The sequence below is a fragment of the Pristiophorus japonicus genome, chromosome X (genome assembly GCF_044704955.1).
Source record: "Pristiophorus japonicus isolate sPriJap1 chromosome X, sPriJap1.hap1, whole genome shotgun sequence".
Lineage (NCBI taxonomy): Eukaryota > Metazoa > Chordata > Chondrichthyes > Pristiophoridae > Pristiophorus > Pristiophorus japonicus.
Genome location: NC_092010.1, coordinates 15,515,715 through 15,587,803, shown reverse-complemented (window position 1 = coordinate 15,587,803; position 72,089 = coordinate 15,515,715).

Genomic DNA, 72,089 nt, shown 5'->3' with positions numbered 1-72,089 from the left:
TGGGTCAGTGTGATGATGGGTCAGTGTGATGATGGGTCAGTGTGATGTGTCAGTGTGATGATGGTTCATTGTGATAATGGGTCCGTGTGAGGGGTCAGTGTGATGATGGGTCAGTGTGATGATGTGTCAGTGTCATGGGTCAGTGTGATGATTGGTCAGTGTGCTGATGGGTCAGTATGATGGGTCAGTGTGATGATGGGTCAGTGTGATGATGGATCAGTGCGATGGGTCAGTGTGATGATGGATCAGCGTGAGGATGGGTCAGTGTGATGATGGATCAGTGTGATGGGTCAGTGTGATGATGGATCAGTGTGATGACGGGTCAGTGTGATGATGGGTCAGTGTGATGGGTCAGTGTGATGATGGTTCATTGTAATGATGTGTCCGTGTGATGGGTCAGTGTGATGATAGGTCAGTGTGATGATGTGTCAGTGTGATGGTTCAGTGTGATGATGGGTCAGTGTGATGATGGGTCACTGTGATGGGTCAGTGTGATGATGAGTCAGTGTGATGGGTCAGTGTGATGATGGGTCAGTGTGATGTGTCAGTGTGATGGGTCAGTGTGGTGATGGGTCAGTGTGATGGTGGGTCAGTGTGATGGGTCAGTGTGATGATGGGTCAGCGTGATGATGGGTCAGTGTGATGATGGTTCATTGTCATGATGTATCAGTGTGATGATGGGCCAGTGTGATCGGTCAGTGTGATGATGGGTCAGTGTTATGATGGATCAGTGTGATGGGTCAGTGTGATGATGGATCAGTGTGATGATAGGTCAGTGTGATGATGGGTCAGTGTGATGTGTCAGTGTGATGATGGTTCATTGTGATGATGGGTCCGTGTGAGGGGTCAGTGTGATGATGGGTCAGTGTGATGATGTGTCAGTGTGATGGATCAGTGTGATGATGGGTCAGTGTGATGATGGATCAGTGTGATGATGGGTCAGTGTGATGATAGGTCAGTGTGATGGGTCAGTGTGATGATGGTTCATTGTAATGATGTGTCCATGTGATGGGTCAGTGTGATGATGGGTCCATGTGATGATGCGTCAGTGCGTTGATGGATCAGTGTGATGATGGTTCAGTGTGGTGATGTGTCAGTGTGATGGGTCAGTGTGATGATGTGTCACTGTGGTGATGTGTCAGTGTGATGGGTCAGTGTGATGATGGGTCAGTGTGGTGATGTGTCAGTGTGATGGGTCAGTGTGATGATGGGTCAGTGTGATGATGGGTCAGTGTGATGATGGGCCAGTGTGATGGGTCAGTGTGATGATGGGTCAGTGTTATGATGGATCAGTGTGATGGGTCAGTGTGATGATGGAGCAGTGTGATGATAGGTCAGTGTGATAATGGGTCAGTGTGATGTGTTAGTGTGATGATGGTTCATTGTGATGATGGGTCCGTGTGAGGGGTCAGTGTGATGATGGGTCAGTGTGATGATGGGTCAGTGTGATGATGGTTCATTGTGATGATGGGTCCGTGTGAGGGGTCAGTGTGATGATGGGTCAGTGTGATGATGTGTCAGTGTGATGGGTCAGTGTGATGATGGGTAAGTGTGCTGAAGGGTCAGTATGATGGGTCAGTGTGATGATGGGTCAGTGTGATTATGGGTCAGTGTGAAGGGTCAGTGTGATGATGGGTCAGTGTGATGATGGGTCAGTGTGAAGGGTCAGTGTGATGATGGGTCAGTGTGATGATGGGTCAGTGTGATGGGTCAGTGTGATGATGGGTCCGTGTGAGGGGTCAGTGTGATGATGGGTCAGTGTGATGATGTGTCAGTGTGATGGGTCAGTGTGATGATGGGTCAGTGTGATGATGGATCAGTGTGATGGATCAGTGTGATGATGGGTCAGTGTGATGATGGCTCAGTGTGATGGGTCAGTGTGTTGATGGATCAACGTGAGGATGGGTCAGTGTGATGATGGATTAGTGTGATGGGTCAGTGTGATGATGGATCAGTGTGATGATGGGTCAGTGTGATGATGGGTCAGTGTGATGGGTCAGTGTGATGATGGTTCATTGTAATGATGTGTCCGTGTGATGGGTCAGTGTGGTGATGGGTCAGTGTGATGATGCGTCAGTGTGGTGATGGGTCAGTGTGATGATGGGTCAGTGTGATGATGGGTCAGTTTGATGTGTCAGTGTGATGATGGGTCAGTGTGATGATGGGTCAGTGTGATGGGTCAGTGTGATGATGGGTCAGTGTGATGATGCATCAGTGTGATGGGTCAGTGCGATGATCGGTCAGTGTGATGGGTCAGTGCGATGATGGGTCAGTGTGATGTGTCAGTATGATGGGTCAGTGTGGTGATGGGTCAGTGTGATGGTGGGTCAGTGTGATGGGTCAGTGTGATGATGGGTCAGCGTGATGATGGGTCAGTGTGATGGGTCAGTGTGATGGGTCAGTGTGATGATGGGTCAGTGTGATGATGGGTCAGTGTGATGATGGGCCAGTGTGATGGGTCAGTGTGATGATGGGTCAGTGTTATGATGGATCAGTGTGATGGGTCAGTGTGATGATGGAGCAGTGTGATGATAGGTCAGTGTGATAATGGGTCAGTGTGATGTGTTAGTGTGATGATGGTTCATTGTGATGATGGGTCCGTGTGAGGGGTCAGTGTGATGATGGGTCAGTGTGATGATGGGTCAGTGTGATGATGGGTCAGTGTGATGATGGGTCAGTATGATGGGTCAGTGTGATGATGGTTCATTGTGATGATGGGTCCGTGTGAGGGGTCAGTGTGATGATGGGTCAGTGTGATGATGTGTCAGTGTGATGGGTCAGTGTGATGATGGGTCAGTGTGCTGAAGGGTCAGTATGATGGGTCAGTGTGATGATGGGTCATAGTGACGATGGATCAGTGCGATGGCTCAGTGTGATGATGGATCAGTGTGAGGATGGGTCAGTGTGATAATGGATCAGTGTGATGGGTCAGTGTGATGATGGATCAGTGTGATGATGGGTCAGTGTGATGATGAGTCAGTGTGATGGGTCAGTGTGATGATGGTTCATTGTGATGATGGGTCCGTGTGAGGGGTCAGTGTGATGATGGGTCAGTGTGATGATGTGTCAGTGTGATGGGTCAGTGTGATGATGGGTCAGTGTGCTGATGGGTCAGTATGATGGGTCAGTTTGATGGTGGGTCAGTGTGATGGGTCAGTGTGATGATGGGTCAGCGTGATGATGGGTCAGTGGGATGGGTCAGTGTGATGGGTCAGTGTGATGATGGGTCAGTGTGATGATGGGTCAGTGTGATGATGGGCCAGTGTGATGGGTCAGTGTGATGATGGGTCAGTGTTATGATGGATCAGTGTGATGGGTCAGTGTGATGATGGATCTGTGTGATGATAGGTCAGTGTGATAATGGGTCAGTGTGATGTGTCAGTGTGATGATGGTTCATTGTGATGATGGTTCCGTGTGAGGGGTCAGTGTGATGATGGATCAGTGTGATGATGGGTCAGTGTGATGATGGGTCATTGTGGTGATGGGTCAGTGTGATGATGGGTCAGTGTGATGATGGGTCAGCGTGATGATGGGTCAGTGTGATGATGGGTCAGTATGATGGGTCAGTGTGATGATGGTTCATTGTGATGATGTGTCAGTGTGATGGGTCAGTGCGATGATGGGTCAGTCTGATGTGTCAGTATGATGGGTCAGTGTGGTGATGGGTCAGTGTGATGGTGGGTCAGTGTGATGGGTCAGTGTGATGATGGGTCAGCGTGATGATGGGTCAGTGTGATGGGTCAGTGTGATGGGTCAGTGTGATGATGGGTCAGTGTGATGATGGGTCAGTGTTATGATGGATCAGTGTGATGGGTCAGTGTGATGATGGATCAGTGTGATGATAGGTCAGTTTGATAATGGGTCAGTGTGATGATGGGTCAGTATGGTGATGGGTCAGTGTGATGATGGGTCAGTGTGATGATGGGTCAGTGTGATGGGTCAGTGTGATGATGGGTCAGTGTGATGATGGGTCACTGTGATGATGGATCAGTGTGGTGATGGATCAGTGTGATGATGGGTCAGTGTGATGATGGGCCAGTGTGATGATGGGTCAGTGTGATGATGGGTCAGTATGGTGATGGGTCAGTGTGATGATGGGTCAGTGTGATGATGGGTCAGTGTGATGATGGGTCACTGTGATGGGTCAGTGTGATGATGGGTCAGTGTGATTGTTCAGTGTGATGATGGGTCAGTGTGATTATGGGTCAGTGTGAAGGGTCAGTGTGATGATGGGTCAGTGTGATGATGGGTCAGTGTGAAGGGTCAGTGTGATGATGGGTCAGTGTGATGATGGGTCAGTGTGATGGGTCAGTGTGATGATGGGTCAGTGTGATGGGTCAGTGTGATGATGGGTCCGTGTGAGGGGTCAGTGTGATGATGGGTCAGTGTGATGATGGGTCAGTGTGATGATGTGTCAGTGTGATGATGGGTCAGTGTGATGATGGATCAGTGTGATGGATCAGTGTGATGATGGTTCAGTGTGATGATGGCTCAGTGTGATGGGTCAGTGTGTTGATGGATCAGCGTGAGGATGGGTCAGTGTGATGATGGATTAGTGTGATGGGTCAGTGTGATGATGGATCAGTGTGATGATGGGTCAGTGTGATGGGTCAGTGTGATGATGGTTCATTGTAATGATGTGTCCTTGTGATGGGTCAGTGTGGTGATGGGTCAGTGTGATGATGCGTCAGTGTGGTGATGGGTCAATGTGATGATGGGTCAGTGTGATGATGGGTCAGTTTGATGTGTCAGTGTGATGATGGGTCAGTGTGATGATGGGTCAGTGTGATGGGTCAGTGTGATGATGGGTCAGTGTGATGATGCATCAGTGTGATGGGTCAGTGCGATGATCGGTCAGTGTGATGGGTCAGTGCGATGATGGGTCAGTGTGATGTGTCAGTATGATGGGTCAGTGTGGTGATGGGTCAGTGTGATGGTGGGTCAGTGTGATGGGGCAGTGTGATGATGGGTCAGCGTGATGATGGGTCAGTGTGATGGGTCAGTGTGATGGGTCAGTGTGATGATGGGTCAGTGTGATGATGGGTCAGTGTGCTGATGGGTCAGTATGATGGGTCAGTGTGATGATGGGTCAGTGTGATGGTGGGTCAGTGTGATGGGTCAGTGTGATGATGGGTCAGCGTGATGATGGGTCAGTGTGATGGGTCAGTGTGATGATGGGTCCGTGTGAGGGGTCAGTGTGATGATGGGTCAGTGTGATGATGTGTCAGTGTGATGGGTCAGTGTGATGATGGGTCAGTGTGATGATGGATCAGTGTGATGGATCAGTGTGATGATGGGTCAGTGTGATGATGGCTCAGTGTGATGGGTCAGTGTGTTGATGGATCAGCGTGAGGATGGGTCAGTGTGATGATGGATTAGTGTGATGGGTCAGTGTGATGATGGATCAGTGTGATGATGGGTCAGTGTGATGATGGGTCAGTTTGATGTGTCAGTGTGATGATGGGTTAGTGTGATAATGGGTCAGTGTGATGGGTCAGTGTGATGATGGGTCAGTGTGATGATGCATCAGTGTGATGGGTCAGTGCGATGATGTGTCAGTGTGATGGGTCAGTGCGATGATGGGTCAGTGTGATGTGTCAGTATGATGGGTCAGTGTGGTGATGGGTCAGTGTGATGGTGGGTCAGTGTGATGGGTCAGTGTGATGATGGTTCATTGTGATGATGGGTCTGTGTGAGGGGTCAGTGTGATGATGGGTCAGTGTGGTGATGGATCAGTGTGATGATGGGTCAGTGTGATGATGGGCCAGTGTGATGATGGGTCAGTATGGTGATGGGTCAGTGTGATGATGGATCAGTGTGATGATGGGTCAGTGTGATGATGGGTCAGTGTGATGATGGGTCAGTGTGATGATGGGTCACTGTGATGGGTCAGTGTGATGATGGGTCAGTGTGATTGGTCAGTGTGATGATGGGTCAGTGTGATTATGGGTCAGTGTGAAGGGTCAGTGTGATGATGGGTCAGTGTGATGATGGGTCAGTGTGAAGGGTCAGTGTGATGACGGGTCAGTGTGATGATGGGTCAGTGTGATGGGTCAGTGTGATGATTGGTCCGTGTGAGGGGTCAGTGTGATGATGGGTCAGTGTGATGATGTGTCAGTGTGATGGGTCAGTGTGATGATGGGTCAGTGTGATGATGGCTCAGTGTGATGGGTCAGTGTGTTGATGGATCAACGTGAGGATGGGTCAGTGTGATGATGGATTAGTGTGATGGGTCAGTGTGATGATCGATCAGTGTGATGATGGGTCAGTGTGATGATGTGTCAGTGTGATGGGTCAGTGCGATGATGGGTCAGTGTGATGTGTCAGTATGATGGGTCAGTGTGGTGATGGGTCAGTGTGATGGTGGGTCAGTGTGATGGGTCAGTGTGATGATGGTTCATTGTGATGATGGGTCCGTGTGAGGGGTCAGTGTGATGATGGGTCAGTGTGGTGATGGATCAGTGTGATGATGGGTCAGTGTGATGATGGGCCAGTGTGATGATGGGTCAGTGTGATGATGGGTCAGTATGGTGATGGGTCAGTGTGATGATGGGTCAGTGTGATGATGGGTCAGTGTGATGATGGGTCAGTGTGATGATGGGTCAGTGTGATGATGGGTCACTGTGATGGGTCAGTGTGATGATGGGTCAGTGTGATTGATCAGTGTGATGATGGGTCAGTGTGATTATGGGTCAGTGTGAAGGGTCAGTGTGATGATGGGTCAGTGTGATGATGGGTCAGTGTGAAGGGTCAGTGTGATGATGGGTCAGTGTGATGATGGGTCAGTGTGATGGGTCAGTGTGATGATGGGTCCGTGTGAGCGGTCAGTGTGATGATGGGTCAGTGTGATGATGTGTCAGTGTGATGGGTCAGTGTGATGATGGGTCAGTGTGATGATGGATCAGTGTGATGGATCAGTGTGATGATGGGTCAGTGTGATGATGGCTCAGTGTGATGGGTCAGTGTGTTGATGGATCAACGTGAGGATGGGTCAGTGTGATGATGGATTAGTGTGATGGGTCAGTGTGATGATGGATCAGTGTGATGATGGGTCAGTGTGATGATGGGTCAGTGTGATGGGTCAGTGTGATGATGGTTCATTGTAATGATGTGTCCGTGTGATGGGTCAGTGTGGTGATGGGTCAGTGTGATGATGCGTCAGTGTGGTGATGGGTCAGTGTGATGATGGGTCAGTGTGATGATGGGTCAGTTTGATGTGTCAGTGTGATGATGGGTCAGTGTGATGATGGGTCAGTGTGATGGGTCAGTGTGATGATGGGTCAGTGTGATGATGCATCAGTGTGATGGGTCAGTGCGATGATCGGTCAGTGTGATGGGTCAGTGCGATGATGGGTCAGTGTGATGTGTCAGTATGATGGGTCAGTGTGGTGATGGGTCAGTGTGATGGTGGGTCAGTGTGATGGGTCAGTGTGATGATGGGTCAGCGTGATGATGGGTCAGTGTGATGGGTCAGTGTGATGGGTCAGTGTGATGATGGGTCAGTGTGATGATGGGTCAGTGTGATGATGGGCCAGTGTGATGGGTCAGTGTGATGATGGGTCAGTGTTATGATGGATCAGTGTGATGGGTCAGTGTGATGATGGAGCAGTGTGATGATAGGTCAGTGTGATAATGGGTCAGTGTGATGTGTTAGTGTGATGATGGTTCATTGTGATGATGGGTCCGTGTGAGGGGTCAGTGTGATGATGTGTCAGTGTGATGATGGGTCAGTGTGATGATGGGTCAGTATGATGGGTCAGTGTGATGATGGTTCATTGTGATGATGGGTCCGTGTGAGGGGTCAGTGTGATGATGGGTCAGTGTGATGATGTGTCAGTGTGATGGGTCAGTGTGATGATGGGTCAGTGTGCTGAAGGGTCAGTATGATGGGTCAGTGTGATGATGGGTCATAGTGACGATGGATCAGTGCGATGGCTCAGTGTGATGATGGATCAGTGTGAGGATGGGTCAGTGTGATAATGGATCAGTGTGATGGGTCAGTGTGATGATGGATCAGTGTGATGATGGGTCAGTGTGATGATGAGTCAGTGTGATGGGTCAGTGTGATGATGGTTCATTGTGATGATGGGTCCGTGTGAGGGGTCAGTGTGATGATGGGTCAGTGTGATGATGTGTCAGTGTGATGGGTCAGTGTGATGATGGGTCAGTGTGCTGATGGGTCAGTATGATGGGTCAGTTTGATGGTGGGTCAGTGTGATGGGTCAGTGTGATGATGGGTCAGCGTGATGATGGGTCAGTGGGATGGGTCAGTGTGATGGGTCAGTGTGATGATGGGTCAGTGTGATGATGGGTCAGTGTGATGATGGGCCAGTGTGATGGGTCAGTGTGATGATGGGTCAGTGTTATGATGGATCAGTGTGATGGGTCAGTGTGATGATGGATCTGTGTGATGATAGGTCAGTGTGATAATGGGTCAGTGTGATGTGTCAGTGTGATGATGGTTCATTGTGATGATGGTTCCGTGTGAGGGGTCAGTGTGATGATGGATCAGTGTGATGATGGGTCAGTGTGATGATGGGTCATTGTGGTGATGGGTCAGTGTGATGATGGGTCAGTGTGATGATGGGTCAGCGTGATGATGGATCAGTGTGATGATGGGTCAGTGTGATGATGGGTCAGTGTTGTGATGGGTCAGTGTGATGATGGGTCAGTGTGATGATGGGTCAGTGTGATGGGTCAGTGTGATGATGGTTCATTGTGATAATGGGTCCGTGTGAGGGGTCAGTGTGATGATGGGTCAGTGTGATGATGTGTCAGTGTCATGGGTCAGTGTGATGATTGGTCAGTGTGCTGATGGGTCAGTATGATGGGTCAGTGTGATGATGGGTCAGTGTGATGATGGATCAGTGCGATGGGTCAGTGTGATGATGGATCAGCGTGAGGATGGGTCAGTGTGATGATGGATCAGTGTGATGGGTCAGTGTGATGATGGATCAGTGTGATGACGGGTCAGTGTGATGATGGGTCAGTGTGATGGGTCAGTGTGATGATGGTTCATTGTAATGATGTGTCCGTGTGATGGGTCAGTGTGATGATAGGTCAGTGTGATGATGTGTCAGTGTGATGGTTCAGTGTGATGATGGGTCAGTGTGATGATGGGTCACTGTGATGGGTCAGTGTGATGATGAGTCAGTGTGATGGGTCAGTGTGATGATGGGTCAGTGTGATGTGTCAGTGTGATGGGTCAGTGTGGTGATGGGTCAGTGTGATGGTGGGTCAGTGTGATGGGTCAGTGTGATGATGGGTCAGCGTGATGATGGGTCAGTGTGATGATGGTTCATTGTCATGATGTATCAGTGTGATGATGGGCCAGTGTGATCGGTCAGTGTGATGATGGGTCAGTGTTATGATGGATCAGTGTGATGGGTCAGTGTGATGATGGATCAGTGTGATGATAGGTCAGTGTGATGATGGGTCAGTGTGATGTGTCAGTGTGATGATGGTTCATTGTGATGATGGGTCCGTGTGAGGGGTCAGTGTGATGATGGGTCAGTGTGATGATGTGTCAGTGTGATGGATCAGTGTGATGATGGGTCAGTGTGATGATGGATCAGTGTGATGATGGGTCAGTGTGATGATAGGTCAGTGTGATGGGTCAGTGTGATGATGGTTCATTGTAATGATGTGTCCATGTGATGGGTCAGTGTGATGATGGGTCCATGTGATGATGCGTCAGTGCGTTGATGGATCAGTGTGATGATGGTTCAGTGTGGTGATGTGTCAGTGTGATGGGTCAGTGTGATGATGTGTCACTGTGGTGATGTGTCAGTGTGATGGGTCAGTGTGATGATGGGTCAGTGTGGTGATGTGTCAGTGTGATGGGTCAGTGTGATGATGGGTCAGTGTGATGATGGGTCAGTGTGATGATGGGCCAGTGTGATGGGTCAGTGTGATGATGGGTCAGTGTTATGATGGATCAGTGTGATGGGTCAGTGTGATGATGGAGCAGTGTGATGATAGGTCAGTGTGATAATGGGTCAGTGTGATGTGTTAGTGTGATGATGGTTCATTGTGATGATGGGTCCGTGTGAGGGGTCAGTGTGATGATGGGTCAGTGTGATGATGGGTCAGTGTGATGATGGTTCATTGTGATGATGGGTCCGTGTGAGGGGTCAGTGTGATGATGGGTCAGTGTGATGATGTGTCAGTGTGATGGGTCAGTGTGATGATGAGTAAGTGTGCTGAAGGGTCAGTATGATGGGTCAGTGTGATGATGGGTCAGTGTGATTATGGGTCAGTGTGAAGGGTCAGTGTGATGATGGGTCAGTGTGATGATGGGTCAGTGTGAAGGGTCAGTGTGATGATGGGTCAGTGTGATGATGGGTCAGTGTGATGGGTCAGTGTGATGATGGGTCCGTGTGAGGGGTCAGTGTGATGATGGGTCAGTGTGATGATGTGTCAGTGTGATGGGTCAGTGTGATGATGGGTCAGTGTGATGATGGATCAGTGTGATGGATCAGTGTGATGATGGGTCAGTGTGATGATGGCTCAGTGTGATGGGTCAGTGTGTTGATGGATCAACGTGAGGATGGGTCAGTGTGATGATGGATTAGTGTGATGGGTCAGTGTGATGATGGATCAGTGTGATGATGGGTCAGTGTGATGATGGGTCAGTGTGATGGGTCAGTGTGATGATGGTTCATTGTAATGATGTGTCCGTGTGATGGGTCAGTGTGGTGATGGGTCAGTGTGATGATGCGTCAGTGTGGTGATGGGTCAGTGTGATGATGGGTCAGTGTGATGATGGGTCAGTTTGATGTGTCAGTGTGATGATGGGTCAGTGTGATGATGGGTCAGTGTGATGGGTCAGTGTGATGATGGGTCAGTGTGATGATGCATCAGTGTGATGGGTCAGTGCGATGATCGGTCAGTGTGATGGGTCAGTGCGATGATGGGTCAGTGTGATGTGTCAGTATGATGGGTCAGTGTGGTGATGGGTCAGTGTGATGGTGGGTCAGTGTGATGGGTCAGTGTGATGATGGGTCAGCGTGATGATGGGTCAGTGTGATGGGTCAGTGTGATGGGTCAGTGTGATGATGGGTCAGTGTGATGATGGGTCAGTGTGATGATGGGCCAGTGTGATGGGTCAGTGTGATGATGGGTCAGTGTTATGATGGATCAGTGTGATGGGTCAGTGTGATGATGGAGCAGTGTGATGATAGGTCAGTGTGATAATGGGTCAGTGTGATGTGTTAGTGTGATGATGGTTCATTGTGATGATGGGTCCGTGTGAGGGGTCAGTGTGATGATGGGTCAGTGTGATGATGGGTCAGTGTGATGATGGGTCAGTGTGATGATGGGTCAGTATGATGGGTCAGTGTGATGATGGTTCATTGTGATGATGGGTCCGTGTGAGGGGTCAGTGTGATGATGGGTCAGTGTGATGATGTGTCAGTGTGATGGGTCAGTGTGATGATGGGTCAGTGTGCTGAAGGGTCAGTATGATGGGTCAGTGTGATGATGGGTCATAGTGACGATGGATCAGTGCGATGGCTCAGTGTGATGATGGATCAGTGTGAGGATGGGTCAGTGTGATAATGGATCAGTGTGATGGGTCAGTGTGATGATGGATCAGTGTGATGATGGGTCAGTGTGATGATGAGTCAGTGTGATGGGTCAGTGTGATGATGGTTCATTGTGATGATGGGTCCGTGTGAGGGGTCAGTGTGATGATGGGTCAGTGTGATGATGTGTCAGTGTGATGGGTCAGTGTGATGATGGGTCAGTGTGCTGATGGGTCAGTATGATGGGTCAGTTTGATGGTGGGTCAGTGTGATGGGTCAGTGTGATGATGGGTCAGCGTGATGATGGGTCAGTGGGATGGGTCAGTGTGATGGGTCAGTGTGATGATGGGTCAGTGTGATGATGGGTCAGTGTGATGATGGGCCAGTGTGATGGGTCAGTGTGATGATGGGTCAGTGTTATGATGGATCAGTGTGATGGGTCAGTGTGATGATGGATCTGTGTGATGATAGGTCAGTGTGATAATGGGTCAGTGTGATGTGTCAGTGTGATGATGGGTCATTGTGATGATGGTTCCGTGTGAGGGGTCAGTGTGATGATGGATCAGTGTGATGATGGGTCAGTGTGATGATGGGTCATTGTGGTGATGGGTCAGTGTGATGATGGGTCAGTGTGATGATGGGTCAGCGTGATGATGGATCAGTGTGATGATGGGTCAGTGTGATGATGGGTCAGTGTTGTGATGGGTCAGTGTGATGATGGGTCAGTGTGATGATGGGTCAGTGTGATGGGTCAGTGTGATGATGGTTCATTGTGATGATGGGTCCGTGTGAGGGGTCAGTGTGATGATGGGTCAGTGTGATGATGTGTCAGTGTCATGGGTCAGTGTGATGATTGGTCAGTGTGCTGATGGGTCAGTATGATGGGTCAGTGTGATGATGGGTCAGTGTGATGATGGATCAGTGCGATGGGTCAGTGTGATGATGGATCAGCGTGAGGATGGGTCAGTGTGATGATGGATCAGTGTGATGGGTCAGTGTGATGATGGATCAGTGTGATGATGGGTCAGTGTGATGATGGGTCAGTGTGATGGGTCAGTGTGATGATGGTTCATTGTAATGATGTGTCCGTGTGATGGGTCAGTGTGATGATAGGTCAGTGTGATGATGTGTCAGTGTGATGGTTCAGTGTGATGATGGGTCAGTGTGATGATGGGTCACTGTGATGGGTCAGTGTGATGATGAGTCAGTGTGATGGGTCAGTGTGATGATGGGTCAGTGTGATGTGTCAGTGTGATGGGTCAGTGTGGTGATGGGTCAGTGTGATGGTGGGTCAGTGTGATGGGTCAGTGTGATGATGGGTCAGCGTGATGATGGGTCAGTGTGATGATGGTTCATTGTCATGATGTATCAGTGTGATGATGGGCCAGTGTGATCGGTCAGTGTGATGATGGGTCAGTGTTATGATGGATCAGTGTGATGGGTCAGTGTGATGATGGATCAGTGTGATGATAGGTCAGTGTGATGATGGGTCAGTGTGATGTGTCAGTGTGATGATGGTTCATTGTGATGATGGGTCCGTGTGAGGGGTCAGTGTGATGATGGGTCAGTGTGATGATGTGTCAGTGTGATGGATCAGTGTGATGATGGGTCAGTGTGATGATGGATCAGTGTGATGATGGGTCAGTGTGATGATAGGTCAGTGTGATGGGTCAGTGTGATGATGGTTCATTGTAATGATGTGTCCGTGTGATGGGTCAGTGTGATGATGGGTCCATGTGATGATGCGTCAGTGCGTTGATGGATCAGTGTGATGATGGTTCAGTGTGGTGATGTGTCAGTGTGATGGGTCAGTGTGATGATGTGTCACTGTGGTGATGTGTCAGTGTGATGGGTCAGTGTGATGATGGGTCAGTGTGGTGATGTGTCAGTGTGATGGGTCAGTGTGATGATGGGTCAGTGTGATGATGGGTCAGTGTGATGATGGGCCAGTGTGATGGGTCAGTGTGATGATGGGTCAGTGTTATGATGGATCAGTGTGATGGGTCAGTGTGATGATGGAGCAGTGTGATGATAGGTCAGTGTGATAATGGGTCAGTGTGATGTGTTAGTGTGATGATGGTTCATTGTGATGATGGGTCCGTGAGAGGGGTCAGTGTGATGATGGGTCAGTGTGATGATGGGTCAGTGTGATGATGGGTCAGTGTGATGATGGTTCATTGTGATGATGGGTCCGTGTGAGGGGTCAGTGTGATGATGGGTCAGTGTGATGATGTGTCAGTGTGATGGGTCAGTGTGATGATGGGTCAGTGTGCTGAAGGGTCAGTATGATGGGTCAGTGTGATGATGGGTCAGTGTGACGATGGATCAGTGCGATGGGTCAGTGTGATGATGGATCAGTGTGAGGATGGGTCAGTGTGATAATGGATCAGTGTGATGGGTCAGTGTGATGATGGATCAGTGTGATGATGGGTCAGTGTGATGATGAGTCAGTGTGATGGGTCAGTGTGATGATGGTTCATTGTGATGATGGGTCCGTGTGAGGGGTCAGTGTGATGATGGGTCAGTGTGATGATGTGTCAGTGTGATGGGTCAGTGTGATGATGGGTCAGTGTGCTGATAGGTCAGTATGATGGGTCAGTTTGATGGTGGGTCAGTGTGATGGGTCAGTGTGATGATGGGTCAGCGTGATGATGGGTCAGTGGGATGGGTCAGTGTGATGGGTCAGTGTGATGATGGGTCAGTGTGATGATGGGTCAGTGTGATGATGGGCCAGTGTGATGGGTCAGTGTGATGATGGGTCAGTGTTATGATGGATCAGTGTGATGGGTCAGTGTGATGATGGATCTGTGTGATGATAGGTCAGTGTGATAATGGGTCAGTGTGATGTGTCAGTGTGATGATGGTTCATTGTGATGATGGTTCCGTGTGAGGGGTCAGTGTGATGATGGATCAGTGTGATGATGGGTCAGTGTGATGATGGGTCATTGTGGTGATGGGTCAGTGTGATGATGGGTCAGTGTGATGATGGGTCAGCGTGATGATGGATCAGTGTGATGATGGGTCAGTGTGATGATGGGTCAGTGTTGTGATGGGTCAGTGTGATGATGGGTCAGTGTGATGATGGGTCAGTGTGATGGGTCAGTGTGATGATGGTTCATTGTGATGATGGGTCCGTGTGAGGGGTCAGTGTGATGATGGGTCAGTGTGATGATGTGTCAGTGTCATGGGTCAGTGTGATGATTGGTCAGTGTGCTGATGGGTCAGTATGATGGGTCAGTGTGATGATGGGTCAGTGTGATGATGGATCAGTGCGATGGGTCAGTGTGATGATGGATCAGCGTGAGGATGGGTCAGTGTGATGATGGATCAGTGTGATGGGTCAGTGTGATGATGGATCAGTGTGATGATGGGTCAGTGTGATGATGGGTCAGTGTGATGGGTCAGTGTGATGATGGTTCATTGTAATGATGTGTCCGTGTGATGGGTCAGTGTGATGATAGGTCAGTGTGATGATGTGTCAGTGTGATGGTTCAGTGTGATGATGGGTCAGTGTGATGATGGGTCACTGTGATGGGTCAGTGTGATGATGAGTCAGTGTGATGGGTCAGTGTGATGATGGGTCAGTGTGATGTGTCAGTGTGATGGGTCAGTGTGGTGATGGGTCAGTGTGATGGTGGGTCAGTGTGATGGGTCAGTGTGATGATGGGTCAGCGTGATGATGGGTCAGTGTGATGATGGTTCATTGTCATGATGTATCAGTGTGATGATGGGCCAGTGTGATCGGTCAGTGTGATGATGGGTCAGTGTTATGATGGATCAGTGTGATGGGTCAGTGTGATGATGGATCAGTGTGATGATAGGTCAGTGTGATGATGGGTCAGTGTGATGTGTCAGTGTGATGATGGTTCATTGTGATGATGGGTCCGTGTGAGGGGTCAGTGTGATGATGGGTCAGTGTGATGATGTGTCAGTGTGATGGATCAGTGTGATGATGGGTCAGTGTGATGATGGATCAGTGTGATGATGGGTCAGTGTGATGATAGGTCAGTGTGATGGGTCAGTGTGATGATGGTTCATTGTAATGATGTGTCCGTGTGATGGGTCAGTGTGATGATGGGTCCATGTGATGATGCGTCAGTGCGTTGATGGATCAGTGTGATGATGGTTCAGTGTGGTGATGTGTCAGTGTGATGGGTCAGTGTGATAATGTGTCACTGTGGTGATGTGTCAGTGTGATGGGTCAGTGTGATGATGGGTCAGTGTGGTGATGTGTCAGTGTGATGGGTTAGTGTGATGATGTGTCACTGTGGTGATGTGTCAGTGTGATGGGTCAGTGTGATGATGGGTCAGTGTGAGCATGTGTCAGTGTGATGGGTCAGTGTGATGATGGGTCAGTGTGATGATGTATCAGTGTGATGGGTCAGTGTGATGATGGGTCAGTGTGATGGGTCAGTGTGATGATGGGTCAGTGTGATGTGTCAGTGTGATGGGTCAGTGTGGTGATGGGTCAGTGTGATGATGGGTCAGTGTGATGGATCAGTGTGATGATGGGTCAGTGTGATGATGGATCAGTGTGATGGGTCAGTGTGATGATGGAACAGTGTGATGATAGGTCAGTGTGAAGATGATTCATTGTGATGATGGGTCCGTGTGAGGGGTCAGTGTGATGATGGGTCAGTGTGATGATGTGTCAGTGTGATGGGTCAGTGTGATGATGGGTCAGTGTGATGGGTCAGTGTGATGATGGGTCAGGGTGATGATGTGTCAGTGTGATGGGTCAGTGTGATGATGGGTCAGTGTGCTGATGGGTCAGTATGATGGGTCAGTGTGATGATGGGTCAGTGTGATGATGGATCAGTGCGATGGGTCAGTGTGATGATGGATCAGTGTGAGGATGGGTCAGTGTGATGATGGATCAGTGTGATGGGTCAGTGTGATGATGGATCAGTGTGATGATGGGTCAGTGTGATGATGGGTCAGTGTGATGGGTCAGTGTGATGATGGTTCATTGTAATGATGTGTCCGTGTGATGGGTCAGTGTGATGATAGGTCAGTGTGATGATGTCTCAGTGTGATGGTTCAGTGTGATGATGGGTCAATGTGATGATGGGTCACTGTGATGGGTCAGTGTGATGATGAGTCAGTGTGATGGGTCAGTGTGATGATGGGTCAGTGTGATGTGTCAGTGTGATGGGTCAGTGTGGTGATGGGTCAGTGTGATGGTGGGTCAGTGTGATGATGGTTCAGTGTGATGATGGATCAGTGTGATGATGTGTCAGTGTGATGTTTCAGTGTGATGGGTCAGTGTGATATGGGTCAGTATGATGATGGGTCACTGTGATGGGTCAGTGTGATGATGGGTCAGTGTGATGGGTCAGTGTGATGATGGTTCCTTGAAATGTTGGGTCCGTGTGATGGGTCAGTGTGATGATGGGTCAGTGTGATGATGTGTCAGTGTGGTGATGGGTCAGTGTGATAATGGGTCAGTGTGATGATGGGTCACTGTGATGGGTCAGTGTGATGATGGGTCAGTGTGATGATGGGTCATTGTGATGGGTCAGTGTGATGGTGGGTCAGTGTGATGATGGGTCAGTGTGATGGGTCAGTGTGGTGATGGGTCAGTGTGATGATGGGTCAGTGTGATGGGTCAGTGTGATGATGGGTCACTGTGATGGGTCAGTGTGATGATTGGTCAGTGTGATGATGGGTCACTGTGATGGATCAGTGTGATGATGGGTCAGTGTGATGATGGGTCACTGTGATGGGTCATTGTGATGATGGGTCAGTGTGATGATGGGTCACTGTGATGGGTCAGTGTGATGATGGGTCAGTGTGATGATGGGTCACTGTGATGGGTCATTGTGATGATGGGTCAGTGTGATGATGGGTCACTGTGATGGGTCAGTGTGATGATGGGTCAGTGTGATTGGTCAGTGTGATGATGGGTCAGTGTGATGATGTGTCAGTGTGATTGGTCAGTGTGATGATGGGTCAGTGTGATGATGGGCCAGTGTGATGATGGGTCAGTGTGTTGGGTCAGTGTGATGATGGGTCAGTGTGATTGGTCAGTGTGATGATGGGTCAGTGTGATGATGTGTCAGTGTGATTGGTCAGTGTGATGATGGGTCAGTGTGATGATGGGCCAGTGTGATGATGGGTCAGTGTGTTGGGTCAGTGTGATGATGGGTCAGTGTGATGATGGGTCAGTGTGATGATGGGTCAGTGTGATGGGTCATTGTGTTGATGGATCAGTGTGATGGGTCAGTGTGATGGTGGGTCAGTGTGATGATGGGTCAGTGTGATGGGTCAGTGTGGTGATGGGTCAGTGTGATGATGGGTCAGTGTGATGGGTCAGTGTGATGATGGGTCACTGTGATGGGTCAGTGTGATGATTGGTCAGTGTGATGATGGGTCACTGTGATGGATCAGTGTGATGATGGGTCAGTGTGATGATGGGTCACTGTGATGGGTCATTGTGATGATGGGTCAGTGTGATGATGGGTCACTGTGATGGGTCAGTGTGATGATGGGTCAGTGTGATGATGGGTCACTGTGATGGGTCATTGTGATGATGGGTCAGTGTGATGATGGGTCACTGTGATGGGTCAGTGTGATGATGGGTCAGTGTGATGATGGGTCATTGTGATGGGTCAGTGTGATGGTGGGTCAGTGTGATGATGGGTCAGTGTGATGGGTCAGTGTGGTGATGGGTCAGTGTGATGATGGGTCAGTGTGATTGGTCAGTGTGATGATGGGTCAGTGTGATGATGGGCCAGTGTGATGATGGGTCAGTGTGATGGGTCAGTGTGATGATGGGTCAGTGTGATGTGTCAGTGTGATGGGTCAGTGTGATGATGGGTCAGTGTGATGATGGGTCACTGTGATGGCTCAATGTGATGATGGGTCAGTGTGATTGGTCAGTGTGATGATGGGTCAGTGTGATGATGGGTCAGTGTGATGGGTCATTGTGTTGATGGATCAGTGTGATGGGTCAGTGTGATGGTGGGTCAGTGTGATGATGGGTCAGTGTGATGGGTCAGTGTGGTGATGGGTCAGTGTGATGATGGGTCAGTGTGATGGGTCAGTGTGATGATGGGTCACTGTGATGGGTCAGTGTGATGATTGGTCAGTGTGATGATGGGTCACTGTGATGGATCAGTGTGATGATGGGTCAGTGTGATGATGGGTCACTGTGATGGGTCATTGTGATGATGGGTCAGTGTGATGATGGGTCACTGTGATGGGTCAGTGTGATGATGGGTCAGTGTGATGATGGGTCACTGTGATGGGTCATTGTGATGATGGGTCAGTGTGATGATGGGTCACTGTGATGGGTCAGTGTGATGATGGGTCAGTGTGATTGGTCAGTGTGATGATGGGTCAGTGTGATGATGTGTCAGTGTGATTGGTCAGTGTGATGATGGGTCAGTGTGATGATGGGCCAGTGTGATGATGGGTCAGTGTGATGATGGGTCACTGTGATGGGTCATTGTGATGATGGGTCAGTGTGATGATGGGTCACTGTGATGGGTCAGTGTGATGATGGGTCAGTGTGATTGGTCAGTGTGATGATGGGTCAGTGTGATGATGTGTCAGTGTGATTGGTCAGTGTGATGATGGGTCAGTGTGATGATGGGCCAGTGTGATGATGGGTCAGTGTGATGGGTCAGTGTGATGATGGGTCAGTGTGATGTGTCAGTGTGATGGGTCAGTGTGATGATGGGTCAGTGTGATGATGGGTCACTGTGATGGCTCAATGTGATGATGGGTCAGTGTGATTGGTCAGTGTGATGATGGGTCAGTGTGATGATGGGTCAGTGTGATGGGTCATTGTGTTGATGGATCAGTGTGATGGGTCAGTGTGATGATGGGTCAGTGTGATGGATCAGTGTGATGATAGGTCAGTGTGATGATGGATCAGTGTGATGATAGGTCAGTGTGATGTGTCAGTGTGATGGGTCAGTGTGATGGGTCAGTGTGATGATGGGTCAGTGTGATGATGGGTCACTGTGATGGGTCAGTGTGATTGGTCAGTGTGATGATGGGTCAGTGTGATGATGGGTCAGTGTGAAGGGTCAGTGTGATGATGGGTCAGTGTGATGATGGGTCAGTGTGATGGGTCAGCATGATGATGGGTCCATGTGAGGGGTCAGTGTGATGATGGGTCAGTGTGATGATGTGTCAGTGTGATGGGTCAGTGTGATGATGGGTCAGTGTGATGATGGATCAGTGTGATGGATCAGTGTGATGATGGGTCAGTGTGATGATGGCTCAGTGTGATGGGTCAGTGTGTTGATGGATCAGCGTGAGGATGGGTCAGTGTGATGATGGATTAGTGTGATGGGTCAGTGTGATAATGGATCAGTGTGATGATGGGTCAGTGTGATGATGGGTCAGTGTGATGGGTCAGTGTGATGATGGTTCATTGTAATGGTGTGTCCGTGTGATGGGTCAGTGTGGTGATGGGTCAGTGTGATGATGCGTCAGTGTGGTGATGGGTCAGTGTGATGATGGGTCAGTGTGATGATGGGTCAGTTTGATGTGTCAGTGTGATGATGGGTCAGTGTGATGATGGGTCAGTGTGATGATGGATCAGTGTGATGATGGGTCAGTGTGATGATGGGTCAGTGTGATGGGTCAGTGTGATGGGTCAGTGTGATGATGGGTCAGTGTGATGATGGGTCAGTGTGATGATGGGCCAGTGTGATGGGTCAGTGTGATGATGGGTCAGTGTTATGATGGATCAGTGTGATGGGTCAGTGTGATGATGGATCAGTGTGATGATAGGTCAGTGTGATAATGGGTCAGTGTGATGTGTCAGTGTGATGATGGTTCATTGTGATGATGGGTCCGTGTGAGGGGTCAGTGTGATGATGGGTCAGTGTGGTGATGGATCAGTGTGATGATGGGTCAGTGTGATGATGGGCCAGTGTGATGATGGGTCAGTGTGATGATGGGTCAGTGTGGTGATGGATCAGTGTGATGATGGGTCAGTGTGATGATGCATCAGTGTGATGGGTCAGTGTGATGATGGTTCATTGTGATGATGGGTCCATGTGAGGGGTCAGTGTGATGATGGGTCAGTGTGATGATGTGTCAGTGTGATGGGTCAGTGTGATGATGGGTCAGTGTGCTCATGGGTCAGTATGATGGGTCAGTGTGATGATGGGTCAGTGTGATGATGGATCAGTGCGATGGGTCAGTGTGATGATGGATCAGTGTGAGGATGGGTCAGTGTGATGATGGATCAGTGTGATGGGTCAGTGTGATGGTGGATCAGTGTGATGATGGGTCAGTGTGATGATGGGTCAGTGTGATGGGTCAGTGTGATGATGGTTCATTGTAATGATGTGTCCGTGTGATGGGTCAGTGTGATGATAGGTCAGTGTGATGATGTGTCAGTGTGATGGTTCAGTGTGATGATGGGTCAGTGTGATAATGGGTCACTGTGATGCGTCAGTGTGATGATTGGTCAGTGTGATGGATCAGTGTGATGATGGGTCAGTGTGATGATGGATCAGTGTGATGGGTCATTGTGATGATGGAACAGTGTGATGATAAGTCAGTGTGAAGATGATTCATTGTGATGATGGGTCCGTGTGAGGGGTCAGTGTGATGATGGGTCAGTGTGATGATGTGTCAGTGTGATGGGTCAGTGTGATGATGGGTCAGTGTGATGGGTCAGTGTGATGATGTGTCAGTGTGATGGGTCAGTGTGCTGATGGGTCAGTATGATGGGTCAGTGTGATGATGGGTCAGTGTGATGATGGATCAGTGCGATGGGTCAGTGTGATGATGGATCAGTGTGAGGATGGGTCAGTGTGATGATGGATCAGTGTGATGGGTCAGTGTGATGATGGATCAGTGTGATGATGGGTCAGTGTGATGATGGGTCAGTGTGATGATGGGTCAGTTTGATGTGTCAGTGTGATGATGGGTCAGTGTGATGATGGGTCAGTGTGATGGGTCAGTGTGATGATGGGTCAGTGTGATGATGCATCAGTGTGATGGGTCAGTGCGATGATGTGTCAGTGTGATGGGTCAGTGCGATGATGGGTCAGTGTGATGATGGGTCAGTGTGATGGGTCAGTGTGATGGGTCAGTGTGATGATGGGTCAGTGTGATGATGGGCCAGTGTGATGGGTCAGTGTGATGATGGGTCAGTGTTATGATGGATCAGTGTGATGGGTCAGTGTGATGATGGATCAGTGTGATGATAGGTCAGTGTGATAATGGGTCAGTGTGATGTGTCAGTGTGATGATGGTTCATTGTGATGATGGGTCCGTGTGAGGGGTCAGTGTGATGATGGGTCAGTGTGGTGATGGATCAGTGTGATGATGGGTCAGTGTGATGATGGGCCAGTGTGATGATGGGTCAGTGTGATGATGGGTCAGTGTGGTGATGGATCAGTGTGATGATGGGTCAGTGTGATGATGCATCAGTGTGATGGGTCAGTGTGATGATGGTTCATTGTGATGATGGGTCCATGTGAGGGGTCAGTGTGATGATGGGTCAGTGTGATGATGTGTCAGTGTGATGGGTCAGTGTGATGATGGGTCAGTGTGCTCATGGGTCAGTATGATGGGTCAGTGTGATGATGGGTCAGTGTGATGATGGATCAGTGCGATGGGTCAGTGTGATGATGGATCAGTGTGAGGATGGGTCAGTGTGATGATGGATCAGTGTGATGGGTCAGTGTGATGGTGGATCAGTGTGATGATGGGTCAGTGTGATGATGGGTCAGTGTGATGGGTCAGTGTGATGATGGTTCATTGTAATGATGTGTCCGTGTGATGGGTCAGTGTGATGATAGGTCAGTGTGATGATGTGTCAGTGTGATGGTTCAGTGTGATGATGGGTCAGTGTGATAATGGGTCACTGTGATGCGTCAGTGTGATGATTGGTCAGTGTGATGGATCAGTGTGATGATGGGTCAGTGTGATGATGGATCAGTGTGATGGGTCATTGTGATGATGGAACAGTGTGATGATAAGTCAGTGTGAAGATGATTCATTGTGATGATGGGTCCGTGTGAGGGGTCAGTGTGATGATGGGTCAGTGTGATGATGTGTCAGTGTGATGGGTCAGTGTGATGATGTGTCAGTGTGATGGGTCAGTGTGATGATGTGTCAGTGTGCTGATGGGTCAGTATGATGGGTCAGTGTGATGATGGGTCAGTGTGATGATGGATCAGTGCGATGGGTCAGTGTGATGATGGATCAGTGTGAGGATGGGTCAGTGTGATGATGGATCAGTGTGATGGGTCAGTGTGATGATGGATCAGTGTGATGATGGGTCAGTGTGATGATGGGTCAGTGTGATGGGTCAGTGTGATGATGGTTCATTGTAATGATGTGTCCGTGTGATGGGTCAGTGTGATGATAGGTCAGTGTGATGATGTCTCAGTGTGATGGTTCAGTGTGATGATGGGTCAATGTGATGATGGGTCACTGTGATGGGTCAGTGTGATGATGAGTCAGTGTGATGGGTCAGCGTGATGATGGGTCAGTGTGATGTGTCAGTGTGATGGGTCAGTGTGGTGATGGGTCAGTGTGATGGTGGGTCAGTGTGATGATGGTTCAGTGTGATGATGGATCAGTGTGATGATGTGTCAGTGTGATGTTTCAGTGTGATGGGTCAGTGTGATATGGGTCAGTATGATGATGGGTCACTGTGATGGGTCAGTGTGATGATGGGTCAGTGTGATGGGTCAGTGTGATGATGGTTCCTTGAAATGTTGGGTCCGTGTGATGGGTCAGTGTGATGATGGGTCAGTGTGATGATGTGTCAGTGTGGTGATGGGTCAGTGTGATAATGGGTCAGTGTGATGATGGGTCACTGTGATGGGTCAGTGTGATGGTTCAGTGTGATGATGGGTCAGTGTGATAATGGGTCACTGTGATGCGTCAGTGTGATGATTGGTCAGTGTGATGGATCAGTGTGATGATGGGTCAGTGTGATGATGGATCAGTGTGATGGGTCATTGTGATGATGGAACAGTGTGATGATAAGTCAGTGTGAAGATGATTCATTGTGATGATGGGTCCGTGTGAGGGGTCAGTGTGATGATGGGTCAGTGTGATGATGTGTCAGTGTGATGGGTCAGTGTGATGATGGGTCAGTGTGATGGGTCAGTGTGATGATGTGTCAGTGTGATGGGTCAGTGTGATGATGGGTCAGTGTGCTGATGGGTCAGTATGATGGGTCAGTGTGATGATGGGTCAGTGTGATGATGGATCAGTGCGATGGGTCAGTGTGATGATGGATCAGTGTGAGGATGGGTCAGTGTGATGATGGATCAGTGTGATGGGTCAGTGTGATGATGGATCAGTGTGATGATGGGTCAGTGTGATGATGGGTCAGTGTGATGATGGGTCAGTTTGATGTGTCAGTGTGATGATGGGTCAGTGTGATGATGGGTCAGTGTGATGGGTCAGTGTGATGATGGGTCAGTGTGATGATGCATCAGTGTGATGGGTCAGTGCGATGATGTGTCAGTGTGATGATGGGTCAGTGTGATGATGGGTCAGTGTGATGGGTCAGTGTGATGGGTCAGTGTGATGATGGGTCAGTGTGATGATGGGCCAGTGTGATGGGTCAGTGTGATGATGGGTCAGTGTTATGATGGATCAGTGTGATGGGTCAGTGTGATGATAGGTCAGTGTGATAATGGGTCAGTGTGATGTGTCAGTGTGATGATGGTTCATTGTGATGATGGGTCCGTGTGAGGGGTCAGTGTGATGATGGGTCAGTGTGGTGATGGATCAGTGTGATGATGGGTCAGTGTGATGATGGGCCAGTGTGATGATGGGTCAGTGTGATGATGGTTCAGTGTGGTGATGGATCAGTGTGATGATGGGTCAGTGTGATGATGCATCAGTGTGATGGGTCAGTGTGATGATGGTTCATTGTGATGATGGGTCCATGTGAGGGGTCAGTGTGATGATGGGTCAGTGTGATGATGTGTCAGTGTGATGGGTCAGTGTGATGATGGGTCAGTGTGCTCATGGGTCAGTATGATGGGTCAGTGTGATGATGGGTCAGTGTGATGATGGATCAGTGCGATGGGTCAGTGTGATGATGGATCAGTGTGAGGATGGGTCAGTGTGATGATGGATCAGTGTGATGGGTCAGTGTGATGGTGGATCAGTGTGATGATGGGTCAGTGTGATGATGGGTCAGTGTGATGGGTCAGTGTGATGATGGTTCATTGTAATGATGTGTCCGTGTGATGGGTCAGTGTGATGATAGGTCAGTGTGATGATGTGTCAGTGTGATGGTTCAGTGTGATGATGGGTCAGTGTGATAATGGGTCACTGTGATGCGTCAGTGTGATGATTGGTCAGTGTGATGGATCAGTGTGATGATGGGTCAGTGTGATGATGGATCAGTGTGATGGGTCATTGTGATGATGGAACAGTGTGATGATAAGTCAGTGTGAAGATGATTCATTGTGATGATGGGTCCGTGTGAGGGGTCAGTGTGATGATGGGTCAGTGTGATGATGGGTCAGTGTGATGGGTCAGTGTGATGATGTGTCAGTGTGATGGGTCAGTGTGATGATGGGTCAGTGTGCTGATGGGTCAGTATGATGGGTCAGTGTGATGATGGGTCAGTGTGATGATGGATCAGTGCGATGGGTCAGTGTGATGATGGATCAGTGTGAGGATGGGTCAGTGTGATGATGGATCAGTGTGATGGGTCAGTGTGATGATGGATCAGTGTGATGATGGGTCAGTGTGATGATGGGTCAGTGTGATGGGTCAGTGTGATGATGGTTCATTGTAATGATGTGTCCGTGTGATGGGTCAGTGTGATGATAGGTCAGTGTGATGATGTCTCAGTGTGATGGTTCAGTGTGATGATGGGTCAATGTGATGATGGGTCACTGTGATGGGTCAGTGTGATGATGAGTCAGTGTGATGGGTCAGTGTGATGATGGGTCAGTGTGATGTGTCAGTGTGATGGGTCAGTGTGGTGATGGGTCAGTGTGATGGTGGGTCAGTGTGATGATGGTTCAGTGTGATGATGGATCAGTGTGATGATGTGTCAGTGTGATGTTTCAGTGTGATGGGTCAGTGTGATATGGGTCAGTATGATGATGGGTCACTGTGATGGGTCAGTGTGATGATGGGTCAGTGTGATGGGTCAGTGTGATGATGGTTCCTTGAAATGTTGGGTCCGTGTGATGGGTCAGTGTGATGATGGGTCAGTGTGATGATGTGTCAGTGTGGTGATGGGTCAGTGTGATAATGGGTCAGTGTGATGATGGGTCACTGTGATGGGTCAGTGTGATGATGGGTCAGTGTGATGATGGGTCATTGTGATGGGTCAGTGTGATGGTGGGTCAGTGTGATGATGGGTCAGTGTGATGGGTCAGTGTGGTGATGGGTCAGTGTGATGATGGGTCAGTGTGATGGGTCAGTGTGATGATGGGTCACTGTGATGGGTCAGTGTGATGATTGGTCAGTGTGATGATGGGTCACTGTGATGGATCAGTGTGATGATGGGTCAGTGTGATGATGGGTCACTGTGATGGGTCATTGTGATGATGGGTCAGTGTGATGATGGGTCACTGTGATGGGTCAGTGTGATGATGGGTCAGTGTGATGATGGGTCACTGTGATGGGTCATTGTGATGATGGCTCAGTGTGATGATGGGTCACTGTGATGGGTCAGTGTGATGATGGGTCAGTGTGATTGGTCAGTGTGATGATGGGTCAGTGTGATGATGTGTCAGTGTGATTGGTCAGTGTGATGATGGGTTAGTGTGATGATGGGCCAGTGTGATGATGGGTCAGTTTGATGGGTCAGTGTGATGATGGGTCAGTGTGATGTGTCAGTGTGATGGGTCAGTGTGATGATGGGTCAGTGTGATGATGGGTCACTGTGATGGCTCAATGTGATGATGGGTCAGTGTGATTGGTCAGTGTGATGATGGGTCAGTGTGATGATGGGTCAGTGTGATGGGTCATTGTGTTGATGGATCAGTGTGATGGGTCAGTGTGATGATGGGTCAGTGTGATGGGTCAGTGTGATGGGTCAGTGTGATGATGGGTCAGTGTGATGATGCATCAGTGTTATGATGGGCCAGTGTGATGGGTCAGTGTGATGATGGATCAGTGTGATGATAGGTCAGTGTGATGTGTCAGTGTGATGGGTCAGTGTGATGGGTCAGTGTGATGATGGGTCAGTGTGATGATGGGTCACTGTGATGGGTCAGTGTGATGATGGGTCAGTGTGATTGGTCAGTGTGATGATGGGTCAGTGTGATGATGGGTCAGTGTGAAGGGTCAGTGTGATGATGGGTCAGTGTGATGATGGGTCAGTGTGATGGGTCAGTATGATGATGGGTCCGTGTGAGGGGTCAGTGTGATGATGGGTCAGTGTGATGATGGGTCAGTGTGATGGGTCAGTGTGATGATGGGTCACTGTGATGGGTCAGTGTGATGATTGGTCAGTGTGATGATGGGTCACTGTGATGGATCAGTGTGATGATGGGTCAGTGTGATGATGGGTCACTGTGATGGGTCATTGTGATGATGGGTCAGTGTGATGATGGGTCACTGTGATGGGTCAGTGTGATGATGGGTCAGTGTGATGATGGGTCACTGTGATGGGTCATTGTGATGATGGCTCAGTGTGATGATGGGTCACTGTGATGGGTCAGTGTGATGATGGGTCAGTGTGATTGGTCAGTGTGATGATGGGTCAGTGTGATGATGTGTCAGTGTGATTGGTCAGTGTGATGATGGGTCAGTGTGATGATGGGCCAGTGTGATGATGGGTCAGTTTGATGGGTCAGTGTGATGATGGGTCAGTGTGATGTGTCAGTGTGATGGGTCAGTGTGATGATGGGTCAGTGTGATGATGGGTCACTGTGATGGCTCAATGTGATGATGGGTCAGTGTGATTGGTCAGTGTGATGATGGGTCAGTGTGATGATGGGTCAGTGTGATGGGTCATTGTGTTGATGGATCAGTGTGATGGGTCAGTGTGATGATGGGTCAGTGTGATGGGTCAGTGTGATGGGTCAGTGTGATGATGGGTCAGTGTGATGATGCATCAGTGTTATGATGGGCCAGTGTGATGGGTCAGTGTGATGATGGATCAGTGTGATGATAGGTCAGTGTGATGTGTCAGTGTGATGGGTCAGTGTGATGGGTCAGTGTGATGATGGGTCAGTGTGATGATGGGTCACTGTGATGGGTCAGTGTGATGATGGGTCAGTGTGATTGGTCAGTGTGATGATGGGTCAGTGTGATGATGGGTCAGTGTGAAGGGTCAGTGTGATGATGGGTCAGTGTGATGATGGGTCAGTGTGATGGGTCAGTATGATGATGGGTCCGTGTGAGGGGTCAGTGTGATGATGGGTCAGTGTGATGATGTGTCAGTGTGATGGGTCAGTGTGATGATGGGTCAGTGTGATGATGGATCAGTGTGATGGATCAGTGTGATGATGGGTCAGTGTGATGATGGCTCAGCGTGATGGGTCAGTGTGTTGATGGATCAGCGTGAGGATGGGTCAGTGTGATGATGGATTAGTGTGATGGGTCAGTGTGATGATGGATCAGTGTGATGATGGGTCAGTGTGATGATGGGTCAGTGTGATGGGTCAGTGTGATGATGGTTCATTGTAATGGTGTGTCCGTGTGATGGGTCAGTGTGGTGATGGGTCAGTGTGATGATGCGTCAGTGTGGTGATGGGTCAGTGTGATGATGGGTCAGTGTGATGATGGGTCAGTTTGATGTGTCAGTGTGATGATGGGTCAGTGTGATGATGGGTCAGTGTGATGGGTCAGTGTGATGATGGGTCAGTGTGATGATGCATCAGTGTGATGGGTCAGTGCGATGATGTGTCAGTGTGATGGGTCAGTGCGATGATGGGTCAGTGTGATGATGGGTCAGTGTGATGGGTCAGTGTGATGATGGGTCAGTGTGATGATGGGTCAGTGTGATGATGGGCCAGTGTGATGGGTCAGTGTGATGATGGGTCAGTGTTATGATGGATCAGTGTGATGGGTCAGTGTGATGATGGATCAGTGTGATGATAGGTCAGTGTGATAATGGGTCAGTGTGATGTGTCAGTGTGATGATGGTTCATTGTGATGATGGGTCCGTGTGAGGGGTCAGTGTGATGATGGGTCAGTGTGGTGATGGATCAGTGTGATGATGGGTCAGTGTGATGATGGGCCAGTGTGATGATGGGTCAGTGTGATGATGGGTCAGTGTGGTGATGGGTCAGTGTGATGATGGATCAGTGTGATGATGGGTCAGTGTGATGATGCATCAGTGTGATGGGTCAGTGTGATGATGGTTCATTGTGATGATGGGCCCATGTGAGGGGTCAGTGTGATGATGGGTCAGTGTGATGATGTGTCAGTGTGATGGGTCAGTGTGATGATGGGTCAGTGTGCTCATGGGTCAGTATGATGGGTCAGTGTGATGATGGGTCAGTGAGATGATGGATCAGTGCGATGGGTCAGTGTGATGATGGATCAGTGTGAGGATGGGTCAGTGTGATGATGGATCAGTGTGATGGGTCAGTGTGATGGTGGATCAGTGTGATGATGGGTCAGTGTGATGATGGGTCAGTGTGATGGGTCAGTGTGATGATGGTTCATTGTAATGATGTGTCCGTGTGATGGGTCAGTGTGATGATAGGTCAGTGTGATGATGTGTCAGTGTGATGGTTCAGTGTGATGATGGGTCAGTGTGATAATGGGTCACTGTGATGCGTCAGTGTGATGATTGGTCAGTGTGATGGATCAGTGTGATGATGGGTCAGTGTGATGATGGGCCAGTGTGATGATGGGTCAGTGTGATGATGGGTCAGTGTGGTGATGGATCAGTGTGATGATGGGTCAGTGTGATGATGCATCAGTGTGATGGGTCAGTGTGATGATGGTTCATTGTGATGATGGGTCCATGTGAGGGGTCAGTGTGATGATGGGTCAGTGTGATGATGTGTCAGTGTGATGGGTCAGTGTGATGATGGGTCAGTGTGCTCATGGGTCAGTATGATGGGTCAGTGTGATGATGGGTCAGTGTGATGATGGATCAGTGCGATGGGTCAGTGTGATGATGGATCAGTGTGAGGATGGGTCAGTGTGATGATGGATCAGTGTGATGGGTCAGTGTGATGGTGGATCAGTGTGATGATGGGTCAGTGTGATGATGGGTCAGTGTGATGGGTCAGTGTGATGATGGTTCATTGTAATGATGTGTCCGTGTGATGGGTCAGTGTGATGATAGGTCAGTGTGATGATGTGTCAGTGTGATGGTTCAGTGTGATGATGGGTCAGTGTGATAATGGGTCACTGTGATGCGTCAGTGTGATGATTGGTCAGTGTGATGGATCAGTGTGATGATGGGTCAGTGTGATGATGGGCCAGTGTGATGGGTCATTGTGATGATGGAACAGTGTGATGATAAGTCAGTGTGAAGATGATTCATTGTGGTGATGGGTCCGTGTGAGGGGTCAGTGTGATGATGGGTCAGTGTGATGATGTGTCAGTGTGATAGGTCAGTGTGATGATGGGTCAGTGTGATGGGTCAGTGTGATGATGTGTCAGTGTGATGGGTCAGTGTGATGATGGGTCAGTGTCCTAATGGGTCAGTATGATGGGTCAGTGTGATGATGGGTCAGTGTGATGATGGATCAGTGCGATGGGTCAGTGTGATGATGGATCAGTGTGAGGATGGGTCAGTGTGATGATGGATCAGTGTGATGGGTCAGTGTGATGATGGATCAGTGTGATGATGGGTCAGTGTGATGATGGGTCAGTGTGATGGGTCAGTGTGATGATGGTTCATTGTAATGATGTGTCCGTGTGATGGGTCAGTGTGATGATAGGTCAGTGTGATGATGTCTCAGTGTGATGGTTCAGTGTGATGATGGGTCAATGTGATGATGGGTCACTGTGATGGGTCAGTGTGATGATGAGTCAGTGTGATGGGTCAGTGTGATGATGGGTCAGTGTGATGTGTCAGTGTGATGGGTCAGTGTGGTGATGGGTCAGTGTGATGGTGGGTCAGTGTGATGATGGTTCAGTGTGATGATGGATCAGTGTGATGATGTGTCAGTGTGATGTTTCAGTGTGATGGGTCAGTGTGATATGGGTCAGTATGATGATGGGTCACTGTGATGGGTCAGTGTGATGATGGGTCAGTGTGATGGGTCAGTGTGATGATGGTTCCTTGAAATGTTGGGTCCGTGTGATGGGTCAGTGTGATGATGGGTCAGTGTGATGATGTGTCAGTGTGGTGATGGGTCAGTGTGATAATGGGTCAGTGTGATGATGGGTCACTGTGATGGGTCAGTGTGATGATGGGTCAGTGTGATGATGGGTCATTGTGATGGGTCAGTGTGATGGTGGGTCAGTGTGATGATGGGTCAGTGTGATGGGTCAGTGTGGTGATGGGTCAGTGTGATGATGGGTCAGTGTGATGGGTCAGTGTGATGATGGGTCACTGTGATGGGTTAGTGTGATGATTGGTCAGTGTGATGATGGGTCACTGTGATGGATCAGTGTGATGATGGGTCAGTGTGATGATGGGTCACTGTGATGGGTCATTGTGATGATGGGTCAGTGTGATGATGGGTCACTGTGATGGGTCAGTGTGATGATGGGTCAGTGTGATGATGGGTCACTGTGATGGGTCATTGTGATGATGGCTCAGTGTGATGATGGGTCACTGTGATGGGTCAGTGTGATGATGGGTCAGTGTGATTGGTCAGTGTGATGATGGGTCAGTGTGATGATGTGTCAGTGTGATTGGTCAGTGTGATGATGGGTCAGTGTGATGATGGGCCAGTGTGATGATGGGTCAGTTTGATGGGTCAGTGTGATGATGGGTCAGTGTGATGTGTCAGTGTGATGGGTCAGTGTGATGATGGGTCAGTGTGATGATGGGTCACTGTGATGGCTCAATGTGATGATGGGTCAGTGTGATTGGTCAGTGTGATGATGGGTCAGTGTGATGATGGGTCAGTGTGATGGGTCATTGTGTTGATGGATCAGTGTGATGGGTCAGTGTGATGATGGGTCAGTGTGATGGGTCAGTGTGATGGGTCAGTGTGATGATGGGTCAGTGTGATGATGCATCAGTGTTATGATGGGCCAGTGTGATGGGTCAGTGTGATGATGGATCAGTGTGATGATAGGTCAGTGTGATGTGTCAGTGTGATGGGTCAGTGTGATGGGTCAGTGTGATGATGGGTCAGTGTGATGATGGGTCACTGTGATGGGTCAGTGTGATGATGGGTCAGTGTGATTGGTCAGTGTGATGATGGGTCAGTGTGATGATGGGTCAGTGTGAAGGGTCAGTGTGATGATGGGTCAGTGTGATGATGGGTCAGTGTGATGGGTCAGTATGATGATGGGTCCGTGTGAGGGGTCAGTGTGATGATGGGTCAGTGTGATGATGTGTCAGTGTGATGGGTCAGTGTGATGATGGGTCAGTGTGATGATGGATCAGTGTGATGGATCAGTGTGATGATGGGTCAGTGTGATGATGGCTCAGCGTGATGGGTCAGTGTGTTGATGGATCAGCGTGAGGATGGGTCAGTGTGATGATGGATTAGTGTGATGGGTCAGTGTGATGATGGATCAGTGTGATGATGGGTCAGTGTGATGATGGGTCAGTGTGATGGGTCAGTGTGATGATGGTTCATTGTAATGGTGTGTCCGTGTGATGGGTCAGTGTGGTGATGGGTCAGTGTGATGATGCGTCAGTGTGGTGATGGGTCAGTGTGATGATGGGTCAGTGTGATGATGGGTCAGTTTGATGTGTCAGTGTGATGATGGGTCAGTGTGATGATGGGTCAGTGTGATGGGTCAGTGTGATGATGGGTCAGTGTGATGATGCATCAGTGTGATGGGTCAGTGCGATGATGTGTCAGTGTGATGGGTCAGTGCGATGATGGGTCAGTGTGATGATGGGTCAGTGTGATGGGTCAGTGTGATGGGTCAGTGTGATGATGGGTCAGTGTGATGATGGGTCAGTGTGATGATGGGCCAGTGTGATGGGTCAGTGTGATGATGGGTCAGTGTTATGATGGATCAGTGTGATGGGTCAGTGTGATGATGGATCAGTGTGATGATAGGTCAGTGTGATAATGGGTCAGTGTGATGTGTCAGTGTGATGATGGTTCATTGTGATGATGGGTCCGTGTGAGGGGTCAGTGTGATGATGGGTCAGTGTGGTGATGGATCAGTGTGATGATGGGTCAGTGTGATGATGGGCCAGTGTGATGATGGGTCAGTGTGATGATGGGTCAGTGTGGTGATGGGTCAGTGTGATGATGGATCAGTGTGATGATGGGTCAGTGTGATGATGCATCAGTGTGATGGGTCAGTGTGATGATGGTTCATTGTGATGATGGGTCCATGTGAGGGGTCAGTGTGATGATGGGTCAGTGTGATGATGTGTCAGTGTGATGGGTCAGTGTGATGATGGGTCAGTGTGCTCATGGGTCAGTATGATGGGTCAGTGTGATGATGGGTCAGTGTGATGATGGATCAGTGTGATGGGTCAGTGTGATGGTGGATCAGTGTGATGATGGGTCAGTGTGATGATGGGTCAGTGTGATGCGTCAGTGTGATGATGGTTCATTGTAATGATGTGTCCGTGTGATGGGTCAGTGTGATGATAGGTCAGTGTGATGATGTGTCAGTGTGATGGTTCAGTGTGATGATGGGTCAGTGTGATAATGGGTCACTGTGATGCGTCAGTGTGATGATTGGTCAGTGTGATGGATCAGTGTGATGATGGGTCAGTGTGATGATGGATCAGTGTGATGGGTCATTGTGATGATGGAACAGTGTGATGATAAGTCAGTGTGAAGATGATTCATTGTGATGATGGGTCCGTGTGAGGGGTCAGTGTGATGATGGGTCAGTGTGATGATGTGTCAGTGTGATGGGTCAGTGTGATGATGGGTCAGTGTGATGGGTCAGTGTGATGATGGGTCAGTGTGATGATGTGTCAGTGTGATGGGTCAGTGTGATGATGGGTCAGTGTGCTGATGGGTCAGTATGATGGGTCAGTGTGATGATGGGTCAGTGTGATGATGGATCAGTGCGATGGGTCAGTGTGATGATGGATCAGTGTGATGATGGGTCAGTATGATGGGTCAGTGTGATGATGGGTCAGTGTGATGATGGATCAGTGCGATGGGTCAGTGTGATGATGGATCAGTGTGAGGATGGGTCAGTGTGATGATGGATCAGTGTGATGGGTCAGTGTGATGATGGATCAGTGTGATGATGGGTCAGTGTGATGATGGGTCAGTGTGATGGGTCAGTGTGATGATGGTTCATTGTAATGATGTGTCCGTGTGATGGGTCAGAGTGATGATAGGTCAGTGTGATGATGTCTCAGTGTGATGGTGCAGTGTGATGATGGGTCAATGTGATGATGGGTCACTGTGATGGGTCAGTGTGATGATGGGTCAGTGTGATGTGTCAGTGTGATGGGTCAGTGTGGTGATGGGTCAGTGTGATGGTGGGTCAGTGTGATGATGGTTCAGTGTGATGATGGATCAGTGTGATGATGTGTCAGTGTGATATTTCAGTGTGATGGGTCAGTGTGATATGGGTCAGTATGCTGATGGGTCACTGTGATGGGTCAGTGTGATGATGGGTCAGTGTGATGGGTCAGTGTGATGATGGTTCCTTGAAATGTTGGGTCCGTGTGATGGGTCAGTGTGATGATGGGTCAGTGTGATGATGTGTCAGTGTGGTGATGGGTCAGTGTGATAATGGGTCAGTGTGATGATGGGTCACTGTGATGGGTCAGTGTGATGATGGGTCAGTGTGATGATGGGTCATTGTGATGGGTCAGTGTGATGTTGGGTCAGTGTGATGATGGGTCAGTGTGATGGGTCAGTGTGGTGATGGGTCAGTGTGATGATGGGTCAGTGTGATGGGTCAGTGTGATGATGGGTCACTGTGATGGGTCAGTGTGATGATTGGTCAGTGTGATGATGGGTCACTGTGATGGATCAGTGTGATGATGGGTCAGTGTGATGATGGGTCACTGTGATGGGTCATTGTGATGATGGGTCAGTGTGATGATGGGTCACTGTGATGGGTCAGTGTGATGATGGGTCAGTGTGATGATGGGTCACTGTGATGGGTCATTGTGATGATGGGTCAGTGTGATGATGGGTCACTGTGATGGGTCAGTGTGATGATGGGTCAGTGTGATTGGTCAGTGTGATGATGGGTCAGTGTGATGATGTGTCAGTGTGATTGGTCAGTGTGATGATGGGTCAGTGCGATGATGGGCCAGTGTGATGATGGGTCAGTGTGATGATGGGTCAGTGTGATGGGTCAGTGTGATGATGGGTCAGTGTGATGTGTCAGTGTGATGGGTCAGTGTGATGATGGGTCAGTGTGATGATGGGTCACTGTGATGGCTCAATGTGATGATGGGTCAGTGTGATTGGTCAGTGTGATGATGGGTCAGTGTGATGATGGGTCAGTGTGATGGGTCATTGTGTTGATGGATCAGTGTGATGGGTCAGTGTGATGATGGGTCAGTGTGATGGGTCAGTGTGATGGGTCAGTGTGATGATGGGTCAGTGTGATGATGCATCAGTGTTATGATGGGCCAGTGTGATGGGTCAGTGTGATGATGGATCAGTGTGATGATAGGTCAGTGTGATGTGTCAGTGTGATGGGTCAGTGTGATGGGTCAGTGTGATGATGGGTCAGTGTGATGATGGGTCACTGTGATGGGTCAGTGTGATGATGGGTCAGTGTGATTGGTCAGTGTGATGATGGGTCAGTGTGATGATGGGTCAGTGTGAAGGGTCAGTGTGATGATGGGTCAGTGTGATGATGGGTCAGTGTGATGGGTCAGTATGATGATGGGTCCGTGTGAGGGGTCAGTGTGATGATGGGTCAGTGTGATGATGTGTCAGTGTGATGGGTCAGTGTGATGATGGGTCAGTGTGATGATGGATCAGTGTGATGGATCAGTGTGATGATGGGTCAGTGTGATGATGGCTCAGTGTGATGGGTCAGTGTGTTGATGGATCAGCGTGAGGATGGGTCAGTGTGATGATGGATTAGTGTGATGGGTCAGTGTGATGATGGATCAGTGTGATGATGGGTCAGTGTGATGATGGGTCAGTGTGATGGGTCAGTGTGATGATGGTTCATTGTAATGGTGTGTCCGTGTGATGGGTCAGTGTGGTGATGGGTCAGTGTGATGATGCGTCAGTGTGGTGATGGGTCAGTGTGATGATGGGTCAGTGTGATGATGGGTCAGTTTGATGTGTCAGTGTGATGATGGGTCAGTGTGATGATGGGTCAGTGTGATGGGTCAGTGTGATGATGGGTCAGTGTGATGATGCATCAGTGTGATGGGTCAGTGCGATGATGTGTCAGTGTGATGGGTCAGTGCGATGATGGGTCAGTGTGATGATGGGTCAGTGTGATGGGTCAGTGTGATGGGTCAGTGTGATGATGGGTCAGTGTGATGATGGGTCAGTGTGATGATGGGCCAGTGTGATGGGTCAGTGTGATGATGGGTCAGTGTTATGATGGATCAGTGTGATGGGTCAGTGTGATGATGGATCAGTGTGATGATAGGTCAGTGTGATAATGGGTCAGTGTGATGTGTCAGTGTGATGATGGTTCATTGTGATGATGGGTCCGTGTGAGGGGTCAGTGTGATGATGGGTCAGTGTGGTGATGGATCAGTGTGATGATGGGTCAGTGTGATGATGGGCCAGTGTGATGATGGGTCAGTGTGATGATGGGTCAGTGTGGTGATGGGTCAGTGTGATGATGGATCAGTGTGATGATGGGTCAGTGTGATGATGCATCAGTGTGATGGGTCAGTGTGATGATGGTTCATTGTGATGATGGGTCCGTGTGAGGGGTCAGTGTGATGATGGGTCAGTGTGATGATGTGTCAGTGTGATGGGTCAGTGTGATGATGGGTCAGTGTGCTCATGGGTCAGTATGATGGGTCAGTGTGATGATGGGTCAGTGTGATGATGGATCAGTGCGATGGGTCAGTGTGATGATGGATCAGTGTGAGGATGGGTCAGTGTGATGATGGATCAGTGTGATGGGTCAGTGTGATGGTGGATCAGTGTGATGATGGGTCAGTGTGATGATGGGTCAGTGTGATGGGTCAGTGTGATGATGGTTCATTGTAATGATGTGTCCGTGTGATGGGTCAGTGTGATGATAGGTCAGTGTGATGATGTGTCAGTGTGATGGTTCAGTGTGATGATGGGTCAGTGTGATAATGGGTCACTGTGATGCGTCAGTGTGATGATTGGTCAGTGTGATGGGTCAATGAGATGATGGGTCAGTGTGATGGTGGGTCAGTGTGATGGGTCATTGTGTTGATGGATCAGTGTGATGGGTCAGTGCGATGATTGGTCAGTGTGATGGGTCAGTGTGATGGGTCAGTGTGATGATGGGTCAGTGTGATGATAGGTCAGTGTGATGTGTCAGTGTGATGGGTCAGTGTGATGGGTCGGTGTGATGATGGGTCAGTGTGATGATGGGTCACTGTGATGGGTCAGTGTGATGATGGGTCAGTGTGATTGGTCAGTGTGATGATGGGTCAGTGTGATGATGGGTCAGTGTGAAGGGTCAGTGTGATGATGGATCAGTGTGATGATGGGTCAGTGTGAAGGCTCAGTGTGATGATGGGTCAGTGTGATGATGGGTCAGTGTGATGGGTCAGTGTGATGATGGGTCCGTGTGAGGGGTCAGTGTGATGATGGGTCAGTGTGATGATGTGTCAGTGTGATGGGTCAGTGTGATGATGGGTCAGTGTGATGATGGATCAGTGTGATTGATCAGTGTGATGATGGGTCAGTGTGATGATGGCTCAGTGTGATGGGTCAGTGTGTTGATGGATCAGCGTGAGGATGGGTCAGTGTGATGATGGATTAGTGTGATGGGTCAGTGTGATGATGGATCAGTGTGATGATGGGTCAGTGTGATGATGGGTCAGTGTGATGGGTCAGTGTGATGATGGTTCATTGTAATGATGTGTCCGTGTGATGGGTCAGTGTGGTGATGGGTCAGTGTGATGATGCGTCAGTGTGGTGATGGGTCAGTGTGATGATGGGTCAGTGTGATGATGGGTCAGTTTGATGTGTCAGTGTGATGATGGGTCAGTGTGATGATGGGTCAGTGTGATGGGTCAGTGTGATGATGGGTCAGTGTGATGATGCATCAGTGTGATGGGTCAGTGCGATGATGGGTCAGTGTGATGGGTCAGTGCGATGATGGGTCAGTGTGATGTGTCAGTATGATGGGTCAGTGTGGTGATGGGTCAGTGTGATGGTGGGTCAGTGTGATGGGTCAGTGTGATGATGGGTCAGTGTGATGATGGATCAGTGTGATGATGTGTCAGTGTGATGGGTCAGTGTGATGGGTCAGTGTGCTGATGGGTCAGTATGCTGATGGGTCAGTGTGATGGGTCAGTGTGATGGGTCAGTGTGATGATGGGTCAGCGTGATGATGGGTCAGTGTGATGGGTCAGTGTGATGGGTCAGTGTGATGATGGGTCAGTGTCATGATGGGTCAGTGTGATGATGGGCCAGTGTGATGGGTCAGTGTGATGATGGGTCAGTGTTATGATGGATCAGTGTGATGGGTCAGTGTGATGATGGATCAGTGTGATGATAGGTCAGTGTGATAATGGGTCAGTGTGATGTGTCAGTGTGATGATGGTTCATTGTGATGATGGGTCAGTGTGAGGGGTCAGTGTGATGATGGGTCAGTGTGATGATGGATCAGTGTGATGATGGGTCAGTGTGATGATGGGTCAGTGTGGTGATGGGTCAGTGTGATGATGGGTCAGTGTGATGATGGGTCAGTGTGGTGATGGGTCAGTGTGATGATGGATCAGTGTGATGATGGTTCATTGTGATGATGGGTCCGTGTGAGGGGTCAGTGTGATGATGGGTCAGTGTGATGATGTGTCAGTGTGATGATGGATCAGTGTGATGGGTCAATGTGATGATGGATCAGTGTGATGATGGGTCAGTGTGATGATGGGTCAGTGTGATGGGTCAGTGTGATGATGGTTCATTGTAATGATGTGTCCGTGTGATGGGTCAGTGTGATGATAGGTCAGTGTGATGATGTGTCAGTGTGATGGTTCAGTGTGATGATAGGTCAGTGTGATGATGGGTCACTGTGATGGGTCAGTGTGATGATGAGTCAGTGTGATGGGTCAGTGTGATGATGGGTCAGTGTGATGTGTCAGTGTGATGGGTCAGTGTGGTGATGGGTCAGTGTGATGGGTCAGTGTGATAATGGGTCAGTGTGCTGATGGGTCAGTATGATGGGTCAGTGTGATGATGGGTCAGTGTGATGATGGATCAGTGCGATGGGTCAGTGTGATGATGGATCAGTGTGAGGATGGGTCAGTGTGATGATGGATCAGTGTGATGGGTCAGTGTGATGATGGATCAGTGTGATGATGGGTCAGTGTGATGATGGGTCAGTGTGATGATGGGTCAGTGTGATGATGGTTCATTGTAATGATGTGTCCGTGTGATGGGACACTGTGATGATAGGTCAGTGTGATGATGTGTCAGTGTGATGGTTCAATGTGATGGGTCAGTGTGGTGATGGGTCAGTGTGATGGTGGGTCAGTGTGATGATGGTTCAGTGTGATGATGGATCAGTGTGATGATGTGTCAGTGTGATATTTCAGTGTGATGGGTCAGTGTGATATGGGTCAGTATGCTGATGGGTCACTGTGATGGGTCAGTGTGATGATGGGTCAGTGTGATGGGTCAGTGTGATGATGGTTCCTTGAAATGTTGGGTCCGTGTGATGGGTCAGTGTGATGATGGGTCAGTGTGATGATGTGTCAGTGTGGTGATGGGTCAGTGTGATAATGGGTCAGTGTGATGATGGGTCACTGTGATGGGTCAGTGTGATGATGGGTCAGTGTGATGATGGGTCATTGTGATGGGTCAGTGTGATGTTGGGTCAGTGTGATGATGGGTCAGTGTGATGGGTCAGTGTGGTGATGGGTCAGTGTGATGATGGGTCAGTGTGATGGGTCAGTGTGATGATGGGTCACTGTGATGGGTCAGTGTGATGATTGGTCAGTGTGATGATGGGTCACTGTGATGGATCAGTGTGATGATGGGTCAGTGTGATGATGGGTCACTGTGATGGGTCATTGTGATGATGGGTCAGTGTGATGATGGGTCACTGTGATGGGTCAGTGTGATGATGGGTCAGTGTGATGATGGGTCACTGTGATGGGTCATTGTGATGATGGGTCAGTGTGATGATGGGTCACTGTGATGGGTCAGTGTGATGATGGGTCAGTGTGATTGGTCAGTGTGATGATGGGTCAGTGTGATGATGTGTCAGTGTGATTGGTCAGTGTGATGATGGGTCAGTGCGATGATGGGCCAGTGTGATGATGGGTCAGTGTGATGATGGGTCAGTGTGATGGGTCAGTGTGATGATGGGTCAGTGTGATGTGTCAGTGTGATGGGTCAGTGTGATGATGGGTCAGTGTGATGATGGGTCACTGTGATGGCTCAATGTGATGATGGGTCAGTGTGATTGGTCAGTGTGATGATGGGTCAGTGTGATGATGGGTCAGTGTGATGGGTCATTGTGTTGATGGATCAGTGTGATGGGTCAGTGTGATGATGGGTCAGTGTGATGGGTCAGTGTGATGGGTCAGTGTGATGATGGGTCAGTGTGATGATGCATCAGTGTTATGATGGGCCAGTGTGATGGGTCAGTGTGATGATGGATCTGTGTGATGATAGGTCAGTGTGATGTGTCAGTGTGATGGGTCAGTGTGATGGGTCAGTGTGATGATGGGTCAGTGTGATGATGGGTCACTGTGATGGGTCAGTGTGATGATGGGTCAGTGTGATTGGTCAGTGTGATGATGGGTCAGTGTGATGATGGGTCAGTGTGAAGGGTCAGTGTGATGATGGGTCAGTGTGATGATGGGTCAGTGTGATGGGTCAGTATGATGATGGGTCCGTGTGAGGGGTCAGTGTGATGATGGGTCAGTGTGATGATGTGTCAGTGTGATGGGTCAGTGTGATGATGGGTCAGTGTGATGATGGATCAGTGTGATGGATCAGTGTGATGATGGGTCAGTGTGATGATGGCTCAGTGTGATGGGTCAGTGTGTTGATGGATCAGCGTGAGGATGGGTCAGTGTGATGATGGATTAGTGTGATGGGTCAGTGTGATGATGGATCAGTGTGATGATGGGTCAGTGTGATGATGGGTCAGTGTGATGGGTCAGTGTGATGATGGTTCATTGTAATGGTGTGTCCGTGTGATGGGTCAGTGTGGTGATGGGTCAGTGTGATGATGCGTCAGTGTGGTGATGGGTCAGTGTGATGATGGGTCAGTGTGATGATGGGTCAGTTTGATGTGTCAGTGTGATGATGGGTCAGTGTGATGATGGGTCAGTGTGATGGGTCAGTGTGATGATGGGTCAGTGTGATGATGCATCAGTGTGATGGGTCAGTGCGATGATGGGTCAGTGTGATGGGTCAGTGCGATGATGGGTCAGTGTGATGTGTCAGTATGATGGGTCAGTGTGGTGATGGGTCAGTGTGATGGTGGGTCAGTGTGATGGGTCAGTGTGATGATGGGTCAGTGTGATGATGGATCAGTGTGATGATGTGTCAGTGTGATGGGTCAGTGTGCTGATGGGTCAGTATGCTGATGGGTCAGTGTGATGGGTCAGTGTGATGGGTCAGTGTGATGATGGGTCAGCGTGATGATGGGTCAGTGTGATGGGTCAGTGTGATGGGTCAGTGTGATGATGGGTCAGTGTCATGATGGGTCAGTGTGATGATGGGCCAGTGTGATGGGTCAGTGTGATGATGGGTCAGTGTTATGATGGATCAGTGTGATGGGTCAGTGTGATGATGGATCAGTGTGATGATAGGTCAGTGTGATAATGGGTCAGTGTGATGTGTCAGTGTGATGATGGTTCATTGTGATGATGGGTCAGTGTGAGGGGTCAGTGTGATGATGGGTCAGTGTGATGATGGATCAGTGTGATGATGGGTCAGTGTGATGATGGGTCAGTGTGGTGATGGGTCAGTGTGATGATGGGTCAGTGTGATGATGGGTCAGTGTGGTGATGGGTCAGTGTGATGATGGATCAGTGTGATGATGGTTCATTGTGATGATGGGTCCGTGTGAGGGGTCAGTGTGATGATGGGTCAGTGTGATGATGTGTCAGTGTGATGATGGATCAGTGTGATGGGTCAATGTGATGATGGATCAGTGTGATGATGGGTCAGTGTGATGATGGGTCAGTGTGATGGGTCAGTGTGATGATGGTTCATTGTAATGATGTGTCCGTGTGATGGGTCAGTGTGATGATAGGTCAGTGTGATGATGTGTCAGTGTGATGGTTCAGTGTGATGATAGGTCAGTGTGATGATGGGTCACTGTGATGGGTCAGTGTGATGATGAGTCAGTGTGATGGGTCAGTGTGATGATGGGTCAGTGTGATGTGTCAGTGTGATGGGTCAGTGTGGTGATGGGTCAGTGTGATGGGTCAGTGTGATAATGGGTCAGTGTGCTGATGGGTCAGTATGATGGGTCAGTGTGATGATGGGTCAGTGTGATGATGGATCAGTGCGATGGGTCAGTGTGATGATGGATCAGTGTGAGGATGGGTCAGTGTGATGATGGATCAGTGTGATGGGTCAGTGTGATGATGGATCAGTGTGATGATGGGTCAGTGTGATGATGGGTCAGTGTGATGATGGGTCAGTGTGATGATGGTTCATTGTAATGATGTGTCCGTGTGATGGGACACTGTGATGATAGGTCAGTGTGATGATGTGTCAGTGTGATGGTTCAATGTGATGGGTCAGTGTGGTGATGGGTCAGTGTGATGGTGGGTCAGTGTGATGATGGTTCAGTGTGATGATGGATCAGTGTGATGATGTGTCAGTGTGATATTTCAGTGTGATGGGTCAGTGTGATATGGGTCAGTATGCTGATGGGTCACTGTGATGGGTCAGTGTGATGATGGGTCAGTGTGATGGGTCAGTGTGATGATGGTTCCTTGAAATGTTGGGTCCGTGTGATGGGTCAGTGTGATGATGGGTCAGTGTGATGATGTGTCAGTGTGGTGATGGGTCAGTGTGATAATGGGTCAGTGTGATGATGGGTCACTGTGATGGGTCAGTGTGATGATGGGTCAGTGTGATGATGGGTCATTGTGATGGGTCAGTGTGATGTTGGGTCAGTGTGATGATGGGTCAGTGTGATGGGTCAGTGTGGTGATGGGTCAGTGTGATGATGGGTCAGTGTGATGGGTCAGTGTGATGATGGGTCACTGTGATGGGTCAGTGTGATGATTGGTCAGTGTGATGATGGGTCACTGTGATGGATCAGTGTGATGATGGGTCAGTGTGATGATGGGTCACTGTGATGGGTCATTGTGATGATGGGTCAGTGTGATGATGGGTCACTGTGATGGGTCAGTGTGATGATGGGTCAGTGTGATGATGGGTCACTGTGATGGGTCATTGTGATGATGGGTCAGTGTGATGATGGGTCACTGTGATGGGTCAGTGTGATGATGGGTCAGTGTGATTGGTCAGTGTGATGATGGGTCAGTGTGATGATGTGTCAGTGTGATTGGTCAGTGTGATGATGGGTCAGTGCGATGATGGGCCAGTGTGATGATGGGTCAGTGTGATGATGGGTCAGTGTGATGGGTCAGTGTGATGATGGGTCAGTGTGATGTGTCAGTGTGATGGGTCAGTGTGATGATGGGTCAGTGTGATGATGGGTCACTGTGATGGCTCAATGTGATGATGGGTCAGTGTGATTGGTCAGTGTGATGATGGGTCAGTGTGATGATGGGTCAGTGTGATGGGTCATTGTGTTGATGGATCAGTGTGATGGGTCAGTGTGATGATGGGTCAGTGTGATGGGTCAGTGTGATGGGTCAGTGTGATGATGGGTCAGTGTGATGATGCATCAGTGTTATGATGGGCCAGTGTGATGGGTCAGTGTGATGATGGATCAGTGTGATGATAGGTCAGTGTGATGTGTCAGTGTGATGGGTCAGTGTGATGGGTCAGTGTGATGATGGGTCAGTGTGATGATGGGTCACTGTGATGGGTCAGTGTGATGATGGGTCAGTGTGATTGGTCAGTGTGATGATGGGTCAGTGTGATGATGGGTCAGTGTGAAGGGTCAGTGTGATGATGGGTCAGTGTGATGATGGGTCAGTGTGATGGGTCAGTATGATGATGGGTCCGTGTGAGGGGTCAGTGTGATGATGGGTCAGTGTGATGATGTGTCAGTGTGATGGGTCAGTGTGATGATGGGTCAGTGTGATGATGGATCAGTGTGATGGATCAGTGTGATGATGGGTCAGTGTGATGATGGCTCAGTGTGATGGGTCAGTGTGTTGATGGATCAGCGTGAGGATGGGTCAGTGTGATGATGGATTAGTGTGATGGGTCAGTGTGATGATGGATCAGTGTGATGATGGGTCAGTGTGATGATGGGTCAGTGTGATGGGTCAGTGTGATGATGGTTCATTGTAATGGTGTGTCCGTGTGATGGGTCAGTGTGGTGATGGGTCAGTGTGATGATGCGTCAGTGTGGTGATGGGTCAGTGTGATGATGGGTCAGTGTGATGATGGGTCAGTTTGATGTGTCAGTGTGATGATGGGTCAGTGTGATGATGGGTCAGTGTGATGGGTCAGTGTGATGATGGGTCAGTGTGATGATGCATCAGTGTGATGGGTCAGTGCGATGATGTGTCAGTGTGATGGGTCAGTGCGATGATGGGTCAGTGTGATGATGGGTCAGTGTGATGGGTCAGTGTGATGGGTCAGTGTGATGATGGGTCAGTGTGATGATGGGTCAGTGTGATGATGGGCCAGTGTGATGGGTCAGTGTGATGATGGGTCAGTGTTATGATGGATCAGTGTGATGGGTCAGTGTGATGATGGATCAGTGTGATGATAGGTCAGTGTGATAATGGGTCAGTGTGATGTGTCAGTGTGATGATGGTTCATTGTGATGATGGGTCCGTGTGAGGGGTCAGTGTGATGATGGGTCAGTGTGGTGATGGATCAGTGTGATGATGGGTCAGTGTGATGATGGGCCAGTGTGATGATGGGTCAGTGTGATGATGGGTCAGTGTGGTGATGGGTCAGTGTGATGATGGATCAGTGTGATGATGGGTCAGTGTGATGATGCATCAGTGTGATGGGTCAGTGTGATGATGGTTCATTGTGATGATGGGTCCGTGTGAGGGGTCAGTGTGATGATGGGTCAGTGTGATGATGTGTCAGTGTGATGGGTCAGTGTGATGATGGGTCAGTGTGCTCATGGGTCAGTATGATGGGTCAGTGTGATGATGGGTCAGTGTGATGATGGATCAGTGCGATGGGTCAGTGTGATGATGGATCAGTGTGAGGATGGGTCAGTGTGATGATGGATCAGTGTGATGGGTCAGTGTGATGGTGGATCAGTGTGATGATGGGTCAGTGTGATGATGGGTCAGTGTGATGGGTCAGTGTGATGATGGTTCATTGTAATGATGTGTCCGTGTGATGGGTCAGTGTGATGATAGGTCAGTGTGATGATGTGTCAGTGTGATGGTTCAGTGTGATGATGGGTCAGTGTGATAATGGGTCACTGTGATGCGTCAGTGTGATGATTGGTCAGTGTGATGGGTCAATGAGATGATGGGTCAGTGTGATGGTGGGTCAGTGTGATGGGTCATTGTGTTGATGGATCAGTGTGATGGGTCAGTGCGATGATTGGTCAGTGTGATGGGTCAGTGTGATGGGTCAGTGTGATGATAGGTCAGTGTGATGTGTCAGTGTGATGGGTCAGTGTGATGGGTCGGTGTGATGATGGGTCAGTGTGATGATGGGTCACTGTGATGGGTCAGTGTGATGATGGGTCAGTGTGATTGGTCAGTGTGATGATGGGTCAGTGTGATGATGGGTCAGTGTGAAGGGTCAGTGTGATGATGGATCAGTGTGATGATGGGTCAGTGTGAAGGCTCAGTGTGATGATGGGTCAGTGTGATGATGGGTCAGTGTGATGGGTCAGTGTGATGATGGGTCCGTGTGAGGGGTCAGTGTGATGATGGGTCAGTGTGATGATGTGTCAGTGTGATGGGTCAGTGTGATGATGGGTCAGTGTGATGATGGATCAGTGTGATTGATCAGTGTGATGATGGGTCAGTGTGATGATGGCTCAGTGTGATGGGTCAGTGTGTTGATGGATCAGCGTGAGGATAGGTCAGTGTGATGATGGATTAGTGTGATGGGTCAGTGTGATGATGGATCAGTGTGATGATGGGTCAGTGTGATGATGGGTCAGTGTGATGGGTCAGTGTGATGATGGTTCATTGTAATGATGTGTCCGTGTGATGGGTCAGTGTGGTGATGGGTCAGTGTGATGATGCGTCAGTGTGGTGATGGGTCAGTGTGATGATGGGTCAGTGTGATGATGGGTCAGTTTGATGTGTCAGTGTGATGATGGGTCAGTGTGATGATGGGTCAGTGTGATGGGTCAGTGTGATGATGGGTCAGTGTGATGATGCATCAGTGTGATGGGTCAGTGCGATGATGGGTCAGTGTGATGGGTCAGTGCGATGATGGGTCAGTGTGATGTGTCAGTATGATGGGTCAGTGTGGTGATGGGTCAGTGTGATGGTGGGTCAGTGTGATGGGTCAGTGTGATGATGGGTCAGTGTGATGATGGATCAGTGTGATGATGTGTCAGTGTGATGGGTCAGTGTGATGGGTCAGTGTGCTGATGGGTCAGTATGCTGATGGGTCAGTGTGATGGGTCAGTGTGATGGGTCAGTGTGATGATGGGTCAGCGTGATGATGGGTCAGTGTGATGGGTCAGTGTGATGGGTCAGTGTGATGATGGGTCAGTGTCATGATGGGTCAGTGTGATGATGGGCCAGTGTGATGGGTCAGTGTGATGATGGGTCAGTGTTATGATGGATCAGTGTGATGGGTCAGTGTGATGATGGATCAGTGTGATGATAGGTCAGTGTGATAATGGGTCAGTGTGATGTGTCAGTGTGATGATGGTTCATTGTGATGATGGGTCAGTGTGAGGGGTCAGTGTGATGATGGGTCAGTGTGATGATGGATCAGTGTGATGATGGGTCAGTGTGATGATGGGTCAGTGTGGTGATGGGTCAGTGTGATGATGGGTCAGTGTGATGATGGGTCAGTGTGGTGATGGGTCAGTGTGATGATGGTTCATTGTGATGATGGGTCCGTGTGAGGGGTCAGTGTGATGATGGGTCAGTGTGATGATGTGTCAGTGTGATGATGGATCAGTGTGATGGGTCAATGTGATGATGGATCAGTGTGATGATGGGTCAGTGTGATGATGGGTCAGTGTGATGGGTCAGTGTGATGATGGTTCATTGTAATGATGTGTCCGTGTGATGGGTCAGTGTGATGATAGGTCAGTGTGATGATGTGTCAGTGTGATGGTTCAGTGTGATGATAGGTCAGTGTGATGATGGGTCACTGTGATGGGTCAGTGTGATGATGAGTCAGTGTGATGGGTCAGTGTGATGATGGGTCAGTGTGATGTGTCAGTGTGATGGGTCAGTGTGGTGATGGGTCAGTGTGATGGGTCAGTGTGATAATGGGTCAGTGTGCTGATGGGTCAGTATGATGGGTCAGTGTGATGATGGGTCAGTGTGATGATGGATCAGTGCGATGGGTCAGTGTGATGATGGATCAGTGTGAGGATGGGTCAGTGTGATGATGGATCAGTGTGATGGGTCAGTGTGATGATGGATCAGTGTGATGATGGGTCAGTGTGATGATGGGTCAGTGTGATGATGGGTCAGTGTGATGATGGTTCATTGTAATGATGTGTCCGTGTGATGGGACACTGTGATGATAGGTCAGTGTGATGATGTGTCAGTGTGATGGTTCAATGTGATGGGTCAGTGTGGTGATGGGTCAGTGTGATGGTGGGTCAGTGTGATGGGTCAGTGTGATGATGGGTCAGCGTGATGATGGGTCAGTGTGATGATGGTTCAGTGTGATGGGTCAGTGTGATGATGGTTCATTGTCATGAATTGTCAGTGTGATGATGGGCCAGTGTGATGGGTCAGTGTGATGATGGGTCAGTGTTATGATCGATCAGTGTGCTGGGTCAGTGTGATGATGGATCAGTGTGATGATAGGTCAGTGTGATGATGGGTCAGTGTGATGTGTCAGTGTGATGATGGTTCATTGTGATGATGGGTCCGTGTGAGGGGTCAGTGTGATGATGGGTCAGTGTGATGATGGGTCAGTGTGATGGGTCAGTGTGAGGATGGTTCATTGTAATGATGTGTCCGTGTGATGGGTCAGTGTGATGATGGGTCCATGTGATGATGCGTCAGTGTGGTGATGGGTCAGTGTGATGATGGGTCAGTGTGGTGATGTGTCAGTGTGATGGGTCAGTGTGATGATGGGTCACTGTGGTGATGTGTCAGTGTGATGGGTCAGTGTTTTGATGGGTCAGTGTGAGCATGTGTCAGTATGATGGGTCAGTGTGATTATGGGTCAGTGTGATGATGTATCAGTGTGATGGGTCAGTGTGATGATGGGTCAGTGTGATGGGTCAGTGTGATGATGGGTCAGTGTGATGTGTCAGTGTGATGGGTCAGTGTGGTGATGGGTCAGTGTGATGATGGGTCAGTGTGATGATGGGTCAGTGTGATGATGGGTCAGTGTGATGATGGATCAGTGTGATGGGTCAGTGTGATGATGGAACAGTGTGATGATAGGTCAGTGTGATGATGGTTCATTGTGATGATGGGTCCGTGTGAGGGGTCAGTGTGATGATGGGTCAGTGTGATGATGTGTCAGTGTGATGGGTCAGTGTGATGATGGGTCAGTGTGATGGGTCAGTGTGATGATGGGTCAGTGTGATGATGGGTCAGTGTGGTGATGGGTCAGTGTGATGATGGGTCAGTGTGATGATGGGTCAGTGTGATGATGGGTCAGTGTGATGGGTCAGTGTGATGATGGGTCAGTGTGATGATGCATCAGTGTGATGGGTCAGTGTGATGATGGTTCATTGTGATGATGGATTCGTGTGTGGGGTCAGTGTGATGATGGGTCAGTGTGATGATGTGTCACTGTGATGGGTCAGTGTGATGATGGATCAGTGTGAGGATGGGTCAGTGTGATGGGTCAGTGTGATGATAGGTCAGTGTGATGATGTGTCAGTGTGATGGTTCAGTGTGATGATAGGTCAGTGTGATGATGGGTCACTGTGATGGGTCAGTGTGATGATGAGTCAGTGTGATGGGTCAGTGTGATGATGGGTCAGTGTGATGTGTCAGTGTGATGGGTCAGTGTGGTGATGGGTCAGTGTGATGGGTCAGTGTGATAATGGGTCAGTGTGCTGATGGGTCAGTATGATGGGTCAGTGTGATGATGGGTCAGTGTGATGATGGATCAGTGCGATGGGTCAGTGTGATGATGGATCAGTGTGAGGATGGGTCAGTGTGATGATGGATCAGTGTGATGGGTCAGTGTGATGATGGATCAGTGTGATGATGGGTCAGTGTGATGATGGGTCAGTGTGATGATGGGTCAGTGTGATGATGGTTCATTGTAATGATGTGTCCGTGTGATGGGACACTGTGATGATAGGTCAGTGTGATGATGTGTCAGTGTGATGGTTCAATGTGATGGGTCAGTGTGGTGATGGGTCAGTGTGATGGTGGGTCAGTGTGATGGGTCAGTGTGATGATGGGTCAGCGTGATGATGGGTCAGTGTGATGATGGTTCAGTGTGATGGGTCAGTGTGATGATGGTTCATTGTCATGAATTGTCAGTGTGATGATGGGCCAGTGTGATGGGTCAGTGTGATGATGGGTCAGTGTTATGATCGATCAGTGTGCTGGGTCAGTGTGATGATGGATCAGTGTGATGATAGGTAGTGTGATGATGGGTCAGTGTGATGTGTCAGTGTGATGATGGTTCATTGTGATGATGGGTCCGTGTGAGGGGTCAGTGTGATGATGGGTCAGTGTGATGATGGGTCAGTGTGATGGGTCAGTGTGATGATGGTTCATTGTAATGATGTGTCCGTGTGATGGGTCAGTGTGATGATGGGTCCATGTGATGATGCGTCAGTGTGGTGATGGGTCAGTGTGATGATGGGTCAGTGTGGTGATGTGTCAGTGTGATGGGTCAGTGTGATGATGGGTCACTGTGGTGATGTGTCAGTGTGATGGGTCAGTGTTTTGATGGGTCAGTGTGAGCATGTGTCAGTATGATGGGTCAGTGTGATTATGGGTCAGTGTGATGATGTATCAGTGTGATGGGTCAGTGTGATGATGGGTCAGTGTGATGGGTCAGTGTGATGATGGGTCAGTGTGATGTGTCAGTGTGATGGGTCAGTGTGGTGATGGGTCAGTGTGATGATGGGTCAGTGTGATGATGGGTCAGTGTGATGGATCAGTGTGATGATGGGTCAGTGTGATGATGGATCAGTGTGATGGGTCAGTGTGATGATGGAACAGTGTGATGATAGGTCAGTGTGATGATGGTTCATTGTGATGATGGGTCCGTGTGAGGGGTCAGTGTGATGATGGGTCAGTGTGATGATGTGTCAGTGTGATGGGTCAGTGTGATGATGGGTCAGTGTGATGGGTCAGTGTGATGATGGGTCAGTGTGATGATGGGTCAGTGTGATGATGGGTCAGTGTGATGATGGGTCAGTGTGATGGGTCAGTGTGATGATGGGTCAGTGTGATGATGCATCAGTGTGATGGGTCAGTGTGATGATGGTTCATTGTGATGATGGATTCGTGTGTGGGGTCAGTGTGATGATGGGTCAGTGTGATGATGTGTCACTGTGATGGGTCAGTGTGATGATGGATCAGTGTGAGGATGGGTCAGTGTGATGGGTCAGTGTGATGATGCGTCAGTGTGATGATGGATCAGTGTGATGGGTCAGTGTGATGATGGAACAGTGTGATGATAGGTCAGTGTGATGATGGTTCATTGTGATGATGGGTCCGTGTGAGGGGTCAGTGTGATGATGGGTCAGTGTGATGATGGGTCAGTGTGGTGATGGGTCAGTGTGATGATGGGTCAGTGTGATGATGGGTCAGTGTGATGATGGGTCAGTGTGATGGGTCAGTGTGATGATGGGTCAGTGTGATGATGCATCAGTGTGATGGGTCAGTGTGATGATGGTTCATTGTGATGATGGATTCGTGTGAGGGGTCAGTGTGATGATGGGTCAGTGTGATGATGTGTCACTGTGATGGGTCAGTGTGATGATGGATCAGTGTGAGGATGGGTCAGTGTGATGGGTCAGTGTGATGATAGGTCAGTGTGATGATGGATCAGTGCGATGGGTCAGTGTGATGATGGATCAGTGTGAGGATGGGTCAGTGTGATGATGGATCAGTGTGATGGGTCAGTGTGATGATGGATCAGTGTGATGATGGGTCAGTGTGATGATGGGTCAGTGTGATGGGTCAGTGTAATGATGGTTCATTGTAATGATGTGTCCGTGTGATGGGTCAGTGTGATGATGGGTCAGTGTGATGATGTGTCAGTGTGATGGTTCAGTGTGATGATGGGTCAGTGTGATGATGCATCAGTGTGGTGATGGGTCAGTGTGATGATGGGTCAGTGTGATGATGGGTCAGTGTGATGATGGATCATTGTGATGGGTCAGTGTGATGATGGATGAGTGTGATGATGGGTCAGTGTGATGATGGGTCAGTGTGATGATGGGTCAGTGTGATGCGTCAGTGTGATGATGGGTCAGTGTGATGATATGTCAGTGCGGTGATGGGTCAGTGTGATGATGGGTCAGTGTGGTGATGAGTCAGTGTGATGGGTCAGTGTGATGATGGGTCAGTGTGATTATGGGTCATTGTGATCGGTCAGTGTGATGATGGGTCAGTGTGATGGGTCAGTGTGATGATGGGTCAGTGTGATGGGTCAGTGTGATGATTGGTCAGTGTGATGTGTCAGTGTGATGGGTCAGTGTGATGATGGGTCAGTGTGATTATGGGTCATTGTGATCGGTCAGTGTGATGATGGGTCAGTGTGATGGGTCAGTGTGATGATGGGTCAGTGTGATGGGTCAGTGTGATGATTGGTCAGTGTGATGTGTCAGTGTGATGGGTCTGTGTGATGGGTCAGTGTGATGATGGGTCAGTGTGATGATGGGTCAGTGTAATGTGTCAGTGTGATGATGGGTCAGTGTGATGATGGGTCAGTGTGATGGGTCAGTGTGATGATGCGTCAGTGTGATGATGGATCAGTGTGATGGGTCAGTGTGATGATGGAACAGTGTGATGATAGGTCAGTGTGATGATGGTTCATTGTGATGATGGGTCCGTGTGAGGGGTCAGTGTGATGATGGGTCAGTGTGATGATGGGTCAGTGTGATGGGTCAGTGTGATGATGGGTCAGTGTGATGATGCATCAGTGTGATGGGTCAGTGTGATGATGGTTCATTGTGATGATGGATTCGTGTGAGGGGTCAGTGTGATGATGGGTCAGTGTGATGATGTGTCACTGTGATGGGTCAGTGTGATGATGGATCAGTGTGAGGATGGGTCAGTGTGATGGGTCAGTGTGATGATAGGTCAGTGTGATGATGGATCAGTGCGATGGGTCAGTGTGATGATGGATCAGTGTGAGGATGGGTCAGTGTGATGATGGATCAGTGTGATGGGTCAGTGTGATGATGGATCAGTGTGATGATGGGTCAGTGTGATGATGGGTCAGTGTGATGGGTCAGTGTAATGATGGTTCATTGTAATGATGTGTCCGTGTGATGGGTCAGTGTGATGATGGGTCAGTGTGATGATGTGTCAGTGTGATGGTTCAGTGTGATGATGGGTCAGTGTGATGATGCATCAGTGTGGTGATGGGTCAGTGTGATGATGGGTCAGTGTGATGATGGGTCAGTGTGATGATGGATCATTGTGATGGGTCAGTGTGATGATGGATGAGTGTGATGATGGGTCAGTGTGATGATGGGTCAGTGTGATGATGGGTCAGTGTGATGCGTCAGTGTGATGATGGGTCAGTGTGATGATATGTCAGTGCGGTGATGGGTCAGTGTGATGATGGGTCAGTGTGGTGATGAGTCAGTGTGATGGGTCAGTGTGATGATGGGTCAGTGTGATTATGGGTCATTGTGATCGGTCAGTGTGATGATGGGTCAGTGTGATGGGTCAGTGTGATGATGGGTCAGTGTGATGGGTCAGTGTGATGATTGGTCAGTGTGATGATAGGTCAGTGTGATGATGGTTCATTGTGATGATGGGTCCGTGTGAGGGGTCAGTGTGATGATGGGTCAGTGTGATGATGGGTCAGTGTGATGGGTCAGTGTGATGATGGGTCAGTGTGATGATGCATCAGTGTGATGGGTCAGTGTGATGATGGTTCATTGTGATGATGGATTCGTGTGAGGGGTCAGTGTGATGATGGGTCAGTGTGATGATGTGTCACTGTGATGGGTCAGTGTGATGATGGATCAGTGTGAGGATGGGTCAGTGTGATGGGTCAGTGTGATGATAGGTCAGTGTGATGATGGATCAGTGCGATGGGTCAGTGTGATGATGGATCAGTGTGAGGATGGGTCAGTGTGATGATGGATCAGTGTGATGGGTCAGTGTGATGATGGATCAGTGTGATGATGGGTCAGTGTGATGATGGGTCAGTGTGATGGGTCAGTGTAATGATGGTTCATTGTAATGATGTGTCCGTGTGATGGGTCAGTGTGATGATGGGTCAGTGTGATGATGTGTCAGTGTGATGGTTCAGTGTGATGATGGGTCAGTGTGATGATGCATCAGTGTGGTGATGGGTCAGTGTGATGATGGGTCAGTGTGATGATGGGTCAGTGTGATGATGGATCATTGTGATGGGTCAGTGTGATGATGGATGAGTGTGATGATGGGTCAGTGTGATGATGGGTCAGTGTGATGATGGGTCAGTGTGATGCGTCAGTGTGATGATGGGTCAGTGTGATGATATGTCAGTGCGGTGATGGGTCAGTGTGATGATGGGTCAGTGTGGTGATGAGTCAGTGTGATGGGTCAGTGTGATGATGGGTCAGTGTGATTATGGGTCATTGTGATCGGTCAGTGTGATGATGGGTCAGTGTGATGGGTCAGTGTGATGATGGGTCAGTGTGATGGGTCAGTGTGATGATTGGTCAGTGTGATGTGTCAGTGTGATGGGTCTGTGTGATGGGTCAGTGTGATGATGGGTCAGTGTGATGATGGGTCAGTGTAATGTGTCAGTGTGATGATGGGTCAGTGTGATGATGGGTCAGTGTGATGGGTCAGTGTGATGATGCGTCAGTGTGATGATGGATCAGTGTGATGGGTCAGTGTGATGATGGAACAGTGTGATGATAGGTCAGTGTGATGATGGTTCATTGTGATGATGGGTCCGTGTGAGGGGTCAGTGTGATGATGGGTCAGTGTGATGATGTGTCAGTGTGATGGGTCAGTGTGATGATGGGTCAGTGTGATGGGTCAGTGTGATGATGGGTCAGTGTGATGATGGGTCAGTTTGATGAAGGGTCAGTGTGATGGGTCAGTGTGATGATGGGTCAGTGTGATGTGTCATTGTGATGATGGGTCAGTTTGACGATGGGTCAGTGTGATGTGTCAGTGTGATGAAGAGTCAGTTTAACGATGGCTCCGTGTGATTATGGGTGAGTGTGATGATGGGTCAGTGTGAAGATGGGTCATTGTGATGGGCCAGTGTGATGATGGGTTAGTGTGATGATGAGTCAATGTGATGGGTCAGTGTGATGATGGGTCAGTGTGATGAAGGGTCAGTGTGATGATGTGTCAGTGTGATGATGGGTCAGTGTGATGATGGGTCATTGTGATGGGTCAGTGTGATGATGGGTCAGTGTGATGGGTCAGATTGATGATGGGTCAGTTTGATGAAGGGTCAGTGTGATGGGTCAGTGTGATGATGGGTCAGTGTGATGATGGGTCAGTATGATTGGTCAGTGTGATGATGGGTCAGTGTGATGATGGGTCACTGTGATGGGTCAGTGTGATGATGGAACAGTGTGATGATAGGTCAGTGTAATAATGGTTCATTGTGATGATGGGTCCGTGTGAGGGTTCAGTGTGATGATGGGTCTGTGTGATGATGTGTCAGTGTGATGGGTCAGTGTGATGATGGGTCAGTGTGATGGGTCAGTGTGATGATGGGTCAGTGTGATGATGGATCAGTGTGATGGTCAGTGTGATGATGGATCAGTGTGAGGATGGGTCAGTGTGATGATGGATCAGTGTGATGGGTCAGTGTGATGATGAGTCAGTGTGATGGGTCAGTGTGATGATGGATCAGTGTGATGGGTCAGTGTGATGATGGGTCAGTGTGATGATGGATCAGTGTGATGGGTCAGTGTGATGATGGATCAGTGTGATGATGGGTCAGTGTGATGGGTCAGTGTGATGATGGATCAGTGTGATGATGGGTCAGTGTGATGATTGGTCTGTGTGATGATGTGTCCGTGTGATGGGTCAGTGTGATGATTGATCAGTGTGATGGGTCAGTGTGATGATGGGTCAGTGTGATGATGGATCAGTGTAATGATGGATCAGTGTGATGGGTCAGTGTGATGATGGATGAGTGTGATGATGGGTCAGTGTGATGATGGGTCAGTGTGATGGGTCAGTGTGATGATGGATGAGTGTGATGATGGGTCAGTGTGATGATGGGTCAGTGTGATGGGTCAGTGTGATGATGGATCAGTGTGATGATGGGTCAGTGTGATGATTGGTCTGTGTGATGGGTCAGTGTGATGATGGTTCATTGTAATGATGTGTCTGTGTGATGGGTCAGTGTGATGATTGATCAGTGTGATGGGTCACTGTGATGATGGGTCAGTGTGATGATGGATCAGTGTGATGGGTCAGTGTGATGATGGATCAGTGTAATGATGGGTCAGTGTGATGATGGGTCTGTGTGATGGGTCAGTGTGATGATGGTTCATTGTAATGATGTGTCCGTGTGATGGGTCAGTGTGATGATGAGTCAGTGTGATGATGCGTCAGTGTGGTGATGGGTCAGTGTGATGATGGGTCAGTGTGGTGATGTGTCAGTGTGATGGGTCAGTGTGATGATGGGTAACTGTGATGGGTCAGTGTGATGATGGGTCAGTGTGATGGGTCAGTGTGATGATGGGTCAGTGGGATGGGTCAGTGTGATGATGGGTCTGTGTGATGGGTCACTGTGATTATGGGTGAGTATGATGATGGGTCAGTGTGATGGGTCAGTGTGATGATGGGTCATCTTGATGAAGGGTCAGTGTGATGATGTGTCAGTGTGATGATGGGTCAGTGTGATGATGGGTCAGTGTGATGGATCAGTGTGATGATGGATCATTGTGCTGGGTCAGTGTGATGATGGGTCAGTGTGATGGGTCAGTGCGATGGGTCGGTGTGATGATGGATCAGTGTAATGTGTCAGTGTGATGGGTCAGAGTGATGATGTGTCAGTGTGATGATGGGTCAGTGTGATGATGGGTCAGTGTGATGTGTCAGTGAGATGATGGGTCAGTTTGATGATGAGTCAGTGTGATGATGTGTCAGTGTGATGATGGGTCAGTGTGATGGGTCAGTGTGATGATGGGACATTGTGATGTGTCAGTGTGATGATGGTTCAGTGTGATGTGTCACTGTGATGGGACAGTCTGATGATGGGTCAGTGTGATGTATCAGTGTGATGATGGGTCAGTTTGACGATCGGTCAGTGTGATGATGTGTCAGTGTGATGATGGGTCATTATGATGTGTCAGTGTCATGATGGGTCAGTGTGATGGGTCAGTGTGATGGATCAGTGTGATGATGGATCAGTGTGATGGGTCAGTGTGATGATGGGTCAGTGTGATGGGTCAGTGCGATGGGTCGGTGTGATGATGGATCAGTGTAATGTGTCAGTGTGATGGGACAGTGTGATGATGGATCAGTATCATGTGTCAGTGTGATGGGTCAGATTGATGATGTGTCAGTGTGATGATGGGTCAGTGTGATGATGGGTCAGTGTGATGTGTCAGTGAGATGATGGGTCAGTTTGATGATGGGTCAGTGTGATGATGTGTCAGTGTGATGATGGGTCAGTGTGATGGGTCAGTGTGATGATGGGACATTGTGATGTGTCAGTGTGATGATGGTTCAGTGTGATGTGTCAGTGTGATGGGACAGTGTGATGATGGGTCAGTGTGATTATGGGTGAGTGTGATGATGGGTCAGTGGGATGGGTCAGTGTGATGATGGGTCAGTGTGATGGGTCACTGTGATTATGGGTGAGTATGATGATGGGTCAGTGTGATGGGTCAGTGTGATGATGGGTCAGTTTGATGAAGGGTCAATGTGATGGGTCAGTGTGATGATGGGTCAGTGTGATGAAGGGTCAGTGTGATGGGTCAGTGTGATGATGGGTCAGTTTGACGATGGGTCCGTGTGATGATGTGTCAGTGTGATGATGGGTCGGTGTGATGATGGGTCATTGTGATGGGTCAGTGTGATGATGGGTCAGTGTGATGGGTCAGTGTGATGATGGGTCAGTTTGATGTGTCACTGTGATGGGACAGTCTGATGATGGGTCAGTGTGATGTATCAGTGTGATGATGGGTCAGTTTGACGATCGGTCAGTGTGATGATGTGTCAGTGTGATGATGGGTCATTATGATGTGTCAGTGTCATGATGGGTCAGTGTGATGGGTCAGTGTGATGGATCAGTGTGATGATGGGTCAGTGTGATGGGTCAGTGTGATGATGGGTCAGTGTGATGGGTCAGTGCGATGGGTCGGTGTGATGATGGGTCAGTGTGATGTGTCAGTGTGATGGGACAGTGTGATGATGGATCAGTGTCATGTGTCAGTGTGATGGGTCAGAGTGATGATGGGTCAGTGTGATGATGGGTCAGTGTGATGATGGGTCAGTGTGATGTGTCAGTGAGATGATGGGTCAGTTTGATGATAGGTCAGTGTGATGATGGGTCAGTGTGATGGGTCAGTGTGATGATGGATCAGTGTGATGATGGGTCAGTGTGATGATTGGTCTGTGTGATGGGTCAGTGTGATGATGGTTCATTGTAATGATGTGTCTGTGTGATGGGTCAGTGTGATGATTGATCAGTGTGATGGGTCACTGTGATGATGGGTCAGTGTGATGATGGATCAGTGTGATGGGTCAGTGTGATGATGGATCAGTGTAATGATGGGTCAGTGTGATGATGGGTCTGTGTGATGGGTCAGTGTGATGATGGTTCATTGTAATGATGTGTCCGTGTGATGGGTCAGTGTGATGATGAGTCAGTGTGATGATGCGTCAGTGTGGTGATGGGTCAGTGTGATGATGGGTCAGTGTGGTGATGTGTCAGTGTGATGGGTCAGTGTGATGATGGGTAACTGTGATGGGTCAGTGTGATGATGGGTCAGTGTGATGGGTCAGTGTGATGATGGGTCAGTGGGATGGGTCAGTGTGATGATGGGTCTGTGTGATGGGTCACTGTGATTATGGGTGAGTATGATGATGGGTCAGTGTGATGGGTCAGTGTGATGATGGGTCATCTTGATGAAGGGTCAGTGTGATGATGTGTCAGTGTGATGATGGGTCAGTGTGATGATGGGTCAGTGTGATGGATCAGTGTGATGATGGATCATTGTGCTGGGTCAGTGTGATGATGGGTCAGTGTGATGGGTCAGTGCGATGGGTCGGTGTGATGATGGATCAGTGTAATGTGTCAGTGTGATGGGTCAGAGTGATGATGTGTCAGTGTGATGATGGGTCAGTGTGATGATGGGTCAGTGTGATGTGTCAGTGAGATGATGGGTCAGTTTGATGATGAGTCAGTGTGATGATGTGTCAGTGTGATGATGGGTCAGTGTGATGGGTCAGTGTGATGATGGGACATTGTGATGTGTCAGTGTGATGATGGTTCAGTGTGATGTGTCACTGTGATGGGACAGTCTGATGATGGGTCAGTGTGATGTATCAGTGTGATGATGGGTCAGTTTGACGATCGGTCAGTGTGATGATGTGTCAGTGTGATGATGGGTCATTATGATGTGTCAGTGTCATGATGGGTCAGTGTGATGGGTCAGTGTGATGGATCAGTGTGATGATGGATCAGTGTGATGGGTCAGTGTGATGATGGGTCAGTGTGATGGGTCAGTGCGATGGGTCGGTGTGATGATGGATCAGTGTAATGTGTCAGTGTGATGGGACAGTGTGATGATGGATCAGTATCATGTGTCAGTGTGATGGGTCAGATTGATGATGTGTCAGTGTGATGATGGGTCAGTGTGATGATGGGTCAGTGTGATGTGTCAGTGAGATGATGGGTCAGTTTGATGATGGGTCAGTGTGATGATGTGTCAGTGTGATGATGGGTCAGTGTGATGGGTCAGTGTGATGATGGGACATTGTGATGTGTCAGTGTGATGATGGTTCAGTGTGATGTGTCAGTGTGATGGGACAGTGTGATGATGGGTCAGTGTGATTATGGGTGAGTGTGATGATGGGTCAGTGGGATGGGTCAGTGTGATGATGGGTCAGTGTGATGGGTCACTGTGATTATGGGTGAGTATGATGATGGGTCAGTGTGATGGGTCAGTGTGATGATGGGTCAGTTTGATGAAGGGTCAATGTGATGGGTCAGTGTGATGATGGGTCAGTGTGATGAAGGGTCAGTGTGATGGGTCAGTGTGATGATGGGTCAGTTTGACGATGGGTCCGTGTGATGATGTGTCAGTGTGATGATGGGTCGGTGTGATGATGGGTCATTGTGATGGGTCAGTGTGATGATGGGTCAGTGTGATGGGTCAGTGTGATGATGGGTCAGTTTGATGTGTCACTGTGATGGGACAGTCTGATGATGGGTCAGTGTGATGTATCAGTGTGATGATGGGTCAGTTTGACGATCGGTCAGTGTGATGATGTGTCAGTGTGATGATGGGTCATTATGATGTGTCAGTGTCATGATGGGTCAGTGTGATGGGTCAGTGTGATGGATCAGTGTGATGATGGGTCAGTGTGATGGGTCAGTGTGATGATGGGTCAGTGTGATGGGTCAGTGCGATGGGTCGGTGTGATGATGGGTCAGTGTGATGTGTCAGTGTGATGGGACAGTGTGATGATGGATCAGTGTCATGTGTCAGTGTGATGGGTCAGAGTGATGATGGGTCAGTGTGATGATGGGTCAGTGTGATGATGGGTCAGTGTGATGTGTCAGTGAGATGATGGGTCAGTTTGATGATAGGTCAGTGTGATGATGTGTCAGTGTGATGATGGGTCAGTGTGATGGGTCAGTGTGATGATGGGACATTGTGATGTGTCAGTGTGATGATGGTTCAGTGTGATGTGTCAGTGTGATGGGACAGTGTGATGATGGGTCAGTGTGATTATGGGTGAGTGTGATGATGGGTCAGTGGGATGGGTCAGTGTGATGATGGGTCAGTGTGATGGGTCACTGTGATTATGGGTGAGTATGATGATGGGTCAGTGTGATGGGTCAGTGTGATGATGGGTCAGTTTGATGAAGGGTCAATGTGATGGGTCAGTGTGATGATGGGTCAATGTGATGTGTCAGTGTGATGCTGGGTCAGTTTGACGATGGGTCCGTGTGATGATGTGTCAGTGTGATGATGGGTCAGTGTGATGATGGGTTATTGTTATGGGTCAGTGTGATGATGGGTCAGTGTGATGGGTCAGTGTGATGATAGGTCAGTTTGATGAAGGGAACAGTGTAATGGGTCAGTGTGATGATGGGTCAGTGTGATGTGTCAGTATGATGATGGGTCAGTTTGACGATCGGTCAGTGTGATGTGTCAATGTGATGATGGGTCAGTTTAACGATGGCTCTGTGTGATTATGGGTGAGTGTGATGATGGGTCAGTGTGAAGATGAGTCATTGTGATGGGTCAGTGTGATGATGGGTCAGTGTGATGATGGGTCAATGTGATGGGTCAGTGTGATGATGGGTCAGTGTGATGAAGGGTCAGTGTGATGGGTCAGTGTGATGATGGGTCAGTTTGACGATGGGTCCGTGTGATGATGTGTCAGTGTGATGATGGGTCAGTGTGATGATGGGTCATTGTGATGGGTCAGTGTGATGATGGGTCAGTGTGATGGGTCAGTGTGATGATGGGTCAGTGTGATGATGGGTCAGTGTGATGATGGGTAAGTGTGATGGGTCAGTGTGATGATGGGTCAGTTTGATGAAGGGTCAGTGTGATGGGTCAGTGTGATGATGGGTCAGTGTGATGATGGGTCAGTGTGATTGGTCAGTGTGATGATGGGTCAATGTGATTATGGGTGAGTGTGATGATGGGTCAGTGAGATGGGTCACTGTGATTATGGGTGAGTGTGATGATGGGTCAGTGAGATGGGTCAGTGTGATGATGGGTCAGTGTGATGGGTCAGTGTGATGATGGGTCAGTGTGATGGGTCAGTGCGATGGGTCGGTGTGATGATTGGTCAATGTGATGTGTCAGTGTGATGGGACAGTGTGATGATGGGTCAGTGTCATGTGTCAGTGTGATGGGTCAGAGTGATGATGGGTCAGTGTGATGATGGGTCATTGTGATGCGTCAGTGTGATGATGGGTCAGTGTAATGATGGGTCAGTAGATGATGGGTCATTGTGATGGATCAGTGTGATGATGGGTCAGTGTAATGTGTCAGTGTGATGATGGGTCAGTTTGATGAAGGGTCAGTGTGATGGGTCAGTGTGATGATGAGTCAGTGTGATGGGTCAGTGTGATGATGGGTCTGTGTGATGATGGGTCAGTGTGATGATGGGTCAGTTTGATGAAGGGTCAGTGTGATGGGTCAGTGTGATGATGGGTCAGTGTGATGTGTCAGTGTGATGATGGGTCAGTTTGACGATGGTCAGTGTGATGTGTCAGTGTGATGATGGGTCAGTTTAACGATGGCTCCGTGTGATTATGGGTGAGTGTGATGATGGGTCAGTGTGAAGATGGGTCATTGTGATGGGTCAGTGTGATGATGGGTTAGTGTGATGATGGGTCAATGTGATGGGTCAGTGTGTTGATGGGTCAGTGTGATGAGGGGTCAGTGTGATGATGTGTCAGTGTGATGATGGGTCAGTGTGATTGGTCAGTGTGATGATGGGTCAGTGTGATGATGGGTCACTGTGATGGGTCAGTGTGATGATGGAACAGTGTGATGATAGGTCAGTGTAATAATGGTTCATTGTGATGATGGGTCCGTGTGAGGGTTCAGTGTGATGATGGGTCAGTGTGATGATGTGTCAGTGTGATGGGTCAGTGTGATGATGGGTCAGTGTGATGGGTCAGTGTGATGATGGGTCAGTGTGATGATGGATCAGTGTGATGGTCAGTGTGATGATGGATCAGTGTGAGGATGGGTCAGTGTGATGATGGATCAGTGTGATGGGTCAGTGTGATAATGAGTCAGTGTGATGGGTCAGTGTGATGATGGATCAGTGTGATGGGTCAGTGTGATGATGGGTCAGTGTGATGATGGATCAGTGTGATGGGTCAGTGTGATGATGGATCAGTGTGATGATGGGTCAGTGTGATGGGTCAGTGTGATGATGGATCAGTGTGATGATGGGTCAGTGTGATGATTGGTCTGTGTGATGGGTCAGTGTGATGATGGTTCATTGTAATGATGTGTCCGTGTGATGGGTTAGTGTGATGATTGATCAGTGTGATGGGTCAGTGTGATGATGGGTCAGTGTGATGATGGATCAGTGTGATGGGTCAGTGTGATGATGGATCAGTGTAATGATGGATCAGTGTGATGGGTCAGTGTGATGATGGATGAGTGTGATGATGGGTCAGTGTGATGATGGGTCAGTGTGATGATGGATGAGTGTGATGATGGGTCAGTGTGATGATGGGTCAGTGTGATGGGTCAGTGTGATGATGGGTCAGTGTGATGATGGGTCAGTGTGATGATGGGTCAGTGTGATGTGTCAGTGAGATGATGGGTCAGTTTGATGATGGGACATTATGATGTGTCAGTGTGATGATGGTTCAGTGTGATGTGTCACTGTGATGGGACAGTCTGATGATGGGTCAGTGTGATGTATCAGTGTGAAGATGGGTCAGTTTGACGATCGGTCAGTGTGATGATGTGTCAGTGTGATGATGGGTCATTATGATGTGTCAGTGTCATGATGGGTCAGTGTGATGGGTCAGTGTGATGGATCAGTGTGATGATGGATCAGTGTGATGGGTCAGTGTGATGATGGGTCAGTGTAATGGGTCAGTGCGATGGGTCGGTGTGATGATGGATCAGTGTAATGTGTCAGTGTGATGGGACAGTGTGATGATGGATCAGTATCATGTGTCAGTGTGATGGGTCAGAGTGATGATGTGTCAGTGTGATGATGGGTCAGTGTGATGATGGGTCAGTGTGATGTGTCAGTGAGATGATGGGTCAGTTTGATGATGGGTCAGTGTGATGATGTGTCAGTGTGATGATGGGTCAGTGTGATGGGTCAGTGTGATGATGGGACATTGTGATGTGTCAGTGTGATGATGGTTCAGTGTGATGTGTCAGTGTGATGGGACAGTGTGATGATGGGTCAGTGTGATTATGGGTGAGTGTGATGATGGGTCAGTGGGATGGGTCAGTGTGATGATGGGTCAGTGTGATGGGTCACTGTGATTATGGGTGAGTATGATGATGGGTCAGTGTGATGGGTCAGTGTGATGATGGGTCAGTTTGATGAAGGGTCAATGTGATGGGTCAGTGTGATGATGGGTCAGTGTGATGTGTCAGTGTGATGCTGGGTCAGTTTGACGATGGGTCCGTGTGATGATGCGTCAGTGTGATGATGGGTCAGTGTGATGATGGGTCATTGTTATTGGTCAGTGTGATGATGGGTCAGTGTGATGGGTCAGTGTGATGATAGGTCAGTTTGATGAAGGGTCAGTGTGATGGGTCAGTGTGATGATGGGTCAGTGTGATGTGTCAGTGTGATGATGGGTCAGTTTAACGATGGCTCCGTGTGATTATGGGTGAGTGTGATGATGGGTCAGTGAGAAGATGAGTCATTGTGATGGGTCAGTGTGATGATGGGTCAGTGTGATGATGGGTCAATGTGATGGGTCAGTGTGATGATGGGTCAGTGTGATGAAGGGTCAGTGTGATGGGTCAGTGTGATGATGGGTCAGTTTGACGATGGGTCCGTGTGATGATGTGTCAGTGTGATGATGGGTCGGTGTGATGATGGGTCATTGTGATGGGTCAGTGTGATGATGGGTCAGTGTGATGGGCAGTGTGATGATGGGTCAGTTTGATGTGTCACTGTGATGGGACAGTCTGATGATGGGTCAGTGTGATGTATCAGTGTGATGATGGGTCAGTTTGACGATCGGTCAGTGTGATGATGTGTCAGTGTGATGATGGGTCATTATGATGTGTCAGTGTCATGATGGGTCAGTGTGATGGGTCAGTGTGATGGATCAGTGTGATGATGGGTCAGTGTGATGGGTCAGTGTGATGATGGGTCAGTGTGATGGGTCAGTGCGATGGGTCGGTGTGATGATGGGTCAGTGTGATGTGTCAGTGTGATGGGACAGTGTGATGATGGATCAGTGTCATGTGTCAGTGTGATGGGTCAGAGTGATGATGGGTCAGTGTGATGGGTTAGTGTGATGATTGATCAGTGTGATGGGTCAGTGTGATGATGGGTCAGTGTGATGCTGGATCAGTGTGATGGGTCAGTGTGATGATGGATCAGTGTAATGATGGATCAGTGTGATGGGTCAGTGTGATGATGGATGAGTGTGATGATGGGTCAGTGTGATGATGGGTCAGTGTGATGGATGAGTGTGATGATGGGTCAGTGTGATGATGGGTCAGTGTGATGGGTCAGTGTGATGATGGGTCAGTGTGATGATGGGTCAGTGTGATGATGGGTCAGTGTGATGTGTCAGTGAGATGATGGGTCAGTTTGATGATGGGACATTATGATGTGTCAGTGTGATGATGGTTCAGTGTGATGTGTCACTGTGATGGGACAGTCTGATGATGGGTCAGTGTGATGTATCAGTGTGATGATGGGTCAGTTTGACGATCGGTCAGTGTGATGATGTGTCAGTGTGATGATGGGTCATTATGATGTGTCAGTGTCATGATGGGTCAGTGTGATGGGTCAGTGTGATGGATCAGTGTGATGATGGATCAGTGTGATGGGTCAGTGTGATGATGGGTCAGTGTAATGGGTCAGTGCGATGGGTCGGTGTGATGATGGATCAGTGTAATGTGTCAGTGTGATGGGACAGTGTGATGATGGATCAGTATCATGTGTCAGTGTGATGGGTCAGAGTGATGATGTGTCAGTGTGATGATGGGTCAGTGTGATGATGGGTCAGTGTGATGTGTCAGTGAGATGATGGGTCAGTTTGATGATGGGTCAGTGTGATGATGTGTCAGTGTGATGATGGGTCAGTGTGATGGGTCAGTGTGATGATGGGACATTGTGATGTGTCAGTGTGATGATGGTTCAGTGTGATGTGTCAGTGTGATGGGACAGTGTGATGATGGGTCAGTGTGATTATGGGTGAGTGTGATGATGGGTCAGTGGGATGGGTCAGTGTGATGATGGGTCAGTGTGATGGGTCACTGTGATTATGGGTGAGTATGATGATGGGTCAGTGTGATGGGTCAGTGTGATGATGGGTCAGTTTGATGAAGGGTCAATGTGATGGGTCAGTGTGATGATGGGTCAGTGTGATGTGTCAGTGTGATGCTGGGTCAGTTTGACGATGGGTCCGTGTGATGATGCGTCAGTGTGATGATGGGTCAGTGTGATGATGGGTCATTGTTATTGGTCAGTGTGATGATGGGTCAGTGTGATGGGTCAGTGTGATGATAGGTCAGTTTGATGAAGGGTCAGTGTGATGGGTCAGTGTGATGATGGGTCAGTGTGATGTGTCAGTGTGATGATGGGTCAGTTTAACGATGGCTCCGTGTGATTATGGGTGAGTGTGATGATGGGTCAGTGAGAAGATGAGTCATTGTGATGGGTCAGTGTGATGATGGGTCAGTGTGATGATGGGTCAATGTGATGGGTCAGTGTGATGATGGGTCAGTGTGATGAAGGGTCAGTGTGATGGGTCAGTGTGATGATGGGTCAGTTTGACGATGGGTCCGTGTGATGATGTGTCAGTGTGATGATGGGTCGGTGTGATGATGGGTCATTGTGATGGGTCAGTGTGATGATGGGTCAGTGTGATGGGCAGTGTGATGATGGGTCAGTTTGATGTGTCACTGTGATGGGACAGTCTGATGATGGGTCAGTGTGATGTATCAGTGTGATGATGGGTCAGTTTGACGATCGGTCAGTGTGATGATGTGTCAGTGTGATGATGGGTCATTATGATGTGTCAGTGTCATGATGGGTCAGTGTGATGGGTCAGTGTGATGGATCAGTGTGATGATGGGTCAGTGTGATGGGTCAGTGTGATGATGGGTCAGTGTGATGGGTCAGTGCGATGGGTCGGTGTGATGATGGGTCAGTGTGATGTGTCAGTGTGATGGGACAGTGTGATGATGGATCAGTGTCATGTGTCAGTGTGATGGGTCAGAGTGATGATGGGTCAGTGTGATGATGGGTCAGTGTGATGATGGGTCAGTGTGATGTGTCAGTGAGATGATGGGTCAGTTTGATGATAGGTCAGTGTGATGATGTGTCAGTGTGATGATGGGTCAGTGTGATGGGTCAGTGTGATGATGGGACATTGTGATGTGTCAGTGTGATGATGGTTCAGTGTGATGTGTCAGTGTGATGGGACAGTGTGATGATGGGTCAGTGTGATTATGGGTGAGTGTGCTGATGGGTCAGTGGGATGGGTCAGTGTGATGATGGGTCAGTGTGATGGGTCACTGTGATTATGGGTGAGTATGATGATGGGTCAGTGTGATGGGTCAGTGTGATGATGGGTCAGTTTGATGAAGGGTCAATGTGATGGGTCAGTGTGATGATGGGTCAATGTGATGTGTCAGTGTGATGCTGGGTCAGTTTGACGATGGGTCCGTGTGATGATGTGTCAGTGTGATGATGGGTCAGTGTGATGATGGGTTATTGTTATGGGTCAGTGTGATGATGGGTCAGTGTGATGGGTCAGTGTGATGATAGGTCAGTTTGATGAAGGGAACAGTGTAATGGGTCAGTGTGATGATGGGTCAGTGTGATGTGTCAGTATGATGATGGGTCAGTTTGACGATCGGTCAGTGTGATGTTTCAATGTGATGATGGGTCAGTTTAACGATGGCTCTGTGTGATTATGGGTGAGTGTGATGATGGGTCAGTGTGAAGATGAGTCATTGTGATGGGTCAGTGTGATGATGGGTCAGTGTGATGATGGGTCAATGTGATGGGTCAGTGTGATGATGGGTCAGTGTGATGAAGGGTCAGTGTGATGGGTCAGTGTGATGATGGGTCAGTTTGACGATGGGTCCGTGTGATGATGTGTCAGTGTGATGATGGGTCAGTGTGATGATGGGTCATTGTGATGGGTCAGTGTGATGATGGGTCAGTGTGATGGGTCAGTGTGATGATGGGTCAGTGTGATGATGGGTCAGTGTGATGGGTCAGTGTGATGATGGGTCAGTTTGATGAAGGGTCAGTGTGATGGGTCAGTGTGATGATGGGTCAGTGTGATGATGGGTCAGTGTGATTGGTCAGTGTGATGATGGGTCAATGTGATTATGGGTGAGTGTGATGATGGGTCAGTGAGATGGGTCACTGTGATTATGGGTGAGTGTGATGATGGGTCAGTGAGATGGGTCAGTGTGATGATGGGTCAGTGTGATGGGTCAGTGTGATGATGGGTCAGTGTGATGATGGGTCAGTGTGATGGGTCAGTGCGATGGGTCGGTGTGATGATTGGTCAATGTGATGTGTCAGTGTGATGGGACAGTGTGATGATGGGTCAGTGTCATGTGTCAGTGTGATGGGTCAGAGTGATGATGGGTCAGTGTGATGATGGGTCATTGTGATGCGTCAGTGTGATGATGGGTCAGTGTAATGATGGGTCAGTAGATGATGGGTCATTGTGATGGATCAGTGTGATGATGGGTCAGTGTAATGTGTCAGTGTGATGATGGGTCAGTTTGATGAAGGGTCAGTGTGATGGGTCAGTGTGATGATGGGTCAGTGTGATGATGGGTCAGTGTGATGGGTCAGTGTGATGATGGGTCAGTGTGATGATGGGTCAGTGTGATGATGGGTCAGTTTGATGAAGGGTCAGTGTGATGGGTCAGTGTGATGATGGGTCAGTGTGATGTGTCAGTGTGATGATGGGTCAGTTTGACGATGGGTCAGTGTGATGTGTCAGTGTGATGATGGGTCAGTTTAACGATGGCTCCGTGTGATTATGGGTGAGTGTGATGATGGGTCAGTGTGAAGATGGGTCATTGTGATGGGTCAGTGTGATGATGGGTTAGTGTGATGATGGGTCAATGTGATGGGTCAGTGTGTTGATGGGTCAGTGTGATGAGGGGTCAGTGTGATGATGTGTCAGTGTGATGATGGGTCAGTGTGATTGGTCAGTGTGATGATGGGTCAGTGTGATGATGGGTCACTGTGATGGGTCAGTGTGATGATGGAACAGTGTGATGATAGGTCAGTGTAATAATGGTTCATTGTGATGATGGGTCCGTGTGAGGGTTCAGTGTGATGATGGGTCAGTGTGATGATGTGTCAGTGTGATGGGTCAGTGTGATGATGGGTCAGTGTGATGTGTCAGTGTGATGATGGGTCAGTGTGATGATGGATCAGTGTGATGGTCAGTGTGATGATGGATCAGTGTGAGGATGGGTCAGTGTAATGATGGATCAGTGTGATGGGTCAGTGTGATGATGAGTCAGTGTGATGGGTCAGTGTGATGATGGATCAGTGTGATGGGTCAGTGTGATGATGGGTCAGTGTGATGATGGATCAGTGTGATGGGTCAGTGTGATGATGGATCAGTGTGATGATGGGTCAGTGTGATGGGTCAGTGTGATGATGGATCAGTGTGATGATGGGTCAGTGTGATGATTGGTCTGTGTGATGGGTCAGTGTGATGATGGTTCATTGTAATGATGTGTCCGTGTGATGGGTTAGTGTGATGATTGATCAGTGTGATGGGTCAGTGTGATGATGGGTCAGTGTGATGATGGATCAGTGTGATGGGTCAGTGTGATGATGGATCAGTGTAATGATGGATCAGTGTGATGGGTCAGTGTGATGATGGATGAGTGTGATGATGGGTCAGTGTGATGATGGGTCAGTGTGATGGGTCAGTGTGATGATGGATGAGTGTGATGATGGGTCAGTGTGATGATGGGTCAGTGTGATGGGTCAGTGTGATGATGGATCAGTGTGATGATGGGTCAGTGTGATGATTGGTCTGTGTGATGGGTCAGTGTGATGATGGTTCATTGTAATGATGTGTCCGTGTGATGGGTCAGTGTGATGATTGATCAGTGTGATGGGTCACTGTGATGATGGGTCAGTGTGATGATGGATCAGTGTGATGGGTCAGTGTGATGATGGATCAGTGTAATGATGGGTCAGTGTGATGATGGGTCTGTGTGATGGGTCAGTGTGATGATGGTTCATTGTAATGATGTGTCCGTGTGATGGGTCAGTGTGATGATGAGTCAGTGTGATGATGCGTCAGTGTGGTGATGGGTCAGTGTGATGATGGGTCAGTGTGGTGATGTGTCAGTGTGATGGGTCAGTGTGATGATGGGTAACTGTGATGGGTCAGTGTGATGATGGGTCAGTGTGATGGGTCAGTGTGATGATGGGTCAGTGGGATGGGTCAGTGTGATGATGGGTCTGTGTGATGGGTCACTGTGATTATGGGTGAGTATGATGATGGGTCAGTGTGATGGGTCAGTGTGATGATGGGTCATCTTGATGAAGGGTCAGTGTGATGATGTGTCAGTGTGATGATGGGTCAGTGTGATGATGGGTCATTGTGATGGGTCAGTGTGATGATTGGACATTGTGCTGTGTTAGTGTGATGATGGTTCAGTGTGATGTGTCACTGTGATGGGACAGTCTGATGATGGGTCAGTGTGATGTATCAGTGTGATGATGGGTCAGTTTGACGATCGGTCAGTGTGATGATGTGTCAGTGTGATGATGGGTCATTATGATGTGTCAGTGTCATGATGGGTCAGTGTGATGGGTCAGTGTGATGGATCAGTGTGATGATGGATCAGTGTGATGGGTCAGTGTGATGATGGGTCAGTGTGATGGGTCAGTGCGATGGGTCGGTGTGATGATGGATCAGTGTAATGTGTCAGTGTGATGGGACAGTGTGATGATGGATCAGTATCGTGTGTCAGTGTGATGGGTCAGAGTGATGATGTGTCAGTGTGATGATGGGTCAGTGTGATGATGGGTCAGTGTGATGTGTCAGTGAGATGATGGGTCAGTTTGATGATGAGTCAGTGTGATGATGTGTCAGTGTGATGATGGGTCAGTGTGATGGGTCAGTGTGATGATGGGACATTGTGATGTGTCAGTGTGATGATGGTTCAGTGTGATGTGTCACTGTGATGGGACAGTCTGATGATGGGTCAGTGTGATGTATCAGTGTGATGATGGGTCAGTTTGACGATCGGTCAGTGTGATGATGTGTCAGTGTAATGATGGGTCATTATGATGTGTCAGTGTCATGATGGGTCAGTGTGATGGGTCAGTGTGATGGATCAGTGTGATGATGGATCAGTGTGATGGGTCAATGTGATGATGGGTCAGTGTGATGGGTCAGTGCGATGGGTCGGTGTGATGATGGATCAGTGTAATGTGTCAGTGTGATGGGACAGTGTGATGATGGATCAGTATCATGTGTCAGTGTGATGGGTCAGAGTGATGATGTGTCAGTGTGATGATGGGTCAGTGTGATGATGGGTCAGTGTGATGTGTCAGTGAGATGATGGGTCAGTTTGATGATGGGTCAGTGTGATGATGTGTCAGTGTGATGATGGGTCAGTGTGATGGGTCAGTGTGATGATGGGACATTGTGATGTGTCAGTGTGATGATGGTTCAGTGTGATGTGTCAGTGTGATGGGACAGTGTGATGATGGGTCAGTGTGATTATGGGTGAGTGTGATGATGGGTCAGTGGGATGGGTCAGTGTGATGATGGGTCAGTGTGATGGGTCACTGTGATTATGGGTGAGTATGATGATGGGTCAGTGTGATGGGTCAGTGTGATGATGGGTCAGTTTGATGAAGGGTCAATGTGATGGGTCAGTGTGATGATGGGTCAGTGTGATGTGTCAGTGTGATGCTGGGTCAGTTTGACGATGGGTCCGTGTGATGATGCGTCAGTGTGATGATGGGTCAGTGTGATGATGGGTCATTGTTATTGGTCAGTGTGATGATGGGTCAGTGTGATGGGTCAGTGTGATGATAGGTCAGTTTGATGAAGGGTCAGTGTGATGGGTCAGTGTGATGATGGGTCAGTGTGATGTGTCAGTGTGATGATGGGTCAGTTTGACGATCGGTCAGTGTGATGTGTCAGTGTGATGATGGGTCAGTTTAACGATGGCTCCGTGTGATTATGGGTGAGTGTGATGATGGGTCAGTGAGAAGATGAGTCATTGTGATGGGTCAGTGTGATGATGGGTCAGTGTGATGATGGGTCAATGTGATGGGTCAGTGTGATGATGGGTCATCTTGATGAAGGGTCAGTGTGATGATGTGTCAGTGTGATGATGGGTCAGTGTGATGATGGGTCATTGTGATGGGTCAGTGTGATGATTGGACATTGTGCTGTGTTAGTGTGATGATGGTTCAGTGTGATGTGTCACTGTGATGGGACAGTCTGATGATGGGTCAGTGTGATGTATCAGTGTGATGATGGGTCAGTTTGACGATCGGTCAGTGTGATGATGTGTCAGTGTGATGATGGGTCATTATGATGTGTCAGTGTCATGATGGGTCAGTGTGATGGGTCAGTGTGATGGATCAGTGTGATGATGGATCAGTGTGATGGGTCAGTGTGATGATGGGTCAATGTGATGGGTCAGTGCGATGGGTCGGTGTGATGATGGATCAGTGTAATGTGTCAGTGTGATGGGACAGTGTGATGATGGATCAGTATCATGTGTCAGTGTGATGGGTCAGAGTGATGATGTGTCAGTGTGATGATGGGTCAGTGTGATGATGGGTCAGTGTGATGTATCAGTGAGATGATGGGTCAGTTTGATGATGGGTCAGTGTGATGATGTGTCAGTGTGATGATGGGTCAGTGTGATGGGTCAGTGTGATGATGGGACATTGTGATGTGTCAGTGTGATGATGGTTCAGTGTGATGTGTCACTGTGATGGGACAGTCTGATGATGGGTCAGTGTGATGTATCAGTGTGATGATGGGTCAGTTTGACGATCGGTCAGTGTGATGATGTGTCAGTGTGATGATGGGTCATTATGATGTGTCAGTGTCATGATGGGTCAGTGTGATGGGTCAGTGTGATGGATCAGTGTGATGATGGATCAGTGTGATGGGTCAGTGTGATGATGGGTCAGTGTGATGGGTCAGTGCGAT